The sequence below is a fragment of the Lepidochelys kempii genome, chromosome 17 (assembly GCF_965140265.1).
Source record: "Lepidochelys kempii isolate rLepKem1 chromosome 17, rLepKem1.hap2, whole genome shotgun sequence".
NCBI classification, from domain to species: Eukaryota; Metazoa; Chordata; order Testudines; family Cheloniidae; genus Lepidochelys; species Lepidochelys kempii.
Genome location: NC_133272.1, coordinates 19,428,625 through 19,484,969, shown reverse-complemented (window position 1 = coordinate 19,484,969; position 56,345 = coordinate 19,428,625). Strand labels below are relative to the sequence as shown.

The 56,345-nt window shown below is 54.5% G+C and overlaps 1 protein-coding gene across 1 annotated transcript; it reads right to left on the bottom strand.

The window, feature by feature from the left end:
• Window positions 1-35,232: 35,232 nt before the first annotated feature.
• On the bottom strand, window positions 35,233-52,271 carry SSC4D (scavenger receptor cysteine rich family member with 4 domains). Its single transcript, XM_073316018.1, has 11 exons — window positions 52,229-52,271; window positions 50,548-50,580; window positions 49,624-49,659; window positions 48,498-48,803; window positions 46,133-46,204; window positions 45,236-45,550; window positions 39,153-39,233; window positions 38,234-38,308; window positions 37,484-37,795; window positions 36,563-36,640; window positions 35,233-35,549 (listed from the first exon to the last, which is right to left on the bottom strand). Exons 1-11 carry the CDS (start codon window positions 52,269-52,271, stop codon window positions 35,233-35,235), a joined length of 1,668 nt encoding a protein of 555 aa, XP_073172119.1.
• Between the last annotated feature and the right edge of the window lie 4,074 nt (window positions 52,272-56,345).

The following is a 56,345-nucleotide window of genomic DNA, read 5'->3' as shown; positions in this document are numbered from 1 at the left end:
AGCTTTAATATCAACATCTTTAAGCACCCTAGCTTCCCTCTCAAATATAATTTAACACAAGCATAAACCTTCCAAGATCAGGTCAAGGTCAACAGGGCTGTCTCTGCAGCCTTGTCTTTCGGGACGGTTGCCCTGGACACAGTAAGAAAAGTACAGGAATTGTGTTTTCAGGGTTGTTCCAAGGTGCTCCTGTTCCACTTCTCCTGCCTTCTTGCCAACCCACCTGGTGACCCATCAGGTTCCCTACCTGTCCCCATTCCAATTTCAAAGGACTTTCCCTATGTCCATCTTAAATGTCAGCAGCCTTCCGTTCTCTGGCATTTCCCAGAATCCTTTGCACCACTTACCAGGCATCTCATGATGGGGTGCTGTAGGAGGTCACCACTGGACTCACTAGCGCTAAACGCCTGTGGGCTGCAAACATTACAAGAGAGTTTGATAACTGGGCTCCTTGGGCAACCGTGCTGGGTACTCCAGGAACAGGCCTTTAACACAACCGTCTCTGCAAATGCCCAGATACATTAGCAAGCCGATGGTATTTAGTTATCAAAAACTCTTATCTCCTCACACCAGCTCCAGCGGGTCGGCAGTACGGGTTTCCCAAGAGGCTGAAACACTAATTAATTTGCTCGGAGCATCATCTCATTAGCAGATTTTGGAACATTAAGTCCCATGTTGAGGACAGATTTCCTATCTAATCTATCTGCCAGTGTCTGATCTATCTGCTTAGCTATCTCCAGGATCTATTTACTGTATCTAATCCATCTGCATGCGCTTCCTATCTTTCTAGGTATTTATACCCTGCTCATGATTGTGGGTTTTGATCTCCTCATGGGGGAACTTTTCCAGGCAGTGCATCCTCAAAAGACATTTTATGGACACATTTACAAAAAATTCACCAGGAATGATAAATCTGAAAAACCCGGAATGCCATAGAACGGAGTAACATAAACAGTACAATACTGGGGTTATGACCGTTGTGAGACTTCCCAACAGGACAAGCTGTGTGTTGCAACCTCTTTAATCCTCCTGGTCCGTTCCAAAGCAATGTGACAGTGCTTAGCTATCTCCAGGATCTATTTACTGTATCTAATCCACCTGCATGCACTTCCTATCTTTCTAGGTATTTATACCCTGCTCATGATTGTGGTGCAGCCAGGGAATGTTGCATCCCGGCACCACAACGTTGTGAGGAGACATTGCAAACACAATGGCATTTTTTGCAGCTTCCCCCAAAGTGATTTTGGGATTGTTGCTTGAGGGAAGTGGGCACGACCCCAGCCAGACAGGACAATCCTGGAAATACTCCAATCTTGTGCTGCAGAGTGTAAACGGATCACCGGCATGAGGAGGAACTTGCCTTCTCGCCACATGGACAGCATGCAAACTGGCATGTTATGTGAGGGTGCCAATCTGCTTGCGATGTGCATTGATCATTGCAGGGAGGCAGGATACCAGATTCGACAGACAGGTGATTCGAGCCGGGCTGGAAAAACTTGAATTGGTGTGGACATTAGGCTCCTTAATGAGACCACGCCCTTGTATCGTGATTGATCCACAATAGCAGGGGGCCTCTTGGCTTCGGATGACAGCAGCCTCACCGTGAGCTGTTACAGTGGCGGTCTGTGACATGGGACGCTGAAACATTTTACTCTGATCCAAGCTTCACACAGGAGCCAGAACAGAAATGATACTCTGCATGTACACCGCGCCGTTCCTCCAAGGCCTTCCAAAGCTGGGTGGGTATTATCCCTACTTTACAAGTGAGGGAAACTGAGGCACAGAGACGTGACGTGATTTTTCCAAGGAGTCAGTGGCACAGCTGAGATTCCTGATTCACAGTCCCCGGCCGTTGCCGTTAGCCAGCTTTATCTCCCACCCTTATTCCTGTTGTTGCCTCCATCCATGCACAAGGCACATGCCAGGCTGGGGTGATACCCCGCTAATTGACTTCGTAGAGCTCATGCTCTGAACGCCCCCAAGCTCAACAGTAATACAGCTGCTGCTACCGCAGCACAGAACTGCACGGCGGTGGGAGAGCTGAGGGCAAGTGAGAAAAGGCGTCATCTGCTTGGCTTGCAGCACCTACAGAGCACAGGGCAATAGCATTGAGCTGGCTCCATTTCAAAGGCGACAAAGGGGATGGAGAAAATGGGCACCTCGCTCTCTTCCCATCCTGCTCTGGGCTTGCTCCAAAGCCCACTGAAGGCAAAAGAAAGAGTCCCCTTGGTTTCAGGCTCTTCTGGTGACCTGACTCCCCAAAGTGATCTGTTTCTTTCAGATGACTGGGGCAGGTGGGTGAAGGGATAGCTCAGTGGTTTGAGCATTGGCCTGCTAAACCCAGGGTTGTGAGTTCAATCCTTGAGAGGACCATTTAGGGCTCTGGGGCAAAAATTGGGGATTGGTCCTGCTTTGAGCAGGGGGTTGGATTAGATGACCTCCTGAGGTCCCCTTCCAACCCTGATATTCTATGATTCCTAATGAAATGCAGAGACTCGCCCCCTTGAGGTCGCAGGTCGATGATGAGTGCAAATCGTTGCACCAAAAGGCGGCTTATGAGAAGTGTGTCGGGTGGGATCTGGGTTCACCTCCTTGCACTCAGCGATTTGCATCATGACCATTGGCCTTTATGATGGACGAGCACTGTCTCAATGGAGAGGACTGAACTTGCATGGGGACAGGTCTGCTCTCCCAGCTCTAGCTTTGGCCTCTCTCTTTGGAAAAGGGGAAGGCCTGAGGCTGTGAAAGGGGAGGAGGTGGGGTCGTGTAGATAAACTGACCCCTTCCATTTCGGCTGCTTCTGAGATTCAACCCCCCCCCCCCCCCCCCCGCCCTCCCGGTTTGGTTTGGGTCCGTCTCAGTAAAGATTCCGGGCTCGATGCTTCACTCTGTTACTCCAGGTAGGCACTGGTGTAACTTCACAGAAATCAGGCCCGAAACAGGAGTCACAGGCCATTGCTGTGCACGGTGGATGCACTGAATGCAGAAAGGAAAAAGGCTCCAGAAAGCATCCCTCAAAGTAGGGGCTGCTGTCCTCACAGGAGACAAGAGCTGATTGAGAGGGCAGGGGAAGATGAAAACACCAGACAACAGTTGTCAGGGATTGCATTGGAACAGCCCACTTGTCTGTAGATTAATCGTGCTTTGCCCTGGTATGGGGCCTTTCATCTGAGGATTTCAAAGCACTTCACAAGCATAAATGAATGCAGGCTCCCTGCCTGCCCCCTGAGGTATTTATCATTATCACCATTTTATAGAGAGGGCAAGTGCTTGCTCCAAAGTCACACAGCAGAAGGCAGAACGCTGCAGTCCTCATTCCCAGGCCCATCTTCTGACCACTAGCCTCTTCCCTCCCACCGGGAATCTGCCTCACTCCCACAGTTTGACCCAGTCAGATTGGCCAGATTGTTGGCTCGAGTGTTCTAATCTGTAGCTGGATCGAGTTAATGACAGTGGTTTTCTGCTGAATGCTAACATTAGAGTCGCTCCGCTGGGGTATACGGGCCTTGTGTGGCTGAAAAATAGCACGTGCCCCCTTTCACTGTTGGAGCAACCAACTTGAAAGAAAGAAAAAGAAAGAAAGAAAGAAAATAGGATTTTTTTAGTTCCATCCCCCTTCTGCAGCTGTTTCTGGTTCAGATTGCTCATTAGAGGGGAGCACTTTGAAGTGAGTCACGGGGGGGGGGGCGTACAGTGCAGAGATAGGGACAGCAGAGTTCAGCAGCTGACACACAGGCAGAGAAGGGGGATGGGGCAAGGCAGAGCTCAAAGACACTAATGCTGTCATGACTGCTTTGCATCCTTTGATTTGGGTCTGTGCCGGCAGGAGCAGGCGGGGGCTGGGGGGGGAAGGATTCTTTTGTGCTGAATCTATCGTTGTGACTCGGCGGCTCTTCCATTCCTGTGAGGGGAAGGGGGACAAAGCCTGCATTGAAGGAGATGTAAGAGGTGTAGCCCCTTTTCTTCATGTGTGCTTGGAATCAAAAGGAATTATGCAAAACTCTCAAGGGGAGAGTAGGCCCCCTAAGCATCTGAGAGCAACCCACTAAAGCAAGAGACATTCCCACTGAAAGGTGAAATGGGGTAATTAGCTGTCATGTCTTGGAAAGCCTAATACTGTATTTACTAACAAAGACCCCACTGCTGCAATCAGATCCACATGAGCAGACCCCTGCGCCCATCCAGAGCCCTGTTGGGATTCTGATCAGGGCCTGCCAGTGGAGATCCGACTGCAGGCTCAGGGCCTGAAAAAGGAATGCAGCTATCTAAGAGGAAGCCCTGCCCGAGGGATATTACATGCTGGGAAAGGAGGTGTCAGAAATACCCATATATGTTACTAACTGCAGCTCTGAAGCACTGACTCATCCCATTCTGGGGTGGTTTTGTACTGCTTTGTATTGAAACTTCTAGGCATCTTGGGTGAAATTCACCTCTGTCTGTTCCACTCAGGAGGCAGGAATTGGCTTTAAGCCACCTTTGTGCTCACTGCATGCTGGCGCTGTTGGGACCGCCTGTCCTAGACACTGGGAAGCAGAAAGCAGCTGTTGTATATTCACCTCCTCTCTTGTCCACAACACTACGGGCTAGCAGCAAGCCTGGTGTGGAAGCCTGGTACAAGATCTACCTGGGGTGGGTTTGCCCCCAGTGCAAGGAGTATCCTCAGGAAGCTGCTTTCACCTCCTTGAAAATCCCTGTAGGCCACAAGTGTGGGGTTAAGGGACTGTCTGTAAGTGAGGATCCGCCCCTATTGGTTCTGAACTTCCCCAGGCGGATCCCTACATGCAAACCAACAGACAAGCCTGCGCCTTCCCCAGCGAGAGTTTGCAGCTTCCGCAGTTGGGGGAAATAATCATCTTTTGGCTTTTAAACAGGGCATATTTGCTCTGTAAGTCACCTCAAGAGACTAAATATAGACCCTCCTCTGACGGCATGTTACAGAGACTCTTCTCCGCACACGACAGTGCTGCAGCCGTCTGGGATTTCATGGTTGTCTAGTGCAAAGAGGTCTGAGATGAAAATGCTCCGGCCATTCCCATCCCAAAGCCAAATATGGGCCCGACACCCCAGATGGCCACCTGGTATGGATGAGCCTTTCAGAGCCTGGTCAACACAAACACCGCAGAATTAGAGCTTTAAACTCAGGTCTGAGTTCTCAGATAAACCCAGGCCCCTCTATGCCCACTACTCCGTGGAGGCAGAGGGCCAGCTGGCAATCAGGGAGCCCTGGCTCCTGATACGAGCCTACCCCGGCTCCACCAGGCACGGTGCTGAGGAATTACCTCATTCACCAGAGCTAGGCCCAGCCCCACTTCCCTCTTGGCTGTATGATGGGGATAATGTCGATGTACCTGCCTCTTGGTGGGTGCCAAGGGTAAGATAGTGCATATCTGTACAGTGCGTGGAGCCACAGTGGCTGATTCAAAACATATCGAAAGCCATGCAGAGATGCCCCGTGACTTCCTGGGCTTTGTATCAGGCCTCAGAGGGCTATAGCCTGCTACGACACCGCCATGTTTGCCAGCCCTCCATATTCTGGGCTGCGGCCTGTCAAAAAATAGGGCACTCAGGGGCTGTTCTCCTTCACAGCAGCCTCCTGAGGGCTGCCTATGTTACGTTATGTCTGTGCCAGGAAAATTCTGCCCCCGCCAGCTACCAAGCTTTTAGCTGTGGCCAACAGCATCCTGTCTCCCTTTGAATTGGTTTCAGCCTCCTCCTTTGTGTTCTGAACTGGGCACTGCTAAACAGCTGCCACGTCCCACCCCAGAGGTGGCTGCATTACAGTGGCGTGGGAAGTGACCTCTGCGTACGATCTGCAGAACATCTTCAGATCCTTTTGGGATGGAGAGCACTGCCTAACTGTAAGGTATTTTGAATCACAGTAATTAACGAGTTAACGACAAAAAGGAAACAAGGAGAGAAGGGTTGTGGGAGGGATCATGCACTGGGTCCGTGGAGCTCATTTCTAAGTCCCACAGAGACATTTCAAGAGCTGCTCACTGAAACCTTTTCCCAGCTCTTCTCCGCTGAACTCTACCTGGGGAGGTAAAGTCTTGTGGACACGGGAACATTTTGTTGGTATAACCTAAGGTAATTATACAGATATATTCCCTCATTCCCTCTTACTCTGCTGTAAGAGTGTCCTCACAATGAGTTATACCTGTATTACTGTAAAACTTGCCCTTGTAGACAAGGCCTAAATCTGGGGGAAAGATAAAAACACAAATTGAACCTTGGCACCCAGTTCTCCACCGATTTGCACGTTGGGTCTTGGGTAGTCACCACAACTGTGCACTGTCGGTGTGAAACGCTGCCATTCTGACCGGGCAGCACCTCACGCTCCCTTTGCACCGAGATAAGTGGTGACATGAGGATAGGAGCAGGATCTTAGGGCCAAAGTCTCAGCTGACATAATGCCATTGACTGCAGTCGAGTGACCCCAGGAGAGAATTTGGCCCAAACTCCCAACTTCCATAACTTTCCCCCTGGGGCAAGGCTGAGAGAGAGAATGAGCCACATATGACATACGTTAGTCATGTTCATAGAATCCTAGAATATCAGGGTTGGAAGGGACCTCAGGAGGTCATCTCGTCCAGCCCCCTGCTCAAAATGTTGCTTGACTGGAAGGGCCGCAGAGACGAGGGTGCCCAGGGAGGCATTGGAACCTGAATAAAAGAGCTGACAATTGGTGCCTGCATCCATCCGAGACCAGGAATAGCCTGCATGTCCTCTTTCAAGTTGACTTCCAATTGCCTGAATGTTAGGCAGACAGCGCTGCGGTTTCAGTCTTTAGGAAGAACCAGGTCTCTGCCAATCCCACCCATCTGGAAATCCTCCCTAGATAGGGGGTTAAAGAGCACAGCAGGGAAAGCACTAGAAAAGAGAGGCAAAAGGACAGTCTTGCAGCAACCTCTGGGGGCTCGAAGAGGGATCTCCCACCTCTTAACATCTAGACTTCCATGACTGCTGGCATAGGCCAGTGCATAGAGGACTGGGAGACCAGGGTGTTATCCCCAGCCCGGCTGTATGAGCCTGGACAAGTCACTGCCCCTCTGTCTCCCATCCCACGCTGTCTCTAGGCTGCAAGCGCTTTAGAGATGTGTGTTTGTGGAGCACCCCCTTAAATAGGGCCCTGATCTTGGTTGTACCTCTAGGTTCTATTGTCAACCAACCAACCCTGACGTCGCTGAGCTACACACGCCTCGGTGACTCCCACTCTCTTATGGGCCCCACTGGAGTACACTCATGCCCCTACCTTGGGCCTCAGCTTCCCACCTCCTGACCCTAACACACAACACACAGTGGGGATGGGGCTGGCCTAGGGCTCCCTTACACTGGGCCATTCCCAGCCCTGGTAAGGTCCCTTCTGGCTCCAGGGCGTGGAATGGGAAATCAGCTCCCTTGGCCAAGGAGGGAGGTGCCTGGGATCCCTTTGCTTTCTTGCTCTTGTTCTGTTAGCAGGCTGGGGTGTGGGGGATACCCCAACAGGTTCCCCAGTCACCCAGCATCGCGAGCAGCAATCCTGGTTGGTCTAGCCCCAACTGGACACAGCATGGCAGCTCAGCAGGGCAGTGGCGAGGTCACTGTGGTTCGCTCTCTCCTTCCCTCGCCCCTCTCTTTTCCAGCCTCGAGCTGCTGCAGCCTGGGAGCACTCTGATTCTTTGAGGATGAGCAGTGGAAGACCCAAGTTGAGACCTCTGAGAATTCATTACACCCCAGATACCTGGCTACATCCATACACCTACTTCCTCCTCCCCCTTCCTCCAATGCCTGGGGCTCTAGTGTATTGGAGCTGGGCACATGTAGGTCAAGTTCCCCCCAGGCAGCCCCAGGAGCACCATACGCTGTATGAATCAGAGCTCAGCCTGCCCCGTGCGGCTGGCTTTCCAGCCAACCCTGCAGCCCCATCTCTAATTAAAACGTTGAACACCTTGTAAATTACATAGCAACATGCGTTGGCAGATGACTTGGCAGTAACAAAGGGGGAGAAAAGCAATAAAGAGGAGGGAGAGAAATACATTTTTTTAACGTTCCCCCGCAGCGACCTCTGGGGAAGGCGGGGAGGAATCTAGACCCAGGGCGGTCTTTATACCATGGGGATGATCATTCTGGGAAACGTTCTGCCATCTGTTCTTCTAGATAATTATACCACGCCCATCAAGGAGCATCTGAATGGCTGAGTGCTCAGCTAGGCCAGGGAGGAGAGTGGTATACTGAGAGAGACATGGATACGTATGAGGAGAGGTAGATAACAGAGAGAGACAGAGAGAGCCTTAAAAATCGATGTTATTCCATGCCTAGTTACATAGCTTGGAAGACAGACACAACCCCGTTTTGTATTTACCATAGCTCCTTTCCTCTGATCCCCTCAGAGCATCTTGTGGATAATTCACTCAACTCCCCAGTTCCCCCATGCTATAGGGAAATATCCCAACAGAGAGACAGAGACTGTCCCAGGCCATGCAGTGAGTCAGCGGCAGAGCCATGTCACCCTTACAGTGGCGGAGTTACAGAAAAGAGACTAGATTTCAGGGGACAGCTGGAGTAGAACCCAGGAGTCCTGGCTGCCAGTTCCTTGGAGCTGGACTTCTACTGCCTGCTGACCCCCAAGCAGCACTCAGCCGATAACTAGCCAGTGTATAATGACATAGCAATTGCCTGGCCCATAACTCCGTTCTGTAATTGTGCACATCAGCTGCTAGGTTACCACAGGGGCTGGGGATCGGCTGTTTAACAAGAAGCGGAGGGCAACGTGATTCAGAGACAAGGAACAAATCACTGCCCTTCACTCACACCCAGAATGGGGCCAGGCGTCCCGGGAGGCAAACGTGTGCCCCCCTTCCCCGTACCCATGTGCTGAGGCGATACAGACTGCTCTGGGAAATGCCACAGGGAGAAGCCACGGGATCTGGAGTGCAGCTTCCGATAGTAAGGGCTATCCCCAGCTGGCCTGCAGTCGGCACTGGGGGGTCTGGCCCAGTCAGCCTTAGGAGAGGAAGAGGACTTTAGAGATGGAGCTAGGAGAAGGATAGTTAGGTCATCAGAAGGCCCCTCTGTTCCTCCTGGCAGGACCCTGGCCTCAGCCCAGCCATGCAGTCAGGCAAAGGCTGCTGGCAGGCTTTCCCTTTAAGGGATGAGACTGTGAAGAAACTCCGACCCCCCTAACTGCGGGGGCTGGTCCCCGTCACAATCAGCCGCCTGCAGCCTACGCCACACCCCTCCGGGAGGCAAAGCCAAGAGAGATGAGGCAGCCGCTGCTGTGACTAGACAGAGCGGGGTGGCTGAGGCCCTGATCCGCCTTGAAGTGAAATGCCCCCCTCGGCTTCCCCCACGTTTGCATCCCTCGCACGGAGCCCCCTGGACTGGAAAGCCAGCTCCCTCCCAGCAATATCCCCAACACCACACGCTCAGCATCCTCCATACAGGGCGTAGGCTGATCGCCTCGGGCTGCCAGTCCCTAGGGCATGGCAAACACCTGTCTGAGATGCTGGGCTGGGCTGCTGGCTGGGGGGCATTTCCTCCAAACACAGGCCTTCCCTTGTGCCTCGATACTAAGGAGACGGGCGCTTTACAAAAGCAATTAGATAGGTAGATAGACAGATAGATGCTGGGTGTGTCTGGGGATAGATAGATAGATAGATAGATAGATAGATAGATAGATAGATAGATAGATAGATAGATAGATAGATAGATAGATAGATAGATGCTGGGTGTGTCTGGGGATAGATAGATAGATAGATAGATAGATAGATAGATAGATAGATAGATAGATAGATGCTGGGTGTGTCTGGGGATAGATAGATAGATAGATAGATAGATAGATAGATAGATAGATAGATAGATAGATAGATAGATAGATAGATAGATAGATAGATGCTGGGTGTGTCTGGGGATAGATAGATAGATAGATAGATAGATAGATAGATAGATAGATAGATAGATAGATAGATAGATAGATAGATAGATAGATAGATAGATAGATAGATAGATAGATGCTGGGTGTGTCTGGGGATAGATAGATAGATAGATAGATAGATAGATAGATAGATAGATAGATAGATGCTGGGTGTGTCTGGGGATAGATAGATAGATAGATAGATAGATAGATAGATAGATAGATAGATGCTGGGTGTGTCTGGGGATAGATAGATAGATAGATAGATAGATAGATAGATAGATAGATAGATAGATGCTGGGTGTGTCTGGGGATAGATAGATAGATAGATAGATAGATAGATAGATAGATAGATAGATAGATAGATAGATAGATAGATAGATAGATAGATAGATGCTGGGTGTGTCTGGGGATAGATAGATAGATAGATAGATAGATAGATAGATAGATAGATAGATAGATGCTGGGTGTGTCTGGGGATAGATAGATAGATAGATAGATAGATAGATAGATAGATAGATAGATAGATAGATAGATAGATAGATAGATAGATGCTGGGTGTGTCTGGGGATAGATAGATAGATAGATAGATAGATAGATAGATAGATAGATAGATAGATGCTGGGTGTGTCTGGGGATAGATAGATAGATAGATAGATAGATAGATAGATAGATAGATAGATAGATAGATAGATAGATAGATAGATAGATAGATAGATAGATAGATGCTGGGTGTGTCTGGGGATAGATAGATAGATAGATAGATGCTGGGTGTGTCTGGGGATAGATAGATAGATAGATAGATAGATAGATAGATAGATAGATAGATAGATAGATAGATGCTGGGTGTGTCTGGGGATAGATAGATAGATAGATAGATAGATAGATAGATAGATAGATAGATAGATAGATAGATAGATAGATAGATGCTGGGTGTGTCTGGGGATAGATAGATAGATAGATAGATAGATAGATAGATAGATAGATAGATAGATAGATAGATAGATAGATGCTGGGTGTGTCTAGGGATAGATAGATAGATAGATAGATAGATAGATAGATAGATAGATAGATAGATAGATAGATAGATAGATAGATAGATAGATAGATGCTGGGTGTGTCTGGGGATAGATAGATAGATAGATAGATAGATAGATAGATAGATAGATAGATAGATAGATAGATAGATAGATAGATGCTGGGTGTGTCTGGGGATAGATAGATAGATAGATAGATAGATAGATAGATAGATAGATAGATAGATAGATAGATGCTGGGTGTGTCTGGGGATAGATAGATAGATAGATAGATAGATAGATAGATAGATAGATAGATAGATAGATAGATAGATAGATAGATAGATAGATAGATAGATAGATAGATGCTGGGTGTGTCTGGGGATAGATAGATAGATAGATGCTGGGTGTGTCTGGGGATAGATAGATAAATAGACAGACAGATAGATTAGATCACTGTTACAGTCGGAGCAGTGCAAAGCAATGGAGCAGCCGCCCTGTTAACAATCCCAGGCAAGCCGTCCCCAGCACAAGCCCTAGCTCCGCATGTCCCCCCTGCAGCACGTGACTTCTCGAGGGCTCTGGAAAGCGCGCTCCCGGTGGCCCCCCACGCCGAGGGAGCTTTAATAATTAAGCAGGCGAGCCAGGGCCCAGACGTCAGCTCTTATTTAAGGAGCTGATCTAAATACCGCATAGGCAGCACTTCAAGCATGTCTAAAAAAAGGCTCCGGACGCCTTGCTCCCTCCAGAAGCAGCCTCCTGCGCTCTGCGAGGCTGGCAGGCGGTGCAGCACCAGCCAGGGCCATGACAAGGCAATTGGCGTCAGCCAGTGGGCCGGGGTGGGAGCAGGGCTGGGCGTGGGCTGGCTGGGGAGGACGTTCCCATGGGAGGTACCGGGGAGTGCAGAGGATGCTGCACCCTCTTCACCCTCCTGCACCCCAGCCAATCCCGTCCCCATCCTCTCATCCACCGTGGCCCAGGGAGGGTGGGGGGTGGACAGTGGCGTTTGGAGAGGAAAGCCCCAGGGGGTACACAAAGGCATTACCTCTCCTCTGCTCCACCTGCAATCTCGCATCCTGCCCTTCCTCTGTGGGGGTCAGGCCCCCAAGCCATCCTCACCCTGACGCCCAGGCCAGGGTGTGAAAAGGACCAATGCCCTCTGCTGGCAAAGCTCCCTCCCGCCATTCTCCCCAAAGACCCGGCACCAGCGAGAGTGAGCACGCAGCAGAAGCTCCCGCCGCGAGCAAGGCCACCCTCCGCTGGGCGGAGACGGGGCTACTGCGCACCCGCTGGGAGCCCTGAGCCTGCAAGAGCCGCTGCTTCGAAGCAACACTGGGGACCAGGGCAGAGCGGACGCTCTGAGTAGGGCCCAGTTTCAGCGTGAGGCAGCATAAGCCCAGCAGCACCCGGAATTCACAAGGGGGCGGCCAGCTCCTCTTTCCCAGACGCAGCCCCGTGAAGCAGTCCTGTTACCAGGGGATAATCCTCTGGTCAAGTACAAGCCAACGGATCCATCCTCCTGCAGGGTGCTACCAGCCCCTCCAATCCCTCCGGCCACTGAAACATCGCTTCCTCCTCCCACACGAGCACAGTTGCTTACACTTAAATAAATCACCCTCTGGGGGCTCTGTGGGAAGCGTCTGGCCTTCTCTCTGTAGCCCCCAGACATCCCCATTAATATCTTTCTCCTCCTCCCACCAGTGGATGCCACGTTACACCACTAAAGTCACAAGACATTATGCTGCTTATCTGATGGATTCTCTGCTCTCCCCATGTCACCAGGCCAACCTTCCCAAAGCCTCAGTCACTAACCCAGTCCCACAAAGCCCCTGGCTCAGTCACTAGACCAGTCCCACAAAGCCCCTGACTCAGTCACTAACCCAGTCCCATAAGGCCCCTGGCTCAGTCACTAGACCAGTCCCACAAAGCCCCTGGCTCAGTCACTAACCCAGTCCCACAAGGCCCCTGGCTCAGTCACTAGACCAGTCCCACAAGGCCCCAGGCTCGGCCTCAGGGTAAGCTTTGTTGCCTCCCTTTGCTAATATTTCCCAATCAGCCAGAACTCATTTTAACTAAATCCTTTTTTAAAATTCACATAACCATTTCCCTAACAGGACCCATGCCTCGGTGAGGCCCCACTCACTCCCCTCTGGTGGGGACTCAAGGCCCCTCCAGCCAGCCGGCGTTACAGCCTCAAAGCCCCGAGGTGTAAAGAGTATAAAGAGTCAGGGTTGGTCTCAGCACTGTGATGACGGATCTTGTCTCCGGAACAGCCTGCAGCCTTCTAGCCTTATCAGAAACATGAGCGTCGCATGTAACCCCCGTGGATCCAACCCCGGGGCACCACAGCACTTGGCTGCTTGTGCCTAGCCGCGTTCATTAGCACAAAAGGAGATGGGGTGTGGAGGGTGGGGGGAAGCAGAGAGATTTTTCAGCCAGGCTCAGTGTAGAGTTCTGCACAGCTAGTCGCTGGATTCAATCAAAAGCACTTGGTAAGTTATTATTTACAGCCCTGTCCACATCATAACTATCAGCCACGTCCACTGGCTAAATCAACACTAAATCAACATGGAAGACGCCGAATAGCCGGTGAATCTTCCTCATGCCCCATGCTGGCGGCCCCATCTGGCACATGCGCTGCGTCCTGGACGTGGTCAGACCTGGGCCAGATCCTCAGCCGGTGTAAATCAGTGTCGCTCCAGTAAAGGCAACAGAGCTATGCCCATGGCCTCTGGGCGTTTTGTTACATGGCATGGTGCCCCTCCTCATGCCACTGTAACTGGAGATCAGCTCCTCCCTCCTGCCACAACGCTGCCTGGTTAGATATCCCAGAGTGCACTTGCCCAGGCAAGGGTCGGTGCCTCGCCCCAAGGGAGCTTTATTTCCTGTGTGTAACGAATACCAGGGGGCTTACCTGGCTGGGGGACCTGGAAACTGCAGGCAGGTTTAAAATGTTAGGATCCTTCTTTCCTAGGCATAACACAGACACCGCTGTCTGGACAACCATGACCTCCCCGGTGCCCCTTCTTCAGAGAAGCCTGGTCGGACCAGGAGATCACAGCCCTGCTGGCTGGCTGGCTGGAGTCAAGAGAACAGGCAGATCCATTTGAACCCCAACATATAAAATGGCAGGCGTGTCCATGGCTGTCTGATCACTGTGCTGACAGCAGGATGCCGCAAACGCCTTGTGACTGATGGGGTCACAGTAGATCTCCAGCAGCTGATGGACAGTGCGTCCATATTCCCTGGAGCTGGGCGAGGTTCTCGTGGACACACTGGGAAGTCCAGCCTTGGTGGAGGGTCTCCGTGATCCCTGGAGCAGCCCCGCAGCACAGTGGCCCAGTTTCCCCGGGGCCGTGAGCTCATGAGCATGCCCTGAGAAGTCACAGCTGGCAGCTACGGACACCAGCACTAGCCTGTGAAACTGCCCCTAGTGCTGCGGGGCTGACTTTGAAATCCTTGCCTGCTTGGCTCCAGGCAGGGCATGGCCCAGTGAGACCTGAGGGCTCAAGGGGAATTTAAGTTGTGCCAGGGCCGTGTGCTAGCTGTCTGCATCCCTAAGGAATTACTCCCATCGTGGAGATTCTTCCACCCACAGAAAGCCAGCCTGCAGGGCATGTTGATGATGGCACCACCATTCTAGATGGAATGGGGTACAAAGCAACAGGGCGTCAAACCTGCCACTGCAGGGAAATCTCAGGAGTGTGTTGCAAGTCCTATTCATCCAGTGCAACGCAAAACCTCTCAGGCTGCAGTGAGATTTCCAGCCTGCTGTGTAAGGGGTTAAGCGAGACTCACCCAGGTCTGCAATGCAAACCCATGGGCTGCAATGAAATGCCAGGGCTGCTTTGCAAGTCATACTAAGTTAGGACTGCAATGCAACCCCGGCACTGCAGTGCAAACCGAGACCGCAGAGCCGTTCCAGGGCTACCCCTGTAAATCATACAAACCTGAGCCCATCGGAGCAAACCTGCCATATGGGAACTGCAGGGAAATGGCTGAACTATAAAGGAATCAAAGGAGAGCTGTCTTCCATTAGAGTCTCCTCTGCTTTTCAGCTTGAGCACAGCCCAGAGGGAAAGTAATAGCTCTTCCAAATATGGTATTCAACTCACATAATTGCCCAGATTCTTCCTCGCCTAACTTCACTGGCTGCAGAGCTGAATTTGCCCCACTAGTTGCCACAAGCAGTTGCCAGCCTGCCCCCCTACTACAGGAATGCAATGCAAAGCCAAGACTGCAGTTCTAGTGGTCCTGTTCCTAAGGGACCAGTCCCTTCAGATCATCTCCTGCCAGGGCTCACAGCTCAATGAGAATCAAGAGAGCGTGGAGCCCAGCAGGAGGAGCACAGCACTTTGCAGGATTGGGGCCCAAAGGCGCAGGCCCGGGTGACTGCACTGCAGAAGGTACTTGAGAATGCTTCGCTGCGGCTCCCTGAAAGCAGCTACCTTAGTTACCCGTGCTGACCCTGGAAATAAGATCAGTGTCAAAACAGAGGTTCAGGCCAGAGTTTCTCCTCGCTCTCAGGCTCTGAGCCACTTGCCTGCAGTGGTGGATTAGAACCAGATTAAGCAGATCAACCAGAGTCTTAACCCCACGTCGCAGAGGGATTTCTGGTTACCTGGGTACGGAGGAAACAGGCAGCCAGGTATCATAACTATCAGCCACATCCACTGGCTAAATCAACACTAAATCAACATGGAACACGCCGAATAGCCAGTGAATAAAAGAGGCGTGTTTCCCAGCGTACATTCCTGGCAGTGCCCGCTTCCCCACAACGGGGATGCTACATTTTTGGTCAACCCAGGTCACATTTAGCCACTGGATTCCACTGGGGCCTTTGTGAAACTGATCAGAAGTTCGGGAATGAGATACTCCAACAGGCAATGAGGGCAGCTTCTTAGTCCTCTGTCAACCCTGAGTGGGAGCCAGGTTCTCCTTTCACTCTGGCTCCTGGAGTCATTTAGCGATAGGGATTATGGAGTTAGACCAAAGCGTGTTCCACATTATACCAAAATGTCGGTACAAACGAACTGGAATCTGGACTTTAGTTCCTGTGTTGTTTGCTTCTGCTCCTGGAAAGAAAGAAAGAAAGAAAGAAAGAAAGAAAGAAAGAAAGAAAGAAAGAAAGAAAGAAAGAAAGAAAGAAAGAAAGAAATTTGCAATATTTTGGCACAGGTGTTACATTTTTTGGGAGGTGTGGCACTTTTACAGCTGACTAATAAGTCCTCGAGCAATAACACTTTGTACCAGAGAAAGAACCTTCGTCAACCGTTGTTCCTCGGTGACTATCAAGTCCCATATTAGCAGACGTAATAGAGACTGCCTCTGGCCCATCAGAGGGCACGGGGTGGGGTCCACAACTCAAATCCCACATCCAGATCCATATATTCCAATGTTCAGGGGTGTTTGAGTCCCGGCTCAGGCCCATCTTTAACTTAAACCTCCAGGTGATGTGCCCTATATACATTTGGTGCCCAAATATAATGATGAGGGGGTAGGTAGGCAGACAGGTAGGCGGGCAGATAGATAGATAGATAGATAGATAGATAGATAGATAGATAGATAGATAGATAGATAGATAGATAGACACTGCTTCTCATGATATGTTATAAATAAATTCCTTAGTCTCCCTTTCCCACTCCTATATGAGTTGCTGATGCCCTGCAACAAAACCCATTAGCAAGGATCTTGTCTGAAGAGCCCCTGAGCCCTGTCCAGCCTTTGATTCTTTGCACACCTCTCCCTGCCCCGTCCTGATTGAGATAATGCATTGCCAACCTTTGCCTTGGGTCTCTGCAGAAGTGATCATTCATGCACGACTGGCACAACGCCAGATGAGTGTAAGCGACACGGACCATCCGGAGAGTTGGAGACACAGCCTCCTGAGCTCTTCCTCCAAGACGTTACCCCGCAGGGACTTGGAACAGGAGCTGGGAGGATACCATGACCACTATAGCGTGCATCTGAGCTCCACAGCCATCCTCAACTGTGATCTTTGCCAACTTGGTTAAACCCAGGTGTGGACAGGGAAAGGGCTCTTCTGAGATTCATTTGGCATTGGAAAAGGAGATGGGAATGGTAAATTTTTCATGAAACAGACTGTCCTGAAGATGAAAAGTGCTGGACTGGCGGCTCCACGGCCTTGTCTGCACAAAAAAGTTGCACCAGCTTAGGAACCGATTTAGTTAAATCCATGCAGTTTCCTAGTATGTGTGGACATGGAGAAAGCCCCACAGTCACAAAGAACTTCCTCCTCCTGGACTGACAGACTGCCATCTTGCAGCCCTGGAGTGTGAAGTCCTCTTCTCCATCTGTCCAGCACTGTCTATCCTGGGCCACTGTCCCTTCCCACAGGAGACTGATGTGTCCTTTTAGCCTTCCTGCAACTGACCTTACGTCTGGAGACCGCAGATCTCCAGTCTTCATGCCCTGATGTCTCTGCTGAGGCTGCCGACTAAGGGAGAGAGTTGTCCTGCTGGCTGCCGTATTTGGTGGCTCTTCTACAAACGTCTCACCGGACATGGCACCCTCAGGGTGGCCAGGTGTCTAGTTTTCGACCAGAAAGTCCGGTTGAAAAGGGGACCTGACAGGATGCAGTCAGATCTACTGACCGGACATCCAACCTCTAGTTTCTGCAGCAGGGGGAAGCACTGGGTCATCAACCTGCTAGTCCCTACTCATACAGGGCTGCCTCCTACTGGCATTGAGTGGCTGCAACTCTCAGTCCCCGGCTCTGCAGGCGAGTCTCTCCCAACCCAGGCAGGGCGGGGGGGGGAGGGGGCAGAGAGGAGCAAATGGGGGCAGGGCCTCAGGGGAAGAGGCGAGACAGGGGTGGGGACTTGGGGGAAGGGACAGGGCGGGGGAGGTTCTGGCACTCCCGTTGGAGTATCCAGTTTTTAAATACGACAAAGTTGGCCACCCTAGGCACTCACGAGGCTGCTGTCAGCGTCCGGAGCGTGAGCTGAGAAACCACGCCCAGCAAAATATTGCCATGGTGGAGTCAATCCATAAGCCCCAGGGAGGACGAGGTGGTGCCCCCCAGCTCCCCCCTGTCCACCACCTCACATGCTAAGGCCTACGAATAGCTTGCAGGGTGATGTTCCTCAGGGGTGCTCGACTCCTTCGCCCTCCATCACAGAAGGAAGCCCTGGGAAACCTGGGGCCTGATCTGCAGCCCACTGAAGTCAATGGGAGTCTTCCCGATACCGTCCCAGATCTGTGGGCATCTGGCCCCGCATCCCCGGGTAGCAGGGCTGCAGATTGTAGCAGCAGGGCAAAGACATGAGGGGTGGCTCCTGGCGGCAGGGAAAGGTCAGCAGGGCCCTGTACGCTGCAGCCTTTCCAACCCAGGACACGCAAAACTGGCTTTTCAATCCCTCAGCCACATAAAAGGCAGTGGAGGGTGGGGTGGGGTGTTTGGCTGCAGATTTTGGCTCCAGGCCCTGCGAGGAAGACAGGTCAGCTACAAACTCCAGACCTAGTTTGAGAGTGCAACCCCCTCCTCCAAAGTTAAGGGGCTCTTGCGCCCCGAGTTTAGTTTGGGGCCCACGGAGGAACCAGGGGTGACCTCAAATGATAAAGAGGCGGTTGTTTATAGGATGCTGTGTGCTGAATACATGGCAAGGGGGGGGGGGTACAGAGGTAGCAGGGGAGATGGAAGCACGCCAGCCCCGTCGGCTCCCCCCGCCCCTGCTGGGCACATCACCAGCTCCTTACTGAACGCTGCCTGGCGGAAGCCACCAGCTCACTTAAAGCTGCCCAGTGAGTGGATTGATTTCTAATGGCTCCATTTCATCTTGGCTCGGAGTCATTCCTTGTCTTTATAGCCCTGCATTACTCTGCCTGGCTGGCGCTGGCAGGAGACCCCCCCTGGGTCCCCCCACCCCTTCAGCTGCTGCAGGGGATGCAGAGGACCCCCTCTGCAGACTGCAACACCTCTCCCCTCACCCCCTCCAATCAGCCAGCTCTGCAGATGGACCTAGCAAGAAGGAGCCAGTGAGCAGAAAGCACCCGGGCTGCAAGGAATAATCAGCAATCTCATTAGTTTTCATTAGGGGCAGTCAGCATGGTGCGGCTCAGCCAGTCCGGCTGCTGGAGTCTTGCTGGAATATGGCTCTGCAGAGTGACTCAGCAGCAGATGCAGCCTGGAGCCACTGATCTGTTCCTGGAGGGTTGGGACAGCCTCCCTGCCTTCTCCAAGGGCAGGGCACCCCCTATTCCCGCTGCTGCGTGTCATGGGAGACCTACTCCCAGCCACGCCGGAAAGTCTCCTTCCAGAAGGGATCTGCATTCTAGCTCAGCTGCTGGTCAGAAGGAATCCCAGTGCACTCAGTAAAAACACACCAGGCAATGAGCACGTGTGCACACATAGGTTCTGCTTGCCAGGCAGTCATATTAAAAAGTTGGCCTAGTGGTTACAGCAGTGGATTGGGAGTAAGAGCGTCTGGGGTCTAGCCCCAGCTCTGCCACTAATGCACTGCGTGAACTGGGGTAAGTCTCTGTGCCTCCGTCTCCCGCGGTGTAAAACTGCCTCTTGCGGAAGATTCCTTTCGCGCAAAGGAAGACGTTCTCTATTTCGATGGTAAGCTCGTCGGGTCAGGGGCTGTCTTTTACTGTGTGTCTATGCCTCGTCTAGCACCATGGGGCCCTGATCTCAGCTGGTGCTACTGCAATGCAAATAATTACAAGTAACACGCTCCTCAGGGAGACCAGAACCATGAGCCACTGTGTTATCTCTGCTTAGCAAGGGAGAGCTTTACTGGAGCTTATCATAGAATCATAGACTATCAGGGTTGGAAGGGGCCTCAGGAGGTCATCTAGTCCAACCCCCTGCTCAAAGCAGGGCCAATCCCCAATTTTTGGCCCAGATCCCCAAATGGCCCCCTAAAGGATTGAACTCACAACCCTGGGTTTAGCAAGCCAATGCTCAAACCACTGAGCTATCCCTCCCCCCTGTATGATAGCCCCCTGTCACACCAGTCTGTCTGCCTCACCAGCAAACTCCTCCAGGTTCTGCTGGTCTAAACCTGGCCTTGCAGGTAACAGCCAGGTCCTGCGTTCCCCTTTTATGGGGATTTTATGTTTATTCTTTCTGGTTATTACTCCCCCAAAGTCATTTTCATCTGCACATGGCCACTCTGCATGCAAGGAGGAGCGTAACATTACTAATGATGGATACCGGAGTTTGGGTTTTGCAACTCTCAGTTTTACCCAGGCCAGCCCAGTGCAGGGAGGGGGGAGACGCATACTTTCAGTTTTGTCCTATGTCCCTTTATCGCTGCGGCCGCTCATGGATTTCCCTGATGGACTGGCAGCAGCAGGTGGGTCTTGTTTTCCTGCGCAGTGTGGATGAACCAGTCTGGGTAATTTGAGTGGTGCTGCAGAGACCAGGCTCCTTCGGGGTCGATTCAAGCAGTTGATGGTCAAGTTCACAAGGTCAGCACGCCGAGCCTGAGGCAAGCGCCTGTATATAGCCCCTGCGCCATATCGGTGTCGTGTCCCCCGGTTGGTGTGAGCACCTCTGACGCATGCTGCATGCCTTGCCCTGAAGCAAGATGGACTCTAGTCCGGCTGCTGCTCGTCACTGAGGCTCAAAATAAGCAAACGCCAGCCCCAGATCACAGCAAATGGCCCATGTGGTGCCCTCAAGCTGCAGGATCAGCCCTGGTCTCTGACCGCTCCGCAGCACCAAAATCCAGCTCTGCCTGGGGGAAACCCCTGCTCCAGGAAGTAGATTGTTAGGATCAGCTCAGGGGTCCCACACATGGCTCTGGAGGGGTCAGAGGAAGAAACAAACAATTGCGTGTCCAATTCTCTTGGGGGGAGAAGGGAAAACTCTGCCCTCCCTTACACCACTGATTCCCTGCTGTCTCCCAGGGTCTTTCACTGGGGTAACAGAGGGCAGACATGGGTTTAAGTGGGGGCAGGATTTGGCCCTGCAGTTGGAAAGCACATACTTCTGGGGATGCCCCGTGAGCTAGAGTAGCATAGGGCTTGTCCTCTCCTAGCTGGATCGGCTCGGCAGTGGAAACAGTAAGACCGTGTGTTTGGCACCGTCCGCGAGAGTCGAGAGCCGATCTGACTCCCAATGTGCACTGGGGCCTGATGCTCAGCCCCTTCGTTCTTGCACTTGGGGCAGGAGGAAGGGGAAGCAAAGGCAGCTTTTACATATCTTTGCGCTTCCCATATTCTGGAGCAGCCAGGACCCAGTGTAAATTTGAGCAGCCTCAGGGCTGTGGTAATTCGTGCCCCAATCCCTATGCCCTATATGGGCCCTGACAAGCAGTGCACTCTGCCCCCTCCCTGCCCCTGACGTGGTCCCGACACTCCGGGCTGGGAGCTCCAGCTCTGCACCAGTCTGGGGGGGCAGCTGGGACTTGCAAGGCCCCTTTTGTCACCAGAGTGACCTGAGGCCCAGGCCCCGGGAGTGGATCTGCTAAGTGAGGAGGTGCCATTGTACGTGGCCACTTTTGACTAGGCTTCTCTGGCTCTGACCACGGGCAGCCTGGGCCCAGCAGCCAGCACAAGACAGGAGGGGCAGATGCTTTGTGTGGGACCATGGCCTGCCTGGGATGATTTCCTCTCCTGCCCCGACCTCTCTGCCCACCTCCCTTTCGGAAAGCGACGCTCCCCCCAGCGTCCGGCCCTGTGGCTCTAGTGGGGTGTGAGAGGAACCGGTCGCAGCCATTAAAGGACCAGCGCCTTGCTCTGCTCCTTGGGCACCGACAGCAGCTGCGGCTCTGACCCACCAGGAAGTCAGGGGGTTTTAAGGACCTCCACCACCCGGAGAGCAGGGAGGCAGGCCGGAGGCTCGCCAAGGGGGCCCTGAGGCAGAAGCAGGGAGGTGCTGCTCCACTCGCCTGGCCCCCAGGAACAAAAGTGGCATGTAGTGGACACACACACACCCCGGCTCCCTCCATGGGGCTGCCCTGTGTGGGGCCAGAAGGAGAGTGGGACAGATCCCCTAAGCAGGAGACGCCACGCCCCAGCAACCCCACCCCACTGCACGTCCCCATCAGAAACAACAAAGGATGAAACCAAACTGGGGCCAGGAAAGCCCTGGCCCTGTGGGGGTGAGGGCCCCTTCCCCTGAGGGTGAGGGGAGAGGGAAGTGCCCCTCCCCTGCCCCACCAAGGGGCCGGGGTCCTAGTGCGAGGCTGTTTGCCTGACCGTGGTTTCAGGGATGGGGTGAACTGGCACCTAGCACTTCCTGGGAGCAGGCTTTGGCCCCCTGGGCCACTGGCCTGGGGTCTGTGCCCTGCACTGACGTGCATCCCAGCAGCCCCCTGCAGCCCCTAGCCAGGTCCCTGCCCATGGTGCGAGGCATTGTACACACACGCTCAGAGGCAGTCCCTGCCCCAAAGAGCTTACAGTCTAAAGAGCCCAGGCAGACAACGGCCAGGAGGGGAAGTGACTTCTGCATTGACACTCCCAGGTTAGCAGCCGAGCCAGCTACCGAGCCCCAGTCCCCTCCAACCCAGCCCAGCGCCGTGGCTTTCTACCACTCAGCTCTCAGGGGCCAAGTCTCCAGGACACAATGGTCCCACTCAATAGGGCCAGGAGCCTGACTGAGCCCCCCCGGACCAAATCCATCCAAGGTGCAGCAGCACAGGAAAGAAGGGGTGTCTCTGGCCCTTCCGGGGCAGACCCTACCCCCGTGCTTGCTCCGAGCAGCCCAGGGCAGCAGCAGCATGGGCCCTTTAAATCAGTCAGCTGGGGCAGGCCTGGCTTTAAATTGCTCTTCAAAGTTCACCTGCCCAGGGGAGATTTTGCTCATTAAAGAGGTTTCCCGGCTTCCTTTGCAGGGGACTCGGGGCTAGGCAGGCTGCACTGCATGCAGGAGCCTTCTGCCTAGCCCCAGCGTGGGCCGGCTCCCACCCTTCTCCGCTAACGCCCCCTCCAGCAGCCTATCTGGAGAACGGCCTGGCCCATTCCCTGCTCTGCTGAGTCTGCTAACAAGGGGCCTCACTGGGTGACTCTGATTTTTAAGTGGACCCCTGGGAGCTGGGCGGTGCTCACCTGCCTGTGTCAGGCAGCACAACAAACAGCTGTCCCATGGAGCGGTATTCAGCCAGCAAGAGCTCTGCTTGATCCCCTTCCAGCTCGCTCCGGGCATCACCACCAGAGCTTCCCAGGGCCCTGCCCGGACTCTCTGGCTGGGAAGCTCAGCCCTTAAAGGCACAGTGCCCCCTACCACTACATGGTGCCAGCTTTCAGTCATGGCTGGCCCAGGCTGGATCTGGACGGGTGACCGGGAGGCGACAGGCCCGCTGCTCCTTGATTTCGAAGCTGGAATGAGAACGTTTGGGCTGTGCTCTGGCTCAGACAGAGGTCTGGGGCCCCAGCTAGTGCCACTGGAATCAATGGCACTGCACTGATTGACACTAGCTGAGGATCTGTCCCAGGGGGGTTTCCATTTGAGGGGGTAACTTTGCTGGTATTCACACATTTGTGTCTCCTAGGAGAACCTCAGGGGTGTCTCCTTTCCTCCCTGTCCCCTGTCTCCCACCATCCCAGGTCTTGCCACAGCAACCACCTTCCCAGCCGCCAAGGGCTAGAACTCCAGAGCTCATGGGGTCTCCTCAGTCAGCCAAGGCGAGCGCTGGGGCATGATCCCAGGGACTGGGCTAGCTATGCTCTGGTGCCTTGGCCCTAGGAATGAGGTGACATCATTACTCAGTGCAAACCCCCGGCAGACGGGGGAGTCCCCTTTACCTTCCCCTGGGGCAGCAGCCAGGATCCCATGCCACTGCTGTCAAGTCCCACCATGCAGGAGACGGGGAAAGGCATGACACCCGGTCCTCTTCCTGCCTGGTATGCTGATCTAAAGGCTGGTGAGATCCAAGGGCTCATCTTGCAGCTCCCCGGCCCCTGCCCCACTCCGCAGCATTTTGGTGTTGGCCTTGCAGGTGCTCAGCACCCTGGGGATGAGTGTGGCATGAAAACCTAGACCCAGGAGATGGTGCCCCAGCCTCTCCATTCCCAGAATGACTCCACGAGCTCCCAGCTCCCTCCTTAAGCAGAACAACATCTTCCAGCCAGCAGGGCAAGTGTGGGTGTGGATTGCCTTCCCAAGCTGCCACGGGGCTGCTCCTGGTTCATCCGGCACAGGAGCAGGTGCCCTGCCGCAGGGGGTATCCGTGTTGCACACACTCCCCCATCCTCCTCCAGGGAGAGAGGCGGAAACTCCAGCATGGCAGCTGGCCGCCATCTGCCTCCCCTCAGGGGAGTCCCCGCTCAACACTCAACTTCCCGAGGCGGGTGCCACCCTCATCTTTATTTAGATCAGAGCCAAGCCCGACTGAAAACCCGGATCCAAACACCCCCGGATTCTGGAGCCTCCACGGGCCGGATCCAGAAGTACAGCCACCGTTTTGCCGCTTGAGCCGATCTCTCATGATGGGCCCACAATAGCTGCCGTCAGCGTTACCTCGAGTTCTCTGTGCTGAGTGAACCCCCCTTGAGCCTCTAGCTCGAGTGCGGTGCAGAATAATACCAGAGCAGCACTGAGCCATGCTGTTAGCCGTGGGCTCACTTGAGCTGTAGCCTAAAACTCATTGTGGACCAGTCAATGCAAGATCAAAGCACCCTCACACTTGAATGACGGGGTTTTGTGTGTGGGCAGGACTTGAGTTAGGGCCAACACTCATGTTAACTCTGCAATGAGGACAAGGTTAAAGTCACAATGCGGATTCTGTTTAAAGCTGATCGAAACAGAACCAGGGGCTGGCTTGGCCTTTACAAACCCTTCAGAGTGGGACTTAGCCAGGACTAAGGACAGTTCAAATGTGGGGCCCATTTTAACGGAACTAGAGCTGAATAGGAAATTGTTTTCCCATCCCACAAGAAGTTTTGCAATTTCTGAAATTTGTTCCTGTCCCAAATCAGGGCGAAAAGTCGAAATCTCAAAAATTTTTGTGGGCCAAAAATCGGAAACACATTTAGCGTGGGTCAGTTGAAACATTTGCGTGTCAATAATTTTCAAACATTTCCTTTTGATTTTGACCCTTATAATTTTTCCTATTTGCATTTGTTTTTTACTGTAAGTTAACTTGAATTGCAAAACGAAACCTGGAATGTTTTGTTTCAACATCTTGGCCACGTCGAAACTCTCGTTCCAAATTTTTTTGAAATGCAAAATTCATCCAGACTAACCCCTTCCCGCTAACGGTGTTAGGACAAATCAGTATTTTCCAGTGGAAAAAAACATTTTGCCACAAAAATTCCCAGCCAGAAACCCCTAATCTGAACCCCTAACGTTTATCTGGGCGGGGCAGTGGACTGATTTTGTCCTAGAAGATACTAACCAAGAAAAACAGCCTTGAGATGACTCCATCAGAGCACACCACGGAGGTGAAACAGAATCACTTCTACGTGAAGGCACCTCGCCAGCCGGCGAACCCCTCCCCGCCCTCCTCCGGAACTCCCGTAGACACAGGTTCAGGACCCTGTGAGGAACGTGGACTGAGATGAAACACACATCACTTGTGGTGCTGTGAGTTAATGGCGTTCATGCCCCCTGTAAATAAAAATGACTGCAGTGCAGGCTGACAAGTTGGCTGCAATAAGGATTACACTATTGCTCGGAGACCCACAGGGGACTCGCCCCAGTCACGGGGGAGAAAAGAAGGATAGATGGAAAACGTTGCCAATATGGGATATTTACCCGTCTCAGCTGGCGTCCTCGGAACCTCGAGGACAAGGGGAGGCACAAATCTTTGTGCCGCAAGGGTTATTGGCTTCTGGCAAAACCCTGCCAAAGCGATGGGGCGAAACTACAGAGCGCGTCAAACCCGCCCAGGCTTCGCTCCTTGCGTTGTTCACTGCCTTGCCAGTTCAGTCATTGCTTTGGTGACGGCACAGTTCCTGAAATAGCTCCTCGTCACTTAACTAGGGCTATGGAATGGAGAGCCAGAGAGGAAGGATGGTTTTATGTTTAAAAACCTGGGGCCAGGAGTGCAGGTCCCAGCTCCGCCACAGACTCTCAGCGTGACCTTGGGCATGTCACTTGGGGGCTGATTTTCAAAAGAGCTCAGCCTGCGGGGATTGAAAATTCCAGCCCTGCTCTCTCATAGTTCCCTGTCTGTCAAAGGGGGATCATAACCCTGCTCCTCTGCCGGGGCCCAGTGAGACCCTGTAGGCTCGTTATTCTCATGAGAAGGCCTGCTGGATCTGGGCGATCTCAGTCATCTCCGGCTCAGGCATGGGGAGAAATGGCATTGGCAGAGCAGTTGGAGAAACCCAGGCTGCTGGCGCTGCCCATAATGATGATGGCTGGAGCTCGCTGGGGCTGCGCTTCCCTCTGGTGCCCTCTCTAGGGCGACCAGGAGGAAAGTCTTGATCGCAGTACCGATGTGGGCAGCCATGGTGGGCCCGATCCTGAGCGCCATCAGGCACCAGCAGCTCCCACTAACACCAGTGGGTGCCCAGCACCTCTGAAAAATCAGCCCTTGTATTTAGGTGCCCAACTTTAGACTGCCAAGCGGAAGGAGGGGGAGGCTTTAGCTGGCGGCCCCCAGCACTGCTCACCTCAGGTGGGTGAGAATTGTTATGAGATGGGGAAACTGAGGCAGAGAAAAGGGAAGGAGCCAGAGGCAGCTCTAGGATGGGAACCCAGGTCGGCTGCTCTACGCACGGATAACGCTGCCTCTTGTAAGCAGCTGGACTTGCAGGGAACATCAAGATGTGTAAGAAGTGCTCGGTGCACCCTCTGTCACATCTGGAGTGAAAGGGTCCAAACATTGCAACATGTGACCTCATCGTCCCCAGGCAAAAGAGCGGGCAGGTCCATATCCAAACAGGGAAACTGAGGCACAGAAGGGTTTGACTTGGACTTGGGCCCAGGAACAGGCAAATGCACAGGAACAGGGCGGTTGCTTCCAGCTGTACAACTGCTTGTGCATTGAGTGACTCATCCCAGCTCCAGCGCTGGGCTGCTCAGGTTACAGGCAGCGTGTCTGATGGCCTTAAAGGGGCACATCATCATGACACTGCCGGCTAGGCTGCTCCCTTCCCCCAGCCTCAGACCTACTCGGAGCTGGGTCAGAACCGCAACACCAGAGCCAGCCCCTGCACTTTGGAGCCTGATAATAAATCAATACGTCATAAGACACGGATCAGAGCTGGGCAACTGTGGGTCATGTCTGCAATGGGGCAGGCTGCCCCCCTATCCCCAAAATACACCCGCACTCCCCCCACAATGGGGGACGGAACCCCCTTACAAGACACCAGCCCTCCATGTGGGAGGATGCCTGTTTAAGGGCCTGGGCCCTAGCCCGTTTGAAGTCAGTAGAAAGACTCCCATGGATTGCAGTGGGCTTTGGATCGGGCCTTTAAGGCAGACCCCACTTGGAGCAGTCCTCTGTACCTTGATACCCCTGGCAGCTGCAGCCAAGCCAGTCCCCACCCAACCAGGCACCCACGGCCCGGGCTTATCTTTTCCCTCCCGCTTTGGGTTGGTTGACGCAGCGTGCCGTGGCGAGCTCTACCCTTACCCACGACTGGAAGCAAAGGCCATTCTCAGCCCAGGCCAGGTCCTGCCAACAGGGCTCTCTCAGGGTGCTGGCTGGGCGCCCGGGCTGGCTGGGGCTGGGGGCACGTCTGAGACACGGCTCAGCAGATCCGCAGTCCCTGCAAAGCGGGGGCAATGGCTCAGCAGCGCTCGCCAGCGGCCTCTGCGCTAGGCGGCACTGCCCGTTTGGCACAAAGCTGGGGCCGATTGTCTCTTTTACCGAAGCCGGATTAAGGTTGGAGGAGCAAAGATCCTGAACCGCTCCCCACACGGTCCCATACTGAGCACAGGGACTGCTCCCTGCTAGTCGTGAGGGCCTCAGTCACCCCCCAAAGGACACCCCACCCCCATTAGGCTGCACTGGTCTCAGTGGGGGGCGCACCCACACACACACACCTGCTTGCATGCTGGGTTACCCCGAGGCACATGTGATTCCTGCTCTGGGCCACTCAGAGCTGGCATTAGGAACGGGAGGGGGGATTTCCCGATTCCTCGGGCTCTCCTCTTCCATCCCAGTCTCCCCACGCCTAGGCACCGCTCCCCGGGACTCCGGCAGCCGCAGAGCCCATAGCTGCAGGCTAATTTAAGGGCAAGGCCTGCCAGTTTGAGGCAGGGAGCCGTGGATCCAGGACTCCCCAGCGCCTGCAGTAAGCTATTGTAATGAAACAAGGACCCTGCCTTTCAGCTGTGGATACAGCACAGAGCCTGCCCTGAGGGCCAGCTGGATCCAGAGCTCCGGCCTTCCCTAGTTGGGGGGAGCCGAGCCCTGGCTCCAGAATTCCGACAGCTCTTCTACTCCTGACCTCCAGGACAAGCGGTGGGACGGACCCAGAACCCCAACTCCTACTCCCAGCTGGGATCCAGAACCTGGGTTTATGGGCTTGATTCTAGGTCAGAGCCAAAGCCAGAAGCGGCCAGGTTTTCTGGACGCCGTTCGGAAGCAGCCTGGCATGGGGGGAATCTCTTGAGAATGATGGATCGCACAAGGCTCTCACCCCTTGAGTCTGCAATCACCTGAGAACAGCTGGGAACACAGGAATCATCAGACCTGGGGCCAGAGTCCTGTCTCTGACAATGGCAGCACCAGATGCCCTGAGGAAGGTGTAAGAACCCCCCAGTAGCAGATGCAGGGCAATCTGCCCCCCACATTAGGTCTAAGGCCTGGTCTATAATAGTCAGAGATTGGTTCAGCCCTGGGAAAAGCAGGTTTAAGACCCCTTCCAGAATTTCTGTTTTCATTAATTACAATCACTCAGGACACTCTTGTCCAGGTTGGGAGGTTTCACCTCTTGTGAATCTTGCTCGAACCTCAAGCCGCTGCTGATCTAAATTGAATCCAGATCCTGGGCCTATCTCTGTCACACAGCAGCCCCTGGGTGCCTCCATGTTGGGAAACCCACCCACTGAGTGTCCCAAATGTGCCCCTTGGACGCCACAGATCTGGGGCCCCTTCAAGCTAGCACTGGGCTTGAACCAAACTGGTCGCGCTCAGCCTCTGCCCATGGGAAGATTCGCTTCCAGAGCTGAACGTTGCAGGTCAGGCTCCTCTGATTCAAGGAGAGAGGGATGGGCGAGGCCGGAGCTGGACACCGCCCAGACTTACCCACGTTTGGCCAGGATCAAAAATCACCTTGATTTTTCCCCACCTCTCCTGGAAAATGCTCTCTGTCCCCTTTAAGCAAGGCTTGCCAGTCTGGCCCACTGGCCGGGCGCTACCCTGGCACTCAGGGAACTTGTGGGCTCGTCCCAGCTCTGCCCCTGACACATGAACTAGGGTGAGCGACTTGCATTTTCCGTGCCCCCGTTTCCCGCTCCGAGGGGAGGCTGATGCTGCCGCGGTGCCGGGGCGATGTGTTCTCTAAGGGCCAGGGGCCAGATTTTTTAAAGGTGTCTAATCCGGCCCCACGTCTTATTATACCAGAATTCAGTGAAATCAAATTCAAGCCCCGCCCCTTTCCCTTGCTGTCTTGGGTTCTTTCAGCCTGGCTTAATAATTGCCTTCCCTGTTAATAGCCCCTCGCCCGGGCACAGACTCATCCCTTATTCCTCAGAGGCCATAAATCCAAACCCAAGCTCGCCTGGGCTTTATGAAATATTTATTCTCTCCATCCTGCGCCACCGTCTCCCGTTCAGAGGGGACAAAGGGAACCACTCGATGCTATTGATCTGTGTAGAATTGCAGTGGCTCTGGGCAAGAGCTGGGGAAAGCAAAGGGGAAAAAAAAAGCTTACGGTGGCCAATACAAAAGGGCCCATCTGGCGCGCGCTTGTTCCCTGGGCATTTGATTAGATGCAGCCGTCGCCCACAGACGGGGCCACTTCCTTCGTCCGTGCACAGGCCATGAGATCGGGAGCCTTAGCTGTGCTCTTCCGGTCGCTTGGCACATGGGAAATAAGCAGCCAGGAGCTCAAAGCTGCCTGCCTCGACCCTGTAGCGTGGTGGCCGCCTCCAGAATCCCCCTGTCGTTCCCCACTCCGGAGCCGGGTCCACTCTCGCCCTTGCCTGGAGCCGTGGCTAGAAAGAGCATCTAGCTAACGTGGAAGGGCCAGCCAGATCCAAAGGTGGGAAACACTGGGACTCAGGCTTTTGGCCTGAGTTCTTCTCTAACATTGCCACATTAGGGCCCAGTATGGTCTTACTAGGAAGCCATCCCTGGCTCTGGAGGGTAATCTGGAGCCAAAGGAAACTCAGTTTCTCCAGCCTAGGTTCTGCAGAAGGACATCCGCCCGGATGCATTGTGCTTTGCAGGGCAGCTGCAGTGCACTGGGCCTAGAAGCCAGAGACCAAGGTCAGACAGAGGGAGGGGACTGGGTCTCCCCACCTTCAAGCTAAAAGGAGTGAGTTGTATCTGACAGGTGCAGAATACGACCCCAGAAAGGCACAAGAAACCCCCCTACGGGCCTGAGATGGGAGGGGACAGGTGCTCTGATGCTACCCTTGGACCTGATTCACTAGAGCATGGTGGGACGCCGTATGCAGTGTGACACATGGCACCTATGCCCAGTGGGGTAAGATACTCCCAGGGATTTAGGCACCATAAATGCAGAGAGACCCTCAGGGGGGACTTTAATACTGCCTGACCAGGTTAGGCACCAATGCCCCGTTGAAATCCAGGGGGCCAGGTACCTTCAAAATTCCTACCAGGCCTCTCTTTAGGCTCCTAAATCCCTTTGACAATTCTGGCTCTATGTGACTGGAGATCTGGGGGCGTTTGAAACCCGCCTGGTGCGAGGCAGTGGAGAGCCAGGCCCTGGCGTTTGCTCTGCTGCCCTCTCTCCAGCAGGACACAGAGGGCTAGAATATCCATAGAACGGTAGGACTGGGAGGGACCGCAAGAGGTCACCTGCACTGAGGCAGGATTAATAGATAAATAATCGCTAGCTCTTCTATAAGTGCTTTTCATCAGCAGATCTCCTAGAGCTTTACAAGGAGGTCATTGTTTTTATCCCATTGTACAGCTGGGGAAACTGAGGCACAGTGAGGGGCAGTGACTTGCCCAGAGTCATTGGCAGAGCCACGAACAGAACCCGCGGTTCCTGAGTTCCAGTCCAGTGCCCTAACCACTAGGCCACACCACAATCATAGCTGTCCCGCTGCAAATGGATCCCTGCTCAGCTCAGATAGTCCCGTGGGGGGTGGGGAAAGCAGCCCAGGATGGCCCAGTGGTTAGGGCACTAGCTTAGGACTAGAGAGATGAAAGGTCAGTTCCCTGCTCGGTCACAGACTCCTGGTGTGACCCTGGGCAAGTCACTTGTCTCTCCGTACCTCGGTTCCCCATCTGTGCAGTGGGGATTGCAGCCCTGCCTTGCTGGGAGTGCACAGGGAGGGGGGTGATGTAAGTGTCCCAGAGACAAGCCAAAGTCTACCCCGGGGGTTTGCTTAGGGACCCCTGCTGGTCCCCCATCCTGAGCGAAGTAAAGCCCTGGGAGGAGACCCTGGCTCACAGAGCCCAGGTCCTTTGCCCACTCTGGCTCCTCTGAGGTGGTCGGTCTCCTTCCCTGCTGACTGAGCAGAGCCTTTTGCAGGCAGCCAGTGCTCCGCTGCTTCCACCCGTTCCTCTCCTCCCGGCTCTCAGGAATCCCTCTCCTCCTGCAACGCTGCAGCAGGGAGGCTGGCAGTGCCAGGCTCCGAGCCCTAGCTCTCTTTCTCAAGTCACTCACTCTCCAAGGGGGCGTGATGTGCCTTTGGTAATGGGGGGTGTACCATATCCCCCAAGGACTAATGGGCAGTTACCTGGGGAGCCCAGGGTAAGGACATTATACCACATCCGCGGGCTCCATCTTCCATGACAAATCAACCCCTGCCACGGGCATCCTGCAGGCCCCAGGGCTGCTCCCCTGATCTCTCCGGCAGGTTGCGATGGCGCTGGGAGTATCCTCAGCTCCCATCCCTTTCCTTCCTCTCTTTTCCCAGCAAGCCATCTCTGCCACCACTGCGGCATCCATCTGCCCTTCCAGGTAGGACAGGATGGCTGGTGGGGATGGGATGGTCCCGGAGCAGCAGTCCAAGGCTGGCAGGTTATCCAGCCAATCAGTAGCCAGCCAAAGAATGGGTCTGGACGTTTTACCCACACGAGGGGGGACCCTGGGGTAAATGGGAGGGAGGGAGTCTAGTGGCTAGAGCCGGGAGGCAGGATTTTGGGGGTCTACGTCTAACTCAGCCCCATTTCTCAGGTGGAGAAACTGAGGCACCGAAGCTCTTTGATCACGCTGCAAGTCAGGGGCAAACAAACCCCTCCCAGGGGTGTTGCGAGGGGGCCATTCATTGTAAAGCGCTGTGAGCTCCTCAAAGGAACCGGGCTCTTGAAATGGCAAGCGTGAGCCTCGCAACAGATGCTGGAGCAGCAAATCAGGAGCCACACCGAGCAGGCCTTCATCAAGCCCCCCCTCCTTTGCCAGCGGCATTAGCCGGCAGTTAACGGCTGGGATCCGTCTGGTGACAGCACCTCGCCACTCAGGCGGTGACAGATCTAAACGAGGGAGCATCTCACCATTTCCAGCTTGCTTGGCTGATGGTGGAGAATGTCTGGGATGGCTTGCTTGCTGGCATGTGATGCTAACCGAAGCACTCAGAGAGGCAGAGAGAAGCCAGTGAGAAACCCTGGTTTTATCCTGGGTTCAACAGGCCAGAGGTCCTGGCACACCATGCACGACACAACATAGGGGCCAGATGCTTGGTTGGTGTAACTTAAAGTTACTCTCCTGACCTCAGTGGAGTTGCACTGATATACATCAGCTGAGGATCTAGCTCTAAAAATATAAAAAATCCAACAGCTATGGTTTGATCATGTCTTCCAGGCAACTAGAGCACAGAAAACCTCAGCCCATACTTCTGATATGCAACACCGGTGTAAATCAGGAGCAGCTTCCTTGACTTCAATGAAGTTACTTTGAATTTGCACCCTCTGGGGCAGCCTGTAACCACAGTGACTGTTCAGAATACACAGCTGAGCTGTGATTCAATGAGTACGCTGGTTCTCAGCACATTTCAAAAGGGCTTTTATTTATTCACCCAAAAAATGTATAAGAAAAGTGGAAAACCCAGAACATGCACACTCAGTTATTAACAAAGGAATTATACCGAGAATTGAGAGGCCCGGGATTGCCCGCGTCGTAATTAAGCAAGCTCCTCCCTTTCCGTCTGCCAAATAATAGTATTTCTCTGGCCTCCCAGCTGGGGAAATGACAAAGGGTTAATGACAAACTTCGAGGATCCCAGCAGGGTTCCAGGATTCTTCGCCAGGATCCGAGAATGCAAACAGAGCTTCCTTGCGAAATACCCAAGACCGAATGGGGCTACACGGGCGTCTTGGCTGACAGGTGGAGCCACCCAAGTGGGTCCAAGAAACGCACCAGTTCAGCTCCACGTTTCTTTTCACCAATCCCCAGGAGCCAATTCAGCAGTCAGGTCTGTGCTGGGCACAGAGAGTCCCACTGACTTCCAGGGGGCTCTATGCAGCAAACCCGAATGGATCAGATTCTGGAGCGGGGCCTAGATTTCTAATGCACATGGGCCTGCAAATGGATCATCCAGGGGCAGTTTCACAAACTCCCTTTTGATAAGCAGGTCAGGAGCTTTGCCCATGGATCAGTTCTGGGCCATTGCAGGGTGGTGGGTCATTCTGATGGGAACACGTGGCCACAGGGACCTGGACTGAGACCTGCTGCCAAACATATCTCCCGTAGATCCACCAGCCACCATCCAATTCCAACAGGATGCAGGGCAAGATTTTCAGGGGCTCCTATGGGACTTACAAGGCCAAGTCCGTTTTCAAAAATGACTTAGGAACTTAGCTCCTTTGGCTTTTCATGGGATTTCGGGCCAGATTTTAAGATGCAGAAGCATTTAGCAGGATTTTTGGTGGGAGGCATATCTCAGTGGTTTGAGCATTGGCCTGCTAAACCCGGGATTGTGAGTTCAATCCTTGAGGGGGCCATTTAGGGATCTGGGGCAAAAATGGGGAATTGGTCCTGCTCTGAGAAGGGGGTTGGACTAGATGACCTCCTGAGGTCCCTTCCACCCCTGAGATTCTATGATTTTCTAAAGCACCTGCCTGCCTAATTGTCATTGAGAACTACATATTTAAGTGCCTAAATACCCTAGGGCCCAGATCCTCAACCGTGTTTAGGCTCCTAAATCCACCTAAACCAATGGGAATTAGGCACCTAAATACATCTGAGGATCTGGTTCTACGTCACTTCTGAAAAGGGGACACAGGCACATTGAAAACATGACCCTTGGTCACTATCACCGTGGGCTGGATGAGAGCTGGCCACCTGGACACAGCTAGTATCTGAGCTCCAGCGACTCTGCAGAATAGCCTGATCCAGCTCCCCGTGACTCTCCACAGAGTCTAGCAATGCTAGATTGGCACCAAAGTTCTCTGCCTTCTCCATGGGCTCTGCTTCTTGGGTATGTATGTCTCTGCCGTTTCTCCCAGAGAGACTCTGCGAGGCAGCGGTGTTCCTTCTTGCTTTTCTTCCGTTCTGGGGTTTTTCTTGGGACAAAAACTTCCCCTGCCAGAGAGTTTGCAAAGATGCCCATGAGCGGCTGGAGCTCTGCTCTGTGCATCGTGGATAATGTTCAAGTAGGCATTTGCCAGTGCCCCCTAGAGAAATCTCCACGGAGGGTGGGGAAGGGCCTGGCAGCGAGAATAGGGCTTCCGTGCCCATTACAGACGTGCTATATACAGCGATGTACAGGCCACGTGGGGGTTCATCTCCCACAGACATCGGTGCCGTGGGCGCACCAGCAAGCCGGCCCGCACCACGCCACGTGCTGCTGGCATCTGGAATTCCCCGCAGTTTGGGCCAGCGTCAGTCTGAAAGAGAAACAGCCAACGTCAGCTGGCAGCCAGGGCTTTTCATCCGGCTGATCGGCCAAAGGACAACTCAGGGCAGATCCTGGGGCCTGACTCCTCTTAACCAAACCGCTTTCCCCTGGCGCCTCACTCCAGTAAGCTGAGCCAGCTTTAGCGACAGGCCGGGGGCACCACGACCAGGTGGCTCTTTTCGCTTTAGGCTTGATGTAGAGCTGCTGGCCTTTGAACAGCTCCCGGGGGGACACTCCTGCTCCGCTACCAGGAGAGTCGGGCTCGTTCTCGTTGGGACGGGTGTCTGAGCTCCGGGGTTGCCCTCACCTCCTACGACGGGCCACTGTCCTTTAATCAGCAAAGGCCCGGTCTGCCCTGACTATAGACACATTACTGCCCTGGGCTTCTATGGGGCACGGTAGGGGACACGCAAGGGGATCGACCCGCCCCCCCCCGGACTCACCCGGGCGTCTCTGGGCGGCCGTGGGCACAGAGCCGGTCATAGCAGCCCGCAGAGGGCACCAGCATCTTCCGAGTGGTCGCAGTTATGCACGTTCCAGCGGATGTGGGAGCAGTGCAGCAGGGAGGGCTCGTCACCTTTGCACTTGAGGTTGTCGAGGAAAATGTAGCCGGTGCCTGGGCCGTAGCGCGCCTCCCCCCAGGCAGCCCGGGCGCCCCCGCAGCCCAGCTGCCGGCACACCACCGCGACGTCCCGGAGGTCCCAGGCGTCGTCGCACACAGTCCCCCACTGGGACACGTAGAACAGCTCCAGGCGGCCCTCGCAGCGGTGGCTGCCGTTCACCAGGCGCAGGGATCCTGCGGGGGGGTGGGACCGCACAGGGTGAGGGGAGCCGGGGCAGCCGGAGGCCCTGCCCATCAGAACCCTGCACCCCGCCCGTCAACCGGCTGCCCTCCGCCTTCCTCCTGGGGACGCTCAGCAGCCCTCCGATCCCGGCAGGACGGACGCACGACTGCTCCTTAATGGGGCGAATAGGAATGAATTGTTTTCCTTGATTCCCCTGGGAAGACGGGGAGTGAATCCACCCAGCCGAGCCACCGGCACTAGGCACTCAAAGCAGCTTCCAGCCTAGAACCTGCGAACAGTTGGCGGTCCCCCACTGCGCCCCGGGACGCAGGCAGCTGCTGCCCCAGTACAGGCAGGTGCTCAGAGGAGAGAGCCAATGAGGGAGCCAACACAGGGTCCCGCGAATCCAGACTCCCCCTCCTGTGGCTCACTTTGCCCTGGGAGCAAGGGGCCAGCGGTGGAAGCAGCACGAGTGCCTCCGTATTAGCAATTCAGTGGAGACGAGAGAGCACGGGGTCCAGAAAAGGGGAGCAGGCCGCAGGACCCCAGAGCAGCATGGACCAAAGCATCTGACTGAGAAACAAGAAAGCCTGCGTTCTCTTCCCGGCTCGGCCTGGCTGCGTGGCCCATGCCACGTTACCCAGTGTCACTCAGCTTAACCCCATCTATGTCACTGGGATAGACAGAGGCTACAGTAAAGGTGCTTTGAGATCCACCGATGACAGATGCCGTGGGAGGGAGTCAACCGTACACTGCCTGCTACCCCTGTGCTGCGGTATCATTTCTGATCAACGTTTCAGCCAACGCCACGGGCGGTGTCATAGACTCAAACTCATAGGACTGGAAGGGACCTTGAGAGGTCTTCTAGTCCAATCCCCACCTGGACCAGGCATTATCTAGACCAACCCTCATCTGCCTTCATTTCTGGCTTCTCTGTCAAACCCGAGGGGGTTTCTCTGGAAGGAGACCTATGGCTGCCTGAAGATGGTTTGGGGGGGCACTGCTGGCCCCATGGGGTACCTACCGTCCTTGGGACGAGTTGTGGCTGAGGTCGTGGTGGCAAAAGCATCTTCTCTGAAATGGTCTTCAGACTCGTCCACACCTGCTCCAGCGAAGGATGGATGAAAAGAACAATGATCAGCCATCTCTGGTCTCCAGCTCAGGGGTGGATGTCATGGAGCATGAGTGGCTGGGCTGGAGCTAGGTAGACCCAGACAGCTAGGCGGGGAGAGGAGACGCACTGCAGATTGCTGACGTGTGGTGCGTTTAGGAAGCAGAGGAAGGGCAAACGTCCCCCGAAAGCAGGCACTGAAATTCACAGGGGAGGCTGAAGGCCTTATCTATCGGTCACGTGTAACAATAGCATCCCATTCCCCAGTGGGTGTCACTCCAGGGACCGGCTTCAAACCCAGGGACAGGGCCAAAACTAGCACCTCAGACCTGAACCCTCTGAAGTTCTGGGAGCTTGGATTCGAATCCCTGCATCTGAACCTGGCTCTAAGGTTTCAGTTCTGGGGGAATCCAGAAGCAGGAGGGGCCTTTCTGGTCGTGTCTGAAATTCCCCCAGGGTCTCATGTGATTCCCACCAAGAGCATCTGATTCCAATTCCAGTTTCAACCTGAACTAAACCCCAAGCCCCAGACTAAATATGATCCCTGTGTGGCCCATCTCCCGCTCGAGCGGCTGGAATCCAGGTTCCCAGTTCAGACGGCCCACCCAGGGAGGCTGCAGGAACTCGGATGGCACTCCCTGGGACCCATTAATTCCGCCCCGAGGCATGCTGATGCCGGCAGCTCGTGGCATGACCTAGGCCCAGCTTCCCTCCCCAGGGGCGGTCCCAGATCTGGCTAGCTTTGGAGGGAGGTGCACAGGATGGAGCTTGGAGCCACGCGTGCCGCTTGGGGCGGGGCAGGCGTGCCGCGTGGAGCACGCACGCGTGTCTCACCTCTGCAGATGACGCCGGCGTCCTCATGGTGCCCACAGTTGTGCTGCCCCCAGCCCAGATGGAAGCAATTCGCCAGGTCGGCCTCCCGGCCGGCGCAATCCACATTGTCCAGAAGGATCCGCCCAGTGCCGTAACCAAAATACCCCAGGACGGTGGCCGCAACTGCCACCCCGCAGCCCATCTGCCGGCAGACCACCTGGGCGTTGGTGAAATCCCAGTCGTCGTCACACACCGTGCCCCAGGCGCCGCGGTACAGAACCTCCACCCGGCCCTGGCAGCTGCTGTTCCCGTTCGCCAGCCTAATGCTGGCACCTGTTGGCCAGACCCGGAGAGCAAAGGTGACGTGGAAGGCCAGAAAGTTGAGAGATTCTGGTTGATGCTGGCGGTGGGGAAGGGATGCAGTCAGGTGCCCCGTGCAGCCCGGGGCTCTTCAAAGTGCTCTGCGGCAGCTGCCCTCATCTTTGATACGAGGTGGGGCCCAGGGAGACGACAGGTCCCCGCACACCGTGCTCCCGTTTAGGCTCAAGATAGAGCATGGCATTGCTGGGACTCGTAGTTTCTACTGGCTACTGGCCCAACATGCTCCCTGTGGTTGGGCAGGGGCTGAGTTAATACCGCAGGGCTTTCATTCCAGCCTTGGCAGCCCAGTGCAGGCGTGCCGTGTGGCTGCCTTGGCTTTGTGGGGAATCTCTGAACGCACCCTGGGCCGCCCGGAGCCAACGCCCGCCTGTGGGGAACGCGCACACTTACTTCTTTTGCCCACGGCCAGAAGGGCCGCTGTGATCACTTCGGTCTCCGGCGAGGGCTGATCTCTGGCATCCGTGACTGCAAGGACAAGCAGCGGCATTAGGAGGGTGGGAGTTCAGGGGAAATCCTGCTCCCGGGCTGTTCTCCGTTGACGGGGCACAAGGGCAGCACCCTCGCCAATGGTAGCAGCATGCACCATGGAACCTCATGCCCAAAGGATACAGGATCTGATGGACTCCTAGGCACAAGGGTGAAATTCACCGCTGGACTGATGGCCAGCATGAGAAGCAGGCCCCTTTCGACCCAATGGGGGGCAGTTCTTTTTGCAAGGCATCACCCTATGCGTTGAAGCAGGACCTTGGTGAATTTCACCCACAAGCGCCTCATTCCCTGGCAACACAGCCACCTCGGGATGCCCCTGTAGCAACAAAATCAGAGCACAGTGCCCCCGGGGAGAGCAACATCATGGCATGTTGTGCAGCAAGCACCCGACTAGCAGGCTTTCAGGGATCTGGAGGTGTTTGTTTGCAGCTCCTGTGATCCTGATGCTGGGCCCCAGGAAGGATCCCACCCAGTGCTGTGGATCGAGTGAAGCCCAGCATGACCTGAGCAATACTCCAGACTGGGCTGAATTCTTGGCAGCCCAGCCGTGTCTCTAGGTCACCCAGCGTCTCTACTGATGACTCCAAAGGAGAAGGGGAGGAGAAAGCCCTGGACAGGGGATCTGAGCCCTGCTTCCCCTGTACGGGTGTCTGGACCAGGAAGGATAGCGAGCTGGTTTGGATCCCAGCTGTGTCCTCCCCAGGACAATGTTATGGGGTAGCTGCTCTGATCAATGCACTAGCCTTGGACCTGTAGGTCTCCTCACGCATCATCCATCCAGAGAGCCTCCAGATGCGGGAACGGGCAGCGTTGGCCTTACCTGTGGCACTGTCGGTGAATGACTCTCCGTAGTCCCGGCCAGCCGAGGTGGTGAATGGTGCCACCGTTGAAATCCGCAGCCCTGCGGAGACACAGGTAGGGCCAGAGGCCACATGACCAGCGGCCGTAGCTTTGTTTGCACTGAGTCATTTCAAGAGGATGGGCAGCCAGAAGGGAGCCCATCCAGAGAACGGAGACATGCGTCCATCGTTCTACACTCCTCCAGCTGCTCTCAGCAGCTCCTAGGTCAGACACTGGCCGGTGCCTTGGGAACATGTGTTCGGAGCGTAGTGTCCTGCTAAATGCACCTAGGTAACCCACGGGTTGGGATCAGTGTGTGTTATACAAGGGATTGGAAGGATTTAATTTTTATCGGTAAACGTCAATAAACCTGCATTTCCCCGGACATGCCCACACACTGCTGCACAAATATTTCCATCAATAATAATCAAAGCCTACAGACTGGGAACGTACAGGTTGAACTTCTCTAATCCGGCACTCCCTGGTCCGGCAAGATCCGTGGTCCGGCATAGGCGCTGACTCTGTGGGTGCTCTGGGGCTGGAGCACCCCGGGGTGGGGAATGAGTGGGTGCGGAGCATCCACTGGCGCCAAGCTCCCCCCTCTGCCCCCCTCCCCCCGCGCCTCTCGGCACTGGCGGCCCCGCGTTTACCGACTCCGACTCCTCCCTCCCAGCGCTTCCGGAGTGACGCAAACAGCTGATTCGCCCGTTCAAGCTCTGGGAGGGAGGGGGAGGACCTGGGGCCGGCGGCTGGGACCGGGGGCCGGCATCAAAGCCCCCAGGCGGGGTGCCACACTGAGGGCACAGCCTGGGGGTGCTGCAGCACTCCCTGCATCTCTACTTCCCACGCCTATGGAGGCCCGCTGACACTCTGCACTGACCTCCCGTGGTTCGGCAAATTCTCTGGTTCGGCACCGGTCCGGTCCCGAGGGTGCCGGACCAGAGAGATTCAACCTGTACAAAAAATGCCAGTTCAGGACTTACTAGAGTTTGATTTAAGGCTATTTCCTTTGTATATTTTGACCTGTGATATTGACAATTTGTGTTCGAACGGTTACAAAGCTTTTAACCTTTGGAATCTCCACCTCTTCTGTCATTAAACAATCATCCGGCCCCCCCTATTGGCCGACCCCAGCAATTTCCCACAACCGTGAGCATTCAGATGGATCCAAATTTTTAAAAAAATGCTTAAAAGCCATCGTTTGGGGCAAATTTCCATAAATACAAATGTAAAAATAAACATCAATATTATGAGTCAATATTGTAAAAGAAAAAGTTGAATTCTGTCAGGCCCCGTTATCCAGATCCCCAGTTGGGGAGGGGGGGGCTCCAGGCTGGGGGAAGGGAGTTGAGGTGCGGGGGAAGGGGAGGAGGGCTCCAGCTGAGAGTGCAGGCTTTGGGCTGGGGCCAAGGGGATCAGAATGTGGGAGAGGGCTCAGAGCTGGGGCAGAGGATTAGGGAGCGTAAGGGGGTTTGGGGTGCGGGCTCCGGGCAGCGCTTAGTTCAGGCAGCTCCCGGGAAGCTATCAGCATGTCTCTCCAGCTCCTAGGTGGAGGGGCGGCCAGGTGGCTCCACGCGCTGCCTCAGACGGCAGATGCCACCCCCGCAGCTCCCATTGGCTGCGGTTCCCGGTCAATGGAAGCTGCGGAGCCAGCGCTCGGGGTGGGGGCAGCACGCAGAGTCCCCGTGGCCGCCCCACTGCTTAGGAGCTGCAGAGACATGGTGGCAGCTTCCCGCTGGTGCTGCAGCCAACTGGTCTTTTTGAGACCCAGCCAGCGGTGCTGACCGGAGCCGCCAGGGTCCCTTTTTGACTGGATGTTCCGGTCAAAAAAAAGATGCCTGGCATCTCTAATATTGTAGCACCTGACCGAGCTTGGCAGTGATGGTGGCTAGGCCCAGGTACAGTGCATCGCTCACACCACAGCACTCCAGTCCATTCTGCCTAGCTGTGTCGCCCCACCCAGCGGGCCAGGACGAAGACCCCCTCTCTTGCCTTGCCGCCAATCTAACCATCACTAGCATCTCCCCTAGAGGTTTGGTTTTCCCAGCTGGGCCTCACCCACTCTGTGGACCCGCTGCCCCCATTCAGAACAGCCCCCACCCCTGTACAAGCCGTCCCACCAAGGCTCTCCGGGCCAGCATTTCCATCTCCCCGGCTTCCAGGACAATGGCTAGATAGGCAAGAAAGGAACAGCCTGAGAAAATTGCTCATTTTGCGCGCATCAGCCTCTTTGTTAGTTAATCGCTGGGAAGCGAAAGTGACGGCACTTAGAGCTCCAGTCATTGGCTGCGATAATGAGGGAATTCAAGGGGATTATTAACATTATAAATGGTAATCAACAGAGATACATAATTGAAAGAGGGGAAGAGAAAGGGAGACCGGGGATGGCTGAGTGCCCAGCCGCTGACAGCCAATCACTCCACTTCCTGACCAAGGCAGCTTGCTTTCCACCAGAGCCAGGAAATCGCAGGCAACCAGAGTCATTTTCCCTTGCAAATTGCTGCTCAGACTAGTCCCAGCCTCTCTCCATTGTGTTTTATCCATCTCCTGGGTTTCAGCCTAGCAGGTAATGAGGAAGGATGGTCCAGTGGCTAGTCCCCTAGGCCTTGTGAGCCCTACTTTCAAGTCCCTGCTCTGCCACAGACTCCCTGTGTGACCTTGGGCAAGTCACTTAGCCTCTCTGTGCCTTAGTTTCCCATCTGTGTAATGGGGATAACAGCCCTGCGCTGCCTCTCCAGGGTGCTCTGGGGTATATTAGACATTATATGGCCACCGGATCCTGGGGCAATGGGGGCCATTTAAGTAACTTAGGGCACGTTTACACTACAAAATTAAGTCACCTAACTTACGTTGCCATACAGCCGCCGCAGTAATTACATCGTTTGTGCATCTACACTTTCCTCCTTGTGTTGGTTGTGCGCAGCCTCACCAGGAGCGCTTGCACCAACTGCATCAACCTTGTCTCTACACCACTCAGGGAGGTGGAGTTATTAAGTTGGGGTAGCGGGCGAGTTACAGCAGCAGGAGTGAAATTTTAGTGTAGACACCGACATAGATCTGCCTTGTGTGGACCTAACTCTGTAGTGTAGATCTGGGCTTAGCTAAATAGGGGACACCTTGGGGAGGCCCACAAGGAGCTCTTCCAGGCGTGCCCGTCCCAACAGTGCATTTAGGGCATGCTCACTGTGGAGAGCCATCTGCGTTTCATTCCCTTTAAGGAGGGTCAAAATAATGTTGGGCCTGGGTGATTTGGGTTCCCTGGGGTGGTCTGGGGTTCAAACCCACCTGCAGAGCTTTGTGGCTTGAGCCTTCTCTCTGTCCAACTGTCAAGAGATTTGCCCCCCTTTTCCCTGCATACATTCAACTCTCCATTTTCGGCAAGGCTGAGCAGGTTTGCTCCTGGTTGGACCCTCCTGCCCTGCAACCCCCTGCGCCCTTCTCTGCATTTGTCCCTGATCCTTGGTCATCAGAACCGCCCATGGGAGCCCTAAGCAGCCTCACTGGCCAGCTGTCATTGCCTTCAGTGGCAGAGCTCTGGTTGGTTTCGGGACTGAGCCATTAGACTCAGCACAGGGGGGCGTTATCAGCACCCTGGCTCCGGGTCATGTTATGGCAACATCTCATTTCCTTTCCGGTGGCTGCTACACACCAGTACTCCTGGGGGAATTCTGCGCCAAAAAATAAAATATTCTGTGCACAATATTTTAAAATTCTGCATATTTTATTTGTCAAAATAATGCAGTATAATCACTCTGGTTTCAATTCTTGCAGTAATTTATTTAAACTACAGTACAATGGATGGAGAAAGGGAGTGGGGAGCATTGGAGGAAATCCTCAAGCCCCCTTGCCTAATAATAACATAGCTCGGTTTGACAGTTTATTTCTAGTTATTAGTCAACAAATATATGCAGCCATATGCTCAGGGTTACATCATATGCAACTAAAGAGCAAGTGAGGGCTGGGAAATCAAACTCACAATTTATACTGGCTACTGACCATCTCCAGAAAGGTCAGTAGCAGACAGTTAATGGAGCACATTGTGATAGGAAATTTTTTCAGTCCAAAAATGTAGACCAGTTCTAATCACTAAAGCACCATAAGCATTTATAAGGCCACACTGTCCTTTACACCCCTCTGGCAATGTAAAGGAGCCTTAAAACTTTTATACCTGTTTTATACTCCTGGGAGAATTCACAAAGACAATGGGAACAGTTCACTAAGCAGGCAGGCTGCTACATTCTGCTCTGCCTGAGGGGACAGAGCCTGCCCCATGCCTACCTCCTCAGAAACACCCTGAAGTCTTGCCCCTCCACGTCAAGCGTGCTGCAACAACAAGTGAGAGTGTCTCTCACTCACACAACTGCTGAGCCCCCCTCTCCCTTCGGTGGTGATTTATGTCTCTACCAGGTGCTCCAGGCACCCGAACCAACCTGATTGCGCTGCCGGGGAGGAGTGTGTGACCGCTCTTGCGGCTTCCCTTTGCTTCTCTGTCAGGAGTCATTTTTCTGCATGGAAGCAAAGAAATCTGCGGGGACATGAATTCTGTGCACGCGCAGTGATGCAGAATTCCTCCAGGAGTAACACCAGACTCCAACTTCTCTGGCGTTATGATCCCGACTCCCTACCCCCCATTAGTCACTTGTAGTTCTGTTCCATTCAGCCTAATAGTCCTTCCGCTGCCAGGACTATCCTCCCCAGGGCTAGCCCTGCACCCTTCCCATTCATCTCCATTTGCCACCTCTCTGCCCAGCTCCCAAGGCTATTCGACTTCCTGCAGTCCCGGGCTTGCCACAAAACTGCTCCTCCCCCTGGATTGGCATCATCGGATTTAGATCCCACGTCTCTGCGTTTAGTGCAGATATGGGCACCTGTGGACAGCCCCTTCCCCCAGGAGCCTCCAGTCTACAAGGGAGAAAGGGGCGTGACGGGAACATTGAGTTTGAAGACGTCGGCATGGATTCACTGCTGGGTTCTGGGGCTTTGAAATGTTTCTCTGATCAAGATTGGACAGACCAAGCGAGGCTGTGGGTCCGAGCGGAAAGAGAGCTGCAGAGAGACTACGACTAATAACAGAGGGCCCCCCTGGCACAATGCCGCATCACTGAACGTGGACTGCCCGTAGCGCTCACAACAGAGCTGTGCGTGGTGCGAGCCGGCAGCAGAGGGATTGGGCACGCTACTTCAGCAACCTCTCATCCTAGGGGCAGGGCTGAAGTCAACGCAGAGGCTGGAGCTCCCTCAGGACAGACCACAGGGGGCTGCTGGCAGGGTGTTCGAGGGGGGCCCTGGGCTCGGGCTGCCACTGCCTGGATGCGTTAGCTTTCTGCACACGCTGCAAAATGGTTCCAAACCAGCATCCGGGGACCAGCATCCCTGATCTATGGGGACGTTTGGATCTGGATCAATGTTCAACCCATCTCATCCGCACCCTCTCCTTTTTGCACCTGCAAATGGGACCGGTGCAGCTGGTGCTGTGGAAAGAGAACTCTGTGTGCGCAATGTGGAGAAGGGGGCAGCTTTTGTTTTCACGCCAGTAGCGGCTTGCACAGACACCGTTGGGGGTGCTGATGCACGTGCCCGTGCGAATGGAGGCCACGGTTAAAATACACGTCCCGGCAAAATTTTGCTCCAATGCGTCATGATTGTGGGAAGCAGAGTAGGATTGTTTAGCACAGCCCTGAGCAGCAGCAGTGACTGGGGATGTAACCCATGGCGTGGTGTGTGCTACTCACTCCTCTCCATATCCGATTTACTGCAGCCATGTCGGCTTCCCCCCATGGGCCTGGATCTACCTGTAGAGACTCAGGCATTCTGCTCTGGAGGGCTGGACTCGATGCTGGCCAAGGAGGCAGCCATCGCATCGGTCAAGGCTTACCCAGGGCTCGCACTGCCATGGCTCAGACGCTTGTGTTGAGCTACCTCTGGATGGGGGAGGACGGTAATCCTCCAATCAGCCTGGCCCCCTCTGCACCCAATCCACACGGGCCGCGGCTTGCGCCTCGGTTCCATCCCCGGCGGGTCAGCCAAGATGGCAGCCGTTCCCACGAGGCTTTGCTCCCTTACCTGTGCAGATGACCCCCGCGTCCTCGTGGTGCCCGCAGTTGTGGATCCCCCAGCCCAGGCTGTAGCAGGCCGCGAGGCGGGGCTCGCTGCCCTCGCAGTTCACGTTGTCCAGCAGGATGTGCCCCGTGCCGTAGCCGAAGTAGGCATTGCTCTTGTGCGCCACTGCGCGGCCGCAGCCCACCTGCCTGCACACCACGCTGGCATCGCTCATGCCCCAGTCGTCGTCGCACACCGTGCCCCAGGTCCCTCGGTAGAATATCTCCACCCGGCCCCGGCAGGGGTCGGCGCCGCTCACCAGCCGGATGCTGCCGTCGCCTGCACAAGGGCAGCCGGGGTTAGCGTCAGGGCTCTCCCCGGGGCGGGCAGAGCACCGAGCGGGATCCCGCGGGAGTGACGGGAGCAGGCCGTGCAGGGATGGGGAGCAGCAAGCCAGACGTGAGTTTGCACGTGACGGGAGCAGGCCGTGCAGGGATGGGGAGCAGCAAGCCAGACGTGAGTTTGCACGTGACGGGAGCAGGCCGTGCAGGGGAGGGGAGCAGCAAGCCAGACATGAGTTTGCATGTGGCAGCAAAAGCAGCCCATGGAGTTGGGACGTCCCGTCCCCAAACTGGGAGACCTGCTCTCTACAGCCACTGCTCTGAGCAGCACCGCTGCAATGTAGGGACCTCAATAACCCACTGGGGTCATCCTTGGCCTTGGTCTCATCCGTCTCTTCTGCTCTCCGGGGGGGAGCTGGCCCAAGCCTGGGGGTGAGGTATGGGGAGAGTCTGCATGCACTGCTTGCGTGGCCTGGCCTGGCCTCTGGCGGAAAGACGCCAGCCAATAAGGGCTTCGAAGGGTGAGTAGGAGGCAGGGAGGGAATCTGATGAGTGAGAAGCCAATCTCCGACGTGCTTACTCTTCCCGTTCGGCAGCATGGCTGCGGTGGTTCTGGTCGCTGGTCCTTTGCTTGCCTGGGTTGGGGAGAGCTCTGAAAAGAGAGCCAGAGGCAGGCTGGGCGTCAGTGTGGCTTTACTAATTTTCCTTTCCCACGCGTCCTGTAATAAATACACCCGCTGGATACGCAGCCCCAGCATCCAGAGCCCAGGGGAGGGTAGCGATGGTCACCCACACAGACGCACCGGCTAGAAAACTGGCAAATATCAGGAGACTCACGATTAACCTGCAAGAGCCGGCAACGCTGAGCAAAGAACCCAAATTCTAATCCTGGCTCTGACCCAGATCACTCTTGAGGGAGTCACCTCACCTCTCTGCCTCGCATTGCCCCGAGGGAAACTGAGGACAATGACACTCAATCCTGCTGCTGGGGATTGGTCCCTGTTTGCAAAGCGATGCAGAGGGGCTAAGTGCTGTTCAGACCCGTGTGGGATGCTGAGTGCTAGAGGGAAGGGTCAGTTTTTCCTTGCAGGCCAGGCTAGCTGGAGGGCTGGTTACTCGTTATTAGCAGACTCACATCTGTGTCTCTGAGCTCAGTCTGGGCACGAGGGAGGAGCTCCGGACAGGGCAACGTCACCCCATCACTGCATTCACCAGCCAGCAGGGTAACATATTGCTCTGGGTCAAAAGCCGGCCCTGCCCACTGGGACCCCCCTCCCAGCGCACCCCGGGAATTCTTTCACACGGCGCCAGGCCTCTGCCTCCCTCTCGTCAGCATCCCGGCTATGAACAGCGATGGACAAACCTCCAACGGCCTGAGCAGAGCAGTTTTAGCCTGGAGACTCAGCAGCAGGATCAAACCGCCAGAACCTCCTCCAGAGATCTCCTCCCCAAAAGCCTGCCTGAGCTCGCTTCCCGGACCAGCTCCTCCCACTCCCCTTCACAGCTGCATCCTGAGACTCATCACCCCTTCCCCTCCAGGTCAGCCCCCTTTCTCCAGTCAAGGCTGGACACCTTCCCTAATCAATCAGTCCCTGGCTCCTTCCTGTTGATCCCCAGCCTCTTAGGAGTGGATTAGCCACAAATCCACTGTCTTTCTGCTAGGCCTAGGCCGGCATCTGTCTGCAAATCTGGCCCAGCTCCAGGCATCTGCCCCCATCACCCTGACTAGGTCTGAGAGGGGAGCCCCTGTTCTGTGAGTGATTGGGAATAAAAAACCAGGCCCCGCAGAGAAAAACTAGACCTTACTGGGTCTGTGATCCTTTCAGTCAGAGCTAGCTTGGGTAGATCTACACGCACTGTCCCGACTGCAGTGTATCATAGGATCAGAGAATATCAGGGTTGGAAGGGACCTCAGGAGGTCATCTAGTCCAACCCCCTGCTCAAAGCAGGACCAATCCCCGACTAAATCATCCCAGCCAGGGCTTTGTCAAGCCTGACCTTAAAAACCTCAAAGGAAGGAGATTCCACCCCCTCCCTAGGTAATGCATTCCAGTGCTTCACCACCCTCCTAGTGAAAAAGTGTTTCCTAATATCCAACCTAAACCTCCCCCACTGCAACTTGAAACCATCACTCCTTGTTCTGTCCTCTGCTACCACCGAGAACAGCGCAGACAGTGCGGAGCTAGCTTTGATCTAGCTCGAGCCACTAACGCTCGCCGCGAAGCTGCTCCAGCACAGACGGACAAGGCTGCCCGAGACCCAGGGTGCGTCCTCGAAGGGGCGGCTGACACTGCTATGGTTCCTGCAGCCAGCTAGATCCAAACGAGTGCAGGTACATCTCCACGCTCCGCAGTTGCCTCTGACTGCAGTACAGACCTACCCTAAGGGGGGGTCACAGAGATGGCAGATGGGAATGGGGAGCCATGGGCCAGGACAGAGTGAGAGCAAAGGGTAGGGCAGAAAGGGAAAGCCAGGCCCTGGTGCTGCTCAGTTCCGGTCCCTAGCTCAGGTGGTTGGTAGATGCGGGTGCAAGCAGCTGGCCCATCCCTAGTGATGGGCCCAGACTCTGAGCCCCAGCAGCCCAGCCCTGCAGCACCGTCTCCTCCGAGAGCCCAGCGCTGGGCACGGGGGCCCTGGCGAGGAAGCCACGGTGACTTCCGACCAGAAGTCCCATTAGTCCATCACAAGAGGGACATGAGACAAGGGGGCTGCTGGGCCCTGCCTGGTGGGTCTGGAATCTCCTTCCTTAGAGGTTTTTAAGGCCCGGCCTGACAAAGCCCTGGCTGGGATGATTTAGTTGGGGACTGGTCCTGCTTTGAGCAGGGGGTGGGACTCGGTGACCTCCTGAGGTCCCTTCCAGTCCGGATCTTCTGTGGTGAGGCATCAGTCGCGTAACCCCATCGCTGCCCCCGCCCCCGCCGTAGGATGGAACCAAACCTTTTTACCGTTACACGTGACAGCCACATCCTCATAGTGGTAACAGTTGTGGATTCCCCAGCCGCGGCTCCCACACTCGCTCAGGGCCACCTCCCCGCCTTGGCAGTCCACGTTGTCCAGGAAGATGGGCCCCCTCCCGTGGCCAAAGGTCAGGGTGGCTGGCATGGCGAGGGCATGGCCGCAGCCCAGCTGGTGGCACACCACGTTGGCGTCCACGAGGTCCCAGTCGTCGTCACACACCGTGCCCCACGAGCCGTTGTAGAGGATCTCCACGCGCCCCTGGCACTGGTTGCGCCCATTGACCAGCCGCACCTCTGCGAGGAGGAAGGTCACAGTGAGATGAGTAACCAGGCAACGGGCTAGCCCTAATTAGGTAATGAATGCACCACGACCCTCACCAGGGGTCATCAGCAGGGTTTGAACCTATGACCTTCTGCACCAAATCCCAGACTGCTACCACTTAAGCAAAAGGAGTAGCTCCATTAGTTGATACCAGTAGTAGGCTGCTGTCTTGCTGGCATTTGCTTTGATTCTGGTGAGTGGGTTTCTATTTGTTTGTGGGAAGCAAAGGGTCAGGAATACATCTCTGCACCAGACACATTCACTCGGCCATCTTGAAAGCTCTTGCTGGGTTAGGGAATCGTCCAATGAGAGAAGAGAAACAGTATCATGTGACGTGGGTGACCTGTCACCTGGAGCAGGTAACAAATTGCTAATACTCACAGCAAACCAATCCATGGATAATTCCTAGACTGAAATCAGCCACACATAAATGATCTCTCAAATAATTAGAAATAGAACACGCGTCTGTATAAATGCCTTGCCGAATAAGTCAGTCACTCACTAGAGCCGTGGACACCCACTTCTATGGCACTGCCCATCAGAGATGGCACAGAACAAGGCCAGGGAGCTGCAAAATTCCCCTATTGCTTCCAGTAATAAGTAGAGCCGGTCAGGAAAAAGTTATTTTGCCTCCACAAAAAGTTTCGTCCAAATTTTCCTTTTAAACCCATTTGGTTTTTTCAAAGCAAAAACTCAAAATCTCATCACCATTCCCCCGCCCCACCGCCAATATATTCCCCATTTTTCGGGTCCAAAACTCTTCGTCCAAAAGCAGTTCTAATAAGATCTCACCTGGGAATGACAATGGAGCAGAATCAGAGGCGTTGCCTGAAATGGAGAAGGAAAAGGATCAAGCATCGTTGGTGTGCCAGGAGAACACAGATAGGAAAGGGTTACTGGATAAGGGATATCAGAACTGACCCATATCATCTTACCAAGCAGCATGAGTGCTAAGAGGGATGACTTAGTACATTAAGCATCAGGTATAACACACATCCCAGTCCCAGCAGGGCCTTTCACTCTTCTCAGTTTATAGGGTGTTCCCTTCCATGCACAGTAACGGGGGTGCAAACGAGTTACTGAGGACAGAATTTGCCCCTCGGGATCTTTGTTACCGCTGTTGAGGTCTGTGGTTTGTCACAGATTAAAGGGGAAACAGTTCTGGAGTCCTTGTTAGCTTACTGGCCACAGTTCACTCATCACACTCAAGTCCACATGACTTCTCAGAGGCTTCTACCTAAGGGGAGTTTTGTTTTGTTGTTCCATGCAGCTCTCTTTGCGCTAGCAAATTCGACTGCATTCGCAGAACCATCTTTGCTTTGGTGGCATCTGGACCCTGGAGGTCCGTGGAACGAGGAAGCAGTTGGGGGAACTGAGCAAGCAACTAGCAGTTGGTGAAATTGTCAGGGCCAAGGGGTTATCCCAGCCACTGGAGCTTGCTTGATTATTCAGAGCAGGATGAAATTCACCCCCACGCAGAGACCCGGCACAAACCCCTGTGCATCACTCAAGCCCTAAAAATAGCGGGTCCGAAGGACTGATGCAAAGGCATTGAGCTAGGCCTGTGCGTGTAGGGGTGAATTTCTCCCCCTAGCGAGGCTGGTCACAGACTGCTGCAATACTGAACTCCATGATCTGTGCTTTGACCGCTCCTGCCTAAGACAACTGAGAGGAGTTAAGTCTCCAAACATCTGAGCACATGAAGTTTCCGCTTACCTGTCTCTTCCCTTTTCCACACAGATCTGAGGTCTGGGAGAGGGGAAAGGGGAGAGAAAGCAGTTGGTTTAAAAAGAAAAACTCCCACAAAAAGACAGATCTTTGTTATCTTCACTATTTTAGCAATGGGGAAACTGAGGCACAGAGCAAGGGCTGTGAGTTGCCCACTGCCATGCTGCGAGTCAGCGTCTCAGAGATAGAACACAGCTCTCCTGATTCCTAGCCATGTGCTTTAACCACTAGGATACAATGCCGTCCAGGGGTGCTGGGAGTCAGTTTCCTAATGTTGGTGTAGGGAGATCTTTAGACAAAAGGCGATGGAGAAGTGCCAAGGACTATCATTAGCAGGTTAAATGAAACAAAACTGTTCTTCTGGCTCACACTTGAGAGTTACCAGCTTTCAGACAGAAAGACCCTTTTATAGCTGTCACGCTTTTTTCCCCAACATGGTCACACTACTAACAGCCTGTTTTATAAAAATGAAGGGGGACAGCCATGGGGCCGAGTGGCCAAAGGCCTGAGATACAGGAGACCTGGGTTCTATTCCCGCCTCTCGCCTGTTGGGTGACCTTGGCCAAGTCACTGTGCCTCAGTTTCCCATTTCTACAAGGGAGACGATGATCCTGAACTCCTTGGTAAAGAGCTTTAAGATCTACTGATGAAAAGTGCTGTAAAAAGCTAAGTATTATTATTTACTTGGTACCATTTTTAAAAAGCACAACGAAGTCAACAGTCTTTACAAGCTCTCTGTCTGTCTATATGCACAGAGCACTTCGCCCACAGCTGAGAGGCAGCTACCTCTGGGGCAGAAGGTGGCAGCCTCTAAACCACAACAGAACAGGAGAGAAGTTATCCCCTGGAAAGCACTGAGGAGTTGGGAGGAATCCCTGGAATTTGGCACTTGGGTTAAGCGCCGACTCGGGTGGAAAGTGGCAGTTGCTCCTTGGTGAGCACAAGCACCAGCTTCTCATCTCATCTGAAAGAGAGACCCTCTATCACCACCACCGGGGTATCAGTCCAGCCCCGACGCGGAGGGGGACATGTAGTCAACGAGAAAGGATTTTGGTGGGGCCAGGTGTTCATTCAATAGGAGGGGTGCTTCCTACTGATTCACCAGCATCACTTCCCCACAGCATCTTGACTTTACTGAAGATGGCTTAGATCTTTGCGGGATCCAAAGAGTGGAAAATGCTCGGTAAGGACAAATGTGCTGTAATATTGGCATGGGAGAGAAGTTTGGTTTCATTATTTGGTACATTGTGATTGATATGAGAGCAAATCTGTAACTGGCACTCAGAGACTACAGTGATGAGCGTGATAGAAGAACCTGTATAAAGTAGAAAAGAAACTGTGATATTTTCTGTTCCTGAATGTGCACAAAAAAGTGACTAGAAAGGGGTACATATCTAAATGTGATTAAGACTTGGTGTAAAGTCCATGACCCTTTCACACAGCTCTAAAATGTGGGTTAGCTAGCTGAGGTGGGAGGAACCACAATGGAATTATGAACAGAGCACAGAAACCATGCAAACCATGGCTGGGATGATTTAGTTGGGGATTGGTCCTGCTTTGAGCAGGGGGTTGGACTAGATGACCTCCTGAGGTCCCTTCCAACCCTGATAGCCCAAGGAATCATAGACTATCTCCTCTCCTGGTACGTACCGAACCTGAGTATACCTACCGTAGAGCAGCTCCTGAACTCGCATCCACTCCTGGTGTGCCATAATCCATCCCTCTGCCTGGCCACAGTCAGGTCATGGATACTGCGCTCAAAATTGCCGTGTAGACCTCCCTGCTCAGGCTGGAGCTGGGGATCTGGGACCCAACCCCCCGGGTATCATATCCCGAGCTCCAGTCTGAATAGGAACAACTACACAGCTGTTTCTAGCACCATAGCGTGAGCTGTGCGAGCCCAAGTCTGTAGACCCAGGCTCCGAGACTGGCTGCTGCGGGTATGTTTTTGCTGCAGCAGCTCCATGAAATTTATCATCGGTCTTTTTTTCCCCAGGGAAAAAAATAAATAAATAAAAATGCAGATTCAGTGACTCCAAAACGTTTGGCAAATTCGCCTTGGTTTGGCTGAGTTGCTCAGCTCAGGGAAAACAAACCAAAAAAGACTCCCTCTTCCGACATTTTTGAAGAACCACATTGTGATTCAAAAGCACTTTTTCCTGCCCTCTTTCCTTCAATTTTATTAAAAAATGCAAAAAAAAAAAAAAAAAAAGCTGAACATTAAAACAGTTCAGTGTAATTTGACCGCAAACTATTCACACACACACACACTTTTCAGTTTGCTGAAAATTTCAAAAAAGTTTATTGTCAAGCCCCCCTGAGATCATTTTTCTCCAGACGGGCCAGCGAATCACAAAATCAGTTATTCCCCCAGCTCCTGTCCTAACACCTGCTAGCGACGCGCACTGGGTCGCAGAAGAGCCCCCACCCCCCCGCTGGCACGGAGGAGCTGCTGTGGTTCGCCTTTACCAGCCGAACAGGAGCTCCAGACGGTTTGATCAACGCTGGGAAGAACAGCTGTGTGCCCAGCTACTGAGGAGGGGAGCATGTACTCTGCTGCCTCCTAGCTCCGCCTCGGAGCAACCGCCTGGGAAAGTGCCAATCAAGGCTCGTCCGAGCTATCCCCATCTGAATGGGTGAGGAGTGGAAGCTAACCTGGCCGTCCAGCTGCAGTGACAGACGGAGGCAACGATCGCTTATGCGGCAGGTGCAGTTATACACACAACTCTAGAAGGGTGGCTGAGAAAGGCCTGAGTAACCATAGAGCAGATGCCCTGGGGCGCTCAGGCTGTGTCACGGCTGGGCCAGCGCGGGCTTTACCACGCACAGGCATCCAGCCTGACAGCGGTAACAATGCCGCTCGAATGGGAAGCCGCCGGAGCGATGAATGCAGCAGGCCTTCATAGCTGGGGAACGCTGAACTTTCCTCCACCCCCAGGGGGCTTGATTCCCCATGGCCCTCCTATAGCCGGTGTCCTCACTCACGCCAGCGTGAATGGTCACCGTGCTGAGCCGCTAGCTCTCTACAGCCCCTTTGTGCTGGCATCAATGAGCACACGAGGTGCAGGACAAAGGGAATCGGGCCCATGATCAGTACCGGGCAACAGCCCAGTGCAGCCACCCAGGGGATGCCGGTCCCCTTAAGCAGGAACGCTCAAGAGCAGGACTGGCCACAAGTTACCAACACATGGCCAGATTCTGCCGTGTCCAGGCATTTACACCAGCAAAGTGATGTAAAATGCTCCCACTGATCTAGCTGCACGTTACGTTGCACTGGTGCAAATGACTGCACAAGGACTCGGGCTACAGCATCTGCTGAAAAAGGAACCAAACAGAGTATCTGGCAGAGGGGGCTGGTCACATTGGAGATCTGCTCTCCTATCTGCCGCAGCTCCTCAGCAGAGACCGTCTGGCTGAGTGCCGGAGAGGAGAAGATGCACATTTAAAAAAAAACCAAAAAACCATTTACACTAGGTGTAGCTGGAGACAGAGGGGAGAAGCGAGTGGGGAAATCACAGGCAAGAATCCCATTCCAGTAACTGATCCTTTCTGGGAAACTGGAACCAAAGTGCCTCCCTTCTCAGCTTGTGTTTATCCCCATAGGCTGTGTAGTTGGATCCCTGTGGATCAGAAAGAGCAGGTGCTGCAGAAGGGAGGGGCAGCTCATTGGTTTTCCTAATTAAACAGAAGGCTTTTCCTAGCTTTTCGGTGATTTAGTGGGGTTGGTCCTGCTTTGAGCAGGGGGTTGGACTAGATGACCTCCTGGGGTCCCTTCCAAGCCTGTGATCCTATGAACCAGGCAGCACGAGCTGGCAAACAACACATGGGAAGTGCATTTGCTTGGAACGCCTGTCCCATCTTCCGGCTCCACACGCAGGGCTAGCTCCTCAGCTGGTGCCAGTCGGGGCTGTTCTCTCAAAGGCAGGGCAGCAATGACAAATGACACGAGCTCAGAAGCGGGCTCACCGCTTGCCAGGCTTGTGCCGCGTCACCAGTTACTGCCATCCCAGTCTGAGTCGTGCAAAACCTGGCGCTTCCCTTAAAGCCCCAACTCCTGGCAAAGGGATCGCACTACGTCCGGGCAGGTCGGCACTTAAAATGCTGCACGGGAGCAGCTGTGCCCGTGTAGCCCTTCAGTGAAGACGCTCCTACACCGACGGGAGAGCGCTCTCCCGCCGACGCAGTTAATCCACCTCCCCGAGAGGCGGTAGCGAGGCCAGTGGGAGAAGCGCCCCCATCGACTTAGCGCTGTCCACACGGGAGGTTACGGTCGGTACAACGACGTCGCTCGGGGATTTTTCACACCCCTGAGCGACGCAGGTCTGTAGTGTAGACCTGGCCTAAGTGTCTGAGCCCCAGTTCTAAGCCATCTTCGACAGCCCTAGCAAGTGTGAAAAATCGGGACGGGGTGGGGGACAATAGGCCCCTATATAAAACAAAGCCTTAAATATCGGGACCATTCCTTTAAAATGGAGACATCTGGTCACCCTAATCTAACCAGGGATAGCCGGCCACACAGAAAGGCAGGAAAACTCCCTCAGACCTCAGCCAGCTGGACGTTAGCAAGGGCTCCCCAGGAGACCCCGCTCCAGGCTGCCAGGGGTTTTAACCCCCCCAACCAGTCTCTCCTCGGCCACGTCTCCGTGCGCTTAGCCAGACGGACACCCGATTCTCCTGGGCCTCCCGCCTGTGCCCAACGCGGGTGAGAAAGCGACCGCTCAGCATGGTGGTGCAACGCCCCCACAAGAGGCCAGGGGTGGGGCAGGCCAAGGGCATGGAGCTCTCTACGCCCTGTCGCTGGACACCTCACCCCCAGGGAGCACAGATCCCCGAGATATACAGTGCAATGGTGACACCCAGTGGCTCGGACAGTCAGTGGCTGCGATGCCAGGCCTGGTCTTCCTTCTGCTTTGCACCTTGGGGAACCTTTTGCACCCCCAAAAGGCAGGCTGGGCCCAATTCTGAACCGCACCAGGGCCTCTCTGGCCGCAGGAAGGGGCTGGACCGCATGAGGCTCCTCCCGGCTGGGAACTCCCCCAGCCTAGGGGGTGCGCCATGTGCCAGGAGGGTGGCGTGGGTGGCCCTACACCGTCCCCTCCCAGACACCTGCAGAGGAGAGAGGGCGTGGCTGGAGCGGTCTCTGCTCTGGCTGTGAGAAGCGGGTAAGGCTGGCACCTCCCCATTGGGCTGCATCTGCCCTTAGTGGCTCCACAGCCAGGGGGGCAGGGGGCCCTCCCCGGGCTCCCCACTCCATGGAGCTACTCAAACCCCAGCCTGTTACTTGGGATGGACACTGGGTCCCCAGAACCAGCTCTGAGCGGATACGCCAAGGGAGGCGGCTTCCCACTGGCCTCCCTGCCGTCCCCAGCACGGGCTGCTGAGTGCAAACCAAAGAGAGGGACCCAAACTGGGACACGGGATCGGATCGCCCGCAACCTTGGGGGCCGCTCGGCTCCAGGTCCAGACTTGAGTGTCATGGCTTGGCCCTCTCTCTTTAAAGTGTCTGGCCCAGAACCCCCACCCTAAGCGCGCCCTGAACTCGGGGGACAGCCTGACGCAGCACAGAGTTCTTGGGCCCCTCAGCGCTTGCCAGAGACCACCGCCCGCGGCCTCTCCCTTGCAAGTGCCCTACAGGTGAGCGGCACGGAATGGCGCTGCGTACTTCTCTCACAAAATCTGAGCACTGAATTGTTTCGCACGGGCCACAATCCATTTACAGGTTTCAGAGTAGCTGCCGTGTTAGTCTGTATTCGCAAAAAGAAAAGGAGGACTTGTGGCCCCTTAGA

What these genes read in the sequence shown, in the direction of transcription:
- SSC4D (XM_073316018.1), bottom strand. Translation starts at nt 52,271, where the DNA reads ATGGCACACCAGGAGTGGATGCGAGTTCAGGAGCTGCTCTACG. An exon ending in CATGCTGCCGAACGGGAAGA is followed by an intron (nt 45,551 to 46,132) that starts GTAAGCACGTCG and finishes GCCCTTGTGCAG; the next exon opens with GCGACGGCAGCATCCGGCTG. An exon ending in TCTGGCCGTGGGCAAAAGAA is followed by an intron (nt 37,796 to 38,233) that starts GTAAGTGTGCGC and finishes TCTGGCCAACAG; the next exon opens with GTGCCAGCATTAGGCTGGCG.